The sequence below is a fragment of the Pinus tabuliformis genome, chromosome 1_2, assembly GCF_031772625.1.
Source record: "Pinus tabuliformis cultivar Carrire ecotype Pingquan chromosome 1_2, CPIR1, whole genome shotgun sequence".
Lineage (NCBI taxonomy): Eukaryota > Viridiplantae > Streptophyta > Pinopsida > Pinales > Pinaceae > Pinus > Pinus tabuliformis.
Genome location: NC_142298.1, coordinates 1256481545 through 1256553633, shown reverse-complemented (window position 1 = coordinate 1256553633; position 72089 = coordinate 1256481545). Strand labels below are relative to the sequence as shown.

The 72089-nt window shown below is 37.8% G+C and overlaps 1 protein-coding gene across 6 annotated transcripts; it reads right to left on the bottom strand.

Annotated features, from left to right (window-relative positions):
- Positions 1–35164: 35164 nt before the first annotated feature.
- Positions 35165–42308, bottom strand: LOC149210798 (type I inositol polyphosphate 5-phosphatase 4-like). 6 transcript variants are annotated; one of them, XM_089396788.1, is made up of 15 exons: positions 41749–42308; positions 40460–40543; positions 40227–40326; positions 40018–40095; positions 39713–39800; positions 39513–39617; positions 38678–39332; positions 38272–38465; positions 38013–38121; positions 37696–37847; positions 36634–36856; positions 36298–36465; positions 36068–36162; positions 35746–35799; positions 35167–35637 (listed from the first exon to the last, which is right to left on the bottom strand). In XM_089396788.1, exons 2-11 carry the CDS (start codon positions 40487–40489, stop codon positions 36634–36636), a joined length of 1734 nt encoding a protein of 577 aa, XP_089252914.1. In that variant the 5' UTR covers positions 40490–40543; positions 41749–42308; the 3' UTR covers positions 35167–35637; positions 35746–35799; positions 36068–36162; positions 36298–36465. The 6 variants fall into 6 exon arrangements, with proteins under 6 accessions (XP_089252917.1, XP_089252915.1, XP_089252914.1 ...); XM_089396789.1 differs by lacking the exon at positions 41749–42308 and having other exon boundaries at positions 35166–35637; positions 36348–36465; positions 40460–40654; XM_089396787.1 differs by lacking the exon at positions 41749–42308 and having other exon boundaries at positions 40460–40654.
- Between the last annotated feature and the right edge of the window lie 29781 nt (positions 42309–72089).

Here is a 72089-nt window from a genome sequence, read left to right as displayed (position 1 = left end):
TCCCACTCTCTCTGAACGTGAATCCCATGAGTCCTTTCCTGACCAACCCTCAGTTAAGAAAAAAGTTGACCCAAATCCACCTTCAGTTGATCCTACCTTTCCCATAGAGAGTGAGTCTCATAGCACTTCGGTTATTCTCGTTTCTCTAGGTTCAAATGAACTTGGGGGTAATCCTCCTATTCCAACGACACAGGGGGACAATCCTCCCCTTCCGATGGCACAGGGGGGAAATTCTCTCATTCCCACAGTACAGGGGAGCATTTCTCCCATTCCATAGCACAAGGGAGCAGTTATCCCATTCCCACGGTCACCCCTCCAAGTAGTCTGGTCACTTCCTTTGATTGGAATTGATTAGCAGGATATCATCTTCCTCTTTATGTTCCCTTCCAGATCATAGTATAGGCTTATAATATGCCCATACCTGGCACAATTATAGATGAAAGCGCATATGTCAGTAGTTTTTCCTCAACTACTTGGAAAGCTTTTAGTTCTCCATAGATTGTGCCTATTACCCAAAATATGTTCACTTTTAACTGAGGAACTAGTCAACCATTAGGGATCCTTCCTCAGTTTCCTATTACTTTGGGAGGAAAGATTGTCTATAAAGATGTGATGGTAGTCCAAGGCCCTTTGGATTTTAATTTACTCCTTGGGCATGACTATGTTTATGACATGGGAGCTCTTGTCTCTTCACTCTTTCATGTGATGTGTTTCCTGCATGAAGGAAGAATCGTGACCATTGACTAGCTTTCATTCATTAGTCCTAATTTGACTCCCAATCAACCAGCTTCCCTAAATGGTCCTTATATGCAAGTGGTATCTTCCCCACCACGTATTAATTATATGGCAACCTATCCTATGTCAATGTATATTGATGATCTAGTAGGTGATGTAGTGCATCATTTACTGGGGGCATTGGATTTTGATTTATCCATTGGATCCTTTGATCCCTTCTAGAGCATTGTTCTCCCATATGATGAGAACCTCTTGGAAGCCATGGTCTCTTATGGGTCATGAACATGGTCCCAGAGAAGAGTTCCTTGTCTTGTGTCATGCTCGTTAAAAAATGAAACAAGGTGCCTTGAGAAAAGTTCCTTTTCTTGTGTCAAGCTCGTGAAAAAATGAAACAAGATCCTATGAGAAGAGTTCCTTTCTATGTCAAGTTCATTAAAAAATGAAACATATCCCCTTATAATTTGAGTCTTTGATTAGATCTTGTAAATTCCTCGTTGAGTCTTTTACTTGATCTCATAAATGAACCTTCATTCCATCCACATGTTAGTAACTATTACTCTACTTAGGTGAATGATATGAAGCTTGGGGGGCATGTACCTCGAATTGAGTCATTATGTTGGGGGCATGAAAACTTATTTCAAGCATATTTTTTCTCTGTTTCAAGCTTGTGTAAAAATGAAACCATTTTGATCCTATCCCTCATGATTTCCATTTTTATCAGCTTGATTTTTCTAGATGAGCCTTGGTTTTCGCTTTCCATTGTCACCATCTACTTGATCAATCATACGCTTTCACTTGGTTGTTTTACTCTTTCTTTAGGATTTTCTACGATTATTGGTCTTATTAGCCAACCTCTTAACCTTTGTGTTCCATCGTGACCGGAACTAGTTGCTCCCCCTTTATACCACTGGTTCCTCCAAGAGGAGTCCTCTTTCATCTCTTTTCAACTACCTAAACATGAAAATATTTTCGAGCACTTGTCTTTTTGAACTCATTAAAGTAAATGAAAATATGTCTACTCAGTATACATTTAACCCTTTTCCAAACTGAGATAGACTAACTACAAAAAATGAATATCTTAGTCGAACATGGCTAAGACGTTCTCATGAGCATTGTTTTCTACCTTTTCGAACTCAAGGGACTATCTATGCAAAGGGACCTTTGGATTTTTCTTTTTTGCCTCTTTTTCAAACTCTCTAAAAATGAAAAAGATGTCGAGTTAGACCTTCATTGGACTCGTTAAAACATCAAACAATGATGGACTCTCATGACAGGACCAAACCACTCCTCAAGGTTTGTTAAATATACTCAGAGGGATTCATCTGAAGGATGAACTTACAAATCAAGCATATCATATCCTCGTCAAGCTTGTTTAAAAGTAAAGAGGCACTAATCGGAAATGGTTGGGGAAATTGGGAAAATAGTGTACTCCACTTGTTAATGGCAGTGAGTCACTCTTGAACATGACACTCTTCCACTTCATCTATGTGGATGTTGGTTGGAAAATCTACTTGCCTTTTGGTTCATCATACCTTTTCAAAGCCTCCATTTTTTGTTTTGGATCAATGCTACCAACTCCATCAATGTCACTGATCTGTTCAACAGAATTCATTCAGTCAATATTTGCTACGATACTCTTAATCCCTCATTCCATGTCTATCATTCCTGAACAAGTTCTATATCATCATCATTATATCTAAAATCATGATACATGTTTCGTATCGTTGATGGGGGATGCATCAAGGCCCTCCTGCGACAAGTCGCTTCCTGTTGGCATCAACTCATTATCCATGAAGTTGGCTTAGAAACTCACTCTTCAGTACCTTGGTGCTTGCATACATCAATGGCAAGTTACCTTGCTCTTAGCGATAGGTTTACATCATTAGCCTTCGATCAATAGATTCTGTGTGGTCTTCAACTTCAACTCATTGATTCACACCATATGGATTGTATTATAGTACCTTGAGGGCCATTAACATCATCTGTGATTTCTCTCACGTTTGTTAACATCTTACATCATGGGTCAGTAACCAAATGGTGCCTTCCATGTTCAACTCCAACTCATTGATTCACATGGTTAGACTCATATATTGGACGATTGTGTGACCGAGATAGAAGGCCCCGGATCTAGTTCCATCCATCCATGCTGCGATTTCAGGATTAATACAAGATCACAGCGTATGATGGCTATGATCATATAGAAATTCATCCAATCATGGGTCCACCTTTTTTTATCAGTGGACATGCCTTTTGATCATTGTACATGTAATGTTATCTTATATGTTGAGCATGGGTATGCCTCCCTCAGCAGAGACATCATGATGTAAATGTATTGTAAAAGATAATGATCTTGACGATTTTTCTTGATCTCGACTTGTCACAAGGTAAAGCACTTCAGTCATCATATGTCATTTCTGACTTTGCGCTTTAGGGGGGAATTTGTTATAGGCCATTTTCTCACATCTAGTCAATAGGCCTATTAACTAGATCAATCAACATCATTTTAGCCCTTCTCATCACCCTTGCACAAAGCCTTAAGCATGACTCTCCCTAATCCCTGAATTTCTTCCTTTAACTGCTTCATTTCATTGATTTTAAGTCCCAACGCACCCTGCTTCCTTAGGAGACTGTGTTATGAGCAGGTTGACCCTCTCTAGACCTGTGTTGATCACCAGTAGGTTTCCCCTTGTTGGGGGTGTGTTGAATCTAGAAATTCATGAAAAATAAAAAGAATCCTGAAGCTTCCTCTTCCAAAAGCTTCCAAAGGTTGTTCTAACCATTTACCTTGGATGAAAGTATAGAATCATATCCTATCCTACCTTGGATATTTTACCACTTATCCCTTGAGCTCATCCTCCCATCAAGAGTGGATCTCAAGCCTAGATCGGTAAATGGATAAGAATTTCTAAACTACCATCCTCTCCCATATATTTACTACGATCCACAAGCTAGGGGTTGACTTTTGGAGATCGATTCTACCCTCATGTTGTTGTTGTGAGAGTCATTATTTCATGAATTAGGGTGACATGGAGATACACTTTATGACAAGGAAGGACAAGTCAACTTGGAGGAGCTCTTCTACAATATCAACTCTATATATGGTTCTAACTCTCTCCATTCCTATTAATACAAATATTTCATTGTTTTCCTATATGTGATGTTAAGATTTCATATATTTAAATGCCATGTTGATCCATTGAATAAAGTGATTAGATGATACTACATAAATGTTGTAGATTGTTGGCTTGTGTTGTCTAATTGTGCAGATTCTATTTATGGTGATCGTAGCTAGGATTGGAGCATACAAACCAAGAGAGGAATGAGGCTTATGACAGATTCTAGGTAGGATTCATCCCGTTGTCCATTTACTTTAAGGAAAACAATGATTTCTTTGCTTCCTGTTGTTGTAGACTAGGCCATCAAGTCTAGGGAAGATACTTTTGTCCACAGTCATAGATTTTGTATAAAAAAGGTCATCCCAGATACTTCATTTCAAGGAACTTTCAGCCAAAGGGGCTCCTTGGTACTTCGAGGGAAGTTCGCTTATCTAGAAGCCCAGGATGTTGGAAATGTGATGTTGAACAGGGTGGGGGTGTTGAATAAAAATACCTGGGACTTGGATTTGTTGATATCCATACCATAGACAAGAGAGATTTCTTCTAGGATTTGAAGGAAATCGTGAGCTTTAGAGATGGATGGGGTTCCCATTCCCATGGTATCATCAACGAACTACTGGAAAGGGGGATTATTCAACAAGTAGATGGAGGCCATGAAGTGAGTGCATGGAGGTTGCAGCCTTGAGAGATCTCCCCAACCATTCCATAGCCAAAATGAAGAGGAATGGCGAGAGGTGGTCGCCCTCCCAGATTCCATGCGAAGAAGTGAAGGGGGTAGTTAGGGAGCCATTAACAAGGATGGAAAAGGAGGTTGAGGATAGAAGGCTTCCAAACCACTCAACCCATTCCAGAGAGAAGCCAAAGGCCTGTAGAACTAGAAGGAGGTATTGCCAATTAAGCTTATCAAAATCCTTTGAGAGGTCCAACTTAAGAAGCATGCCATGTTTACAAAAGATCTTCAAAGAGTGGATAGCTTCGAGTCGTAGTAGAGTATAATGATGAAAATATTTTTGCCAATACAAATTTTAAATTAAATTCCTTTTCACGTGTGTGTGTGCATATATATATAATAGTAATAATAATAATAAATTGGATCTATAAGTGTTTAATACATTTTTAAAAAATATTTTTTATATATAGTAAAGTAAATGATTTATTGAAATAAACGCTTCACAAACATAAAATATAAAAATATTTAATAAATATGACATTATATTAAAATTACTAAATAAATATGAAAAAAATATCAAATTAATAAAAATAAATATTTTAAAGTTGTAAAATAAATTTTTAAAAAATTTGAAATAATTATAAATATATGGAAATTTTAAGATCTTAATAAATTAAATAAAAATAATGATAAATTCAATTATGATTTTAGTTTGAATGATTTTTTTACACACATTTATAAAGAATTAAACATTAAAAAAAAATGGATAAGCTAGCCAAATCAAGGATGTTGTGCTTCAACCTCTATGAGCTCATTGAGAATAAATCAACATTAAAAAAAATGGATAAGCTAGCCAGTCAAGGATGCACTACTTCGGCCTCTATGAGCTCCTTCTCTTGGCATTCTCTTGCAGACTCTAATCAAGAATGGTGGACTATGGCTCAAAAGGACCTAAACTCCTTGGATCAGGTGCTCTAATTGAGAGAGGGTTGGGGATGGGTTGTAATTGTTCCAACAAGCCACATGCCCTAGGGGTGTGGTAGCACACCCCCATAATGGTTTAGATCATTTGCATGCAAAAGGCATGGGGAAGCTCCCCACTACACTGTCTCATGTTTAATACATGCATCACTTAACTCGCAATTCTAGTTATTCGATGGACTCCAACACATACAGACAAATTCTCACACTCTCTAAGGTGATCTTCCCTTGTAGTCTGATTGGCTCTCTGTTGTAGCTCATAATGGGGGCATTTAATGACTATCAAGTGGAGGATAATTACAGTAGCTCACAAATCACAAATTTTATTGAATACCACCAACCGACGGCTTTTCCTTCAGTTTTGTGCTTCAAGCCATGTGTATGGGGTCGAGACTCTAGAAATTCTCTTGTGGCAGAAGCACATTCTTTATCTCCCTCATCTATGTGATGTCAATACTTCAGAAGCAGGTCGGAATATTTATATTCCAAGTTCCCATATGTTCAAGCACCAATCTTGGGGGGTTTCACTAGAAAAGGTAGCAATAAATGGTTGTTTCCTTCATTCCCCTAGCCCTTGTCATCTTCATAAAATGGTTGTTGATCATTCTCGAGCCCTAGTCGCACCTTCGAAAAGCATCGTCCAATTGGGCTCCATGCAAGTAGACTCACAGAGACAAGTCTAGCATAGAGCTTGCAAATAGTCCCAAGACCCAACAACTCAAGTTCACATTTAATCTTTTTATGCATGTTCTTATTTTTCTCATAATCATTGGTTTGGTGTCATCTGGGTCTATGGGAACTGATGAGAGATTTTCTAGTTATGAATCTATTTCCCATCTCAATTCTTCCAGTTTATGTTACTAAGAGAAGACCCCATGGCTTCTTTTATCTGACAAGACTCCCCACTGGCACCATATCCCTCACGAAACTACATTTTTCTCTCAATTATGCTCGAACCTAGGGGAACCTTTAACTCTCTTTGGGTCTGTCTCTCACTAATCATAGTCAACATGTCACGTCAGCGAGCTTAAGTTCACCATGAGGAAGCTTACTACCATGCACGAGGGCACATTCAAGCACAAGATAGGGTAGAAAGTTCAGCTATATGATTTCAGGGGATCTCTCCTTAACCTATCCAAGAGGAGATTTCTTAAGTGGAATGAGAATTGGCTAATTAAATATGTACCCTCTCAATCACGTAAGTTATCAAGAAAATTGCAAATTGGGTTCCTAAATTCGTGCACACACAAGGGCGATATAATTAATACATGTACATGGTGGACATTTATTAGCACTTCAAGTTTCTTCTTGGTAGTCTTGATGGATAGAAGCAAAAGCGAGAAGGACATCCTCCTCTCTTTGGATCACATGTTGTGACAAATGATAGCATTAGATCATCGATTAGGGCACATCGAGAAACATATGGGCGTTCCTTTGGATTCTCGTTGCTCTTCAAGTAGCAAGAAGAAGCCCATACTTGTTGAACCCACATATCTAGATAATTCCTCTAATTTGACTCTTGCTCTCTTATTCTTAGTTTTTATATGTTAGTCTTGCACTTGTCAGTGTTTGTAGGGCCTTAGAAGTCCTGTGTTTAGCATATGTATTTTCGGTTTTGATTCTCTTTGCAAACTTTTGTCTTTTGCTCTTTTAGAAAAATTGAAATTCTGAGTATGGTAGTTTTATTAATGATAAGTCAAGTTAGAATTCAAAAATCACTTACTTAAAAAGGAAAGAAAAAACAAATTATATTAATTTAAAGCGTATTCTCTTTAGTAAAAGTTTAAATTCAAAAACAAAATATAAAATGAAAAATATATTTATTAGCAAAATATTTTATTTATATAGTTATTATTTTGAATAAAATTCAAAAAATAAAAGTAAAAAACTTTTATAAATTTTATTTATAACATTTATTCTCATAAAATAAAAAATGGTATAATAAATAATTATAAAATATAAATTAAATTAAATATAAAATAAAATCTGAATTATATCTTTTTAAAATAATAAAATTTATTTAATATAATGCACATAGATAATTATAAAAATGTAAATATTTAATATAATTCTCATTTATAATTATTTCTAAATTTAAAAAATTGCTAAATAATATTAAAATTCCTCCAAAATTAAATAATAAACGAGTAATCAAACCAGACATATATATGTATCTAATATGAGTTACTTCAAAACATTTTAAAAGATATTAAATCATTAGATAATTATTTAAATTAAATTTTTGAAAATTTATCTTCTTATGGCGTCTGAATGGAGCACAATCATGGCGTGTCTCGTAAGCCTAATCTGCATGGTCGTACGGATACTTGGGTTCGTAGTTATATTAACTCATCGACTGCTTTTATACGATGCCTGCAGCATTAGAAAATTAGTACTATATGTTTTTGTGTGAAGAACCAGTGTTATATATTCCGATGGATCCTGCTGGTTACGTTGATATGCCTGCTACCATTACAGCTGTTTCTGCTGGACGGGGTTTGCGTTTGTCGTTGTTGTTGGACGACACGGCAAATGGGGACAAAGCTTGAAGGGAGACAAAGTTGGAAGACCAAGAGTGTAATCTTATATATTACAAGAGTTTAACTATAAAGGATTTACGCAGTGCATTATATTAGATATTATTTTTGGGATTTAATTGTGTTAAGTAAATTATTCATGTATGACCATTTTCATGAGAAGTAGTCATAAGTGGCTAATTTCTCTTTATTTGAATAGTTCACTTAACACTCATTGCATAGTCGTAATAACATATATTTTGTATATGTTATTAAGTTTGTTAAATATATTATATGGAGTTTACTAAATGTATTATGTATATCAAGGAGGGCTTTATGTAATATATTTTTTTTACATATACATGTAACATAATTATGCATAGAATTCCCTTGTCGAATATTTAAATGAACATAAACATGATAAAAAAAATTAATAATTGGGACTTTTGTACTATGATTATGGTTTACAATGATTATTGAATATAATTGAAGACAATAGAATCAATTTTTTTTATAATTAAAAGAACTCTTTATTATTATGGTTTACAATATTATTGAATATAGTTTAAGATAATAGATTAAAATTATGGTTTATAATATTATTAAATATAGTTTAAGATAATAGATTAAAATTTATTTTTATAAATCTAAAAAATGTTTTTTTTAATGCTTTATTAGAATTATTATGTTTGGATATGAACCAAAAAAAATAGCTAAAACTTTTGGACATCTAAAACTTTTGGCTTCTTTACTCCTTTCCACCATTGAGGTAGTTATATTGGCCCAAAACACATGTATGGAATGTTGGGAAACGTTTACTAGATTTACATCTAATTTTAGTTTTAGTCTTTTTATCAAGAAGCTTTCCATGATTTTGTTAGTTAACGATACAGTTAAATTTGTTTGCCTTTTATATAGGATTATGTTTTTATATTGGATTTGTTGAACAACCATGGTAAAAGTAAAGGTGTAAGAATGTTCTATGGGAATTATCATGTTTGGAAATCAACCAAAAAAAAGCAAAAACTCTTTAACATCTATAGTGAAATTGGCTTCTTTACTTCTTTTTTTACTTTTGTACTATGATTATGGTTTACAATTATTATTGAATATAGTTGAAGACAATAGAATCAAATTCTTTTTATAATTTAAAGAACTCTTTATTATTATGGTTTAAAATATTATTGAATATAGTTTAAGATAATAGATTAAAATCATGGTTTATAATATTATTAAATATAGTTTAAAATAATAGATTAAAATTTATTTTTATAAATCTAAAAAATGTTTTTTTTTTTTTTTAATGCTTTATAGGAATTATCATGTTTGGATATCAACCAAAAAAAATAGCAAAAACTTTTTGATATCTAATAGTGAAATTGGTTTCTTTACTCCTTTCCACCATTGAAGTAGTTATATTGGCCCACAAAACATGTATGGAATGTTGGGAAACATTTACTAGATTTACATCTAGTTTTAGTTTTAGTCTTTTTATGAAGAAGCTTTCCATGATTTTGTTAGTTAACGATACAGTTAAATTTGTTTTCCTTTTATATAGGATTATGTTTTTATATTGGACTTTGTTGAACAACCATGGTAAAAGTAAAGGTGTAAGAATGTTTTATGGGAATTATCATGTTTGGAAATCAACCAAAAAAAATAGGTAGAACTTCTTCAATCTAATAGTGAAATTGGTTTCTTTACTCCTCTCCGCCGTTGAAGTAGTTATATTGGCCCAAAAAACATGTATGGAATGTTGGAAAACATGTATAGAATGTTGGGAAACATTTACTAGATTTACATCTTTCATAATTTTAATTTTACATTTTAATTAAAATGGCATTTATGGTATATATTAATAATTTTTATCCTAACAATTTAAGAGAATATAAGAAAATGAAAAAGAGATTAATAATAATGATTGAAGTGTTATTTTTTTCTAATAATACCACAAGATAACCATATTGAGAAATTAACTCCAAAGCCTTCCATATATAATTCACAGCATTCAACTACTATCATTACAATCAATTCACTCATAATTATAAAATTAACAACAATCATATTAATACTATTTATTATTAAATGAAATATATTATTAATATCAATTTATTTCTTTTAGTTTGATTTTCACTAACTCTAATCAACCATTTATAAGAGATTATTATAAACATTTATCAATAATTTTTAATTATTATTTTAAATTGGTTATTAAGTTGTGAGGGAAAAAAATCATTTTCTCAAAAAAAAAAAAATTAGGTTAATTTTGAAATAATTTTGAAAATATAATCTTATATATTACGAGAGCTATATATATTGTTTGGTAGATATATTATGTGGAAATTACTAAACTTATTATATATATTATAGAGGGATTTTTGTAACTAAACTTATTATATATATTATGGAGGGATTTTTGTAATGCAATTTTTGCATATACATGTGGTATAACCATAAATGAACATGATAAGGTTATTTTAATATTTAAATGTTGGAAAATATTTACTAGATTTACATTTAGTTTTAGTTTTTTTTATAAGAAGGTTTCTATGATTTTGTTAAAATGAATATGATAAGGTTGATTTAATATTTAAATGTTGGAAAATATTTAATAGATTTACATTTAGTTTTAGTTTTTTTTATGAGAAGATTTTTATGATTTTGTTATTTAAAGATATAATTAATTTTGGTAGGCTTCTTGTGATCCATATATAGTTAATTTTGTTAGGCTTCTTGTGATCCATATTTTTTGTGATCTATATCTTGAATATTGAGAAATATTTTGGTAATAATCATATCTTGAATACTGAGAATTTTTTTTGGTAATAACCCCATCAAAAATATATTTTGTCATGCAATAAGAACTTTCATTTAAATAAATATTTTAATATAAATAATAGCATTATAAACATTAATTTTAACAACTTTCATTTAAATAAATATTTTAATATAAATAATAACATTATAAACATTAATTTTAACCTTGAGGGTTAGCTTAATTGGTTGGGGTCAATTCTCCTTCATGCCTTTTCGGACCCTTAAGGTGGATTTGCCCAAATATTTCTTTGGAAAAAAAAAAACATTAATTTATAATATAATATTAAGGATATAAATACAATTAAAAAATTTATTTATTTTAATATTAATTTAGTATACACATGAATCTAATGGAAAACCTTATCTCAACCTCATTAAAAAAATTGAACTAAAACCAAACATAATCATTGTTGAACCTGAATATTCCATCGGCCATCGGAATGATTGCCGCATCCAAACTTGGCTCTGGGGTTGGTCTTTGTTCAAATATGAATTTCTTGATTCATGAGCTCTCTTTGTTCCTGCAACCCTATTTTCTTGTCTTACCATCTATGTTGAAGGAATTCCATCTTGAGTCCTCTCCCCATTAAGGTTAATATGTTATGATTGGTCAATCTGTTCTAGTTGGTAAGTACTTTCCATGTTCTGATTATCCTTAGTATCCAGAGAAGGGATATCTTCCATCTTCCTTAACTTCCTCCTTTGATTCTGTAAAGTTAGTGTGCTGCCAGACTTTGTTTTTCTGAGTTGCTCCCTTTTTCTTCTTTGGGTGTTTTTTGGCATGTGGATATAAATATTGCCCCCTTTTTCTTCTTTGGGTGTTTTTTGGCATGTGGACATAAATATTGTAGCTGACCTATTTGAAAACAAGTGTGACATCTAAATGGTGTGTTTTCATTATCCAAATTTTGGTTCCATTCATATTTTCCATTTGAATTTTGGGAGACAAAAAGAGCTAGAAAACAGTAAAAACAAAGAAATCATCGCCTGTAATAATCATGAAGATTCCTTTTTTTCCCTTTCTTTCTATGCATATTTTGCGAGTTACCACTCGAATATTCTACCAGAATGATTTCCAGATCCAAACTTGGCTCCACTTGTGCTTGGTCTTTGTTCAAATATGAATTTCTTGATTCATGAGCTCTCTTTGTTCCTTTAGTCCCATTGTGCTTGGTCTTTGTTCAAATATGAATTTCCTTATTCATGAGCTCTCTTTGTTCCTTCAGTCCCATTTTCTTGTCTTACCATCTATGTTGAAGGAATTCCATCTTAAGTCCTCTCCCCATTAAGGTTAATTTGTTATGGCCGATAAGTACTTTCTCCCCATTATGGTCAATCTATTCTGACTGGTATGTACTTTCCATGTTCTGATTATCCTTAGTATCCTAAGAATGGATATCTTCCTTCTTCCTCAACTTCCTCCTTTGATTCTATAAAGTTAGTGTGCCAAGTACTTTCTCCCCATTATGGTCAATTTGTTCTGGTTTTGATTATCCTTAGTATCCTAAGAAGGGATATCTTCCTTCTTCCTCAACTTCCTCCTTTGATTCTGTAAAGTTAGTGTGTCACCAGAATTTCTTTTTTCGAGTTTCCCCCTTTTTCTTCTTTGGGTGTTTTTTAGCCTATGGACATGAATAACCTATTTGAAAACAAGTACAGCATCTAAATGGTGTGTTTTCATAATCCAAACTTTGGTTCCATTCATATTTTCCATTTGAATTTTGGGAGACAAAATAGCTAGAAAATAGTAAAAACAAATAAATCATCATTTGTAATAATGATGAAGATTCCCTTTTTTCCCCTTTCTTTATATGCACATTTTGCGAGTTACCATCGAAAGATTCCACTAGAATCCAAACCTGGATCATTGGTCTTTGTTCAAATCTGAATTTCTTGATTCATGAGCTCTCTTTGTTCTTGCAACCCCATTTTCTTGTCTTTCCATCTATGTTGAAGTAACTTCATCGTGAGTCCTCTCCCCATTAGGGTTAATCCATTCTAAGTGGTCAGTAATTTCTCCCCATTATGGTCAATCTATTTTGACCGGTAAGTACTTTCCATGTTATGATTATCCTTAGTATCCTGAGAAGGGATATCTTCCATATTTCTTAACTTCTTGCTTTGATTATGTAAAGTTAGTTTGATGTCAGACTTTTTTTTCTGAGTTCCCCCTTTTTCTTCTTCAGTTGTTTTTGGCCTATGGACATGAATATTGTAGGTGACCTGCTTGAAAAAAAGTACGACGTCTAAATGTCCATGTTCTGATTATCCTTAGTATCCTGAGAAGGGATATCTTCCATATTTCTCAACTTCTTACTTTCATTATGTAAAGTTAGTTTGCTATCACACTTTCTTTTTCTGAGTTCCCCCTGTTTCTTCTTCAGCTGTTTTTTGGCCTATGTACATGAATATTATAGGTGACCTGCTTGAAAAAAAGTACGACATTTAAATGTCCATGTTTTGATTATCCTTAGTATCCTAAGAAGGGATATCTTCCATATTCTTCAACTTCTTGCTTTGATTATGTAAAGTTAGTTTGTTGTCAGACTTTCTTTTTCTAAGTTCCCCTTTTTTCTTCTTCGACTGTTTTTTGGCCTATGGACATGAATATTGTAGGTGACCTGCTTGAAAAAAAAATACAACATCTAAATGGTGTGTTTTTATAATCCAAACTTTTGTTCCATTCATATTTTCCATTTTTCAGTAGTATGTTGTTTGGTAAGCCTTTTCTAAATCTATCTGTATACAAATCTGAGCAAAGGTAAGAAATTCTTGTTGTATCTGATCATTATCTGTTTTTTTGTAAGTCCCCAAAGTATTCCCTATATCTTCTGGGACCTAATAATGCCAAAATGGTAGTGGGAGGTTTGGTAGTCTCACCCGCATCGGCATCGTTGACATCAACATCTTTACAGGGTCAAATTCATGGTACCAATGGGTCATAAAGAGCCCAACATGTCCCCTCCCTCAAAACCTTTTGAACATAGGTAAATATCACAATTTTTTTACCACGAGCAAAGCATATGATTTGGGCCAAACCCATTGAATCTATAGATGAGGGAATTAGAATGAAGAACTGGAAAAAGATCAATTACCTAATGATTTTGGACCTCTAATGTTGGCCTTTATCCAATTTCTCTGACCTTAATCCCCCTTTCTCCACATGTATAGAGCCAGCTCGTGCACCTACGACGCACCTGCCAAGGATTTAATTATGTTATTTATCGAGTTATTTGTCAGTTTCAAGGAAGAAGAAAAAGTTTTTCATTTGCAACAAAATAACAAACAAGAGATGTTATTGTTTCTAATACATATTTGATCAATGATGAGTGGAACCCTATATTCAATGTAAAACACAATTTTATTTTTAATGCAAGTTCCATATTATGATATCGTCTTACGGCGTTTTCTTTGCAACATCTAGTGTTTGCTAGTAATACAATTATTTTTGGAAAATTATTTTAAAATAATAAAATCCAACTAGTTAGGAGTTGTTAGCCGTAACATAGGAAGTAACATAGATGTTTTATTTCTAGGGCTTGCTTATGGGCTTGCATATGAGCTTGCTTAAAAAAAAATAAAAAATTTAACTATAAAATTTGAAATTATATATAGTAATACAATTATTTTTGGAAAATTATTTTAAAATAATAAAATCCAACTAGTTAGGAATGGTTAGCCGTAACATAGGAAGTAACATAGATATTTTATTTCTAGGGCTTGCTTATGAGCTTGCTTAAAAAATAAAAATTCTAACTATAAAATTTGAAATTATATATATATATATATATATATAAAGGGGAAAATCGAGAAGCATGCAAATATATTTATATTCACTTTAATTTACCAAATAGTTATTAAAAATGTTATTTATAATTTTTTGATTTTTATATTGTTTATTTAAAAAATAAATAAAAGATACAAAAATTAATTTAAATTTTTCAAATTTTTATATTACTTATTTAGAAATTTAAAAGATACAAAATTAATTTAAATTTAAATTTTTTAAGCATATTTAAATACCAAAATATTATTATTATTATTATTATTATTATTATTTAAATTAAAACAAATATTTTAATAGAACAAATGTTTAGAAGTGTAAATTTATTTTAAAATGTAAACTTTGAAAGAAGGTTTATCTCTCAAGAAATTGATGTCTCTTCACGATTAGTAGATTTGGAATTAACATATATATAATATGTTAGAAATATTTTCTCATAGAATTTTATTTTTTTAATTTACATTGAAATTTTTTATATTAACCATATGTCAATTAAATATAAAATGAATTACACATAACCTTTATATTAAAAGATATATAAAATGAATTACAGATAACCTTCATATTAAAAGTGGATAGCAATTATATATATATATATATATATATATATATATATATATATATATATATATATATAACATCAATGATATATAAAGACATATAGCAATATCTTGGAAAAAATAAAGAAATATGAAATATGATATATATATATATATATATATATTCTATTTTTCCAAGATATCACTAAATTTATTTATATATTATTGACCTAAACACAACCTATCATAGGTCCACAATGCTTTTCTCAAGCACAAATCTTGGGCATCTCACTTTCGAAACCTTTTGACAACTCCCTATTCCTCGTAGAAGCCTTGACATCTATCAATAGGCCATAGAAGGTTTTATTAATGTGCCACATGTTAAGTTTTCAATGCAAGGTAAGAAGATTCTACACTCAGAAAATTATTGCTATAACTAGCTAATTGAAAATTGATTTGATGATGGCGCAGCTGCATCCGACTCGAACTTGTATCGATAAGGGTCAGGGCTTCACCTTTCTTACCGACTACATTAGCGCCCTTCTCGTGGACACTCTCGGGTTACTCGCTTATCTTTGTTTATTCTCCGACCTGGCAGCTAGCGCGGTTCCTGCTAACTTATCACGGTTTGTTGGAAAGACAGTGGAATGGAAATGGATTTAGTGGATTATACAGAAGACCCGTTTGCCTCGGTCCCCATCTGGACGACCACACCTCCACCAATTTTGGAAGAGTCGTTGTCTTCAGCCCCTGCAACCCTTTACAGTTACTCTTTGGTTGTTACAGGTCGTTTCATTCGAACCCTAGCTCCTCGTGTCCGATGGAACCCCTGCCTGATGTCCCCCTCCCCCGGCCGAATTCAGATAACCCTCATTCCTCTCCGGCGGCCCTACATCTTCTGGCTTCTTGCATAGACTTTGCCTCTCCTTTTTACCCACGGGCTATTCCCTCTCTCCCTCTATTGTTGATCCCCCTCTACCCTCTTCCTCTGTATCGGTAACGCTACCCCCAGTTATATTCGTCGGGCTATCCACTGATCGACCAAATAGTCATTTGGTATCCGAACCACCCACGTATGGGTTTTTTGAAGGTACATTGATCTGCACAGTGGAAGGAGATACAGACTAGCGGGCAGATGAGCAGGAACTTCCTCTTGAACCCTCCTCAGCCCCTCAAGTCGACAAGCAACCGAAGCAAGTGAAGAAAACTAAGTGTGTAAAGGCAAAGAACAAGGATGTTTCACTCTACTTTGGGGAAGGAATTCATATGGGGGAAGTAGTGGATACTGCAGACCAAGTTCTGGTAGGGTGGGTTCGTGGTCGTACCTATTCGACAGCCAGACTTCGACAATGGATCACTGAGATTTGGGGGAAAATTCTTTCTGAGTTTCCATCTGTTACTACCCTTGCGCGAGGCTAGTTCGCTCTTCGTTTCCATCGTGCTGACTACACATCGTGGGTTCTCTCCAAATATTGGCATATTGAGCTCACCCATGTCCTGCTCAAGAGATGGAGCCCTATGTTTGATCTAGAGCGGGAGCAATTAGGGGTCGGACCTCTTTGGGTGAGACTCCCTAGTCTACCACTACATTTCTGGTCTGATGACATCTTCAATCGTATTGGTAATGCACTGGGTACCTACCTTGATCATGACAAATCCTACATTACCTCTGGCAACATGTCTCTGGCTCGAATCTTGGTTCACTTGGATACTAGGGAAGGGTTGGAGGAGAAGATAACCCTATACTAGAAACACTTCACTCGTATTCAAATACTGGATTATGAAGGGGTGCCCTTCAGGTGTCAGAGTTGTCATAAGGTAGGGCACTTATATAAGGATTGTCCCTTGGTTAAGCACTCTACTCCTCTTAAGGATCAAACAGAGGCACAAGTTAATGCTCCGGGCTCTCATGATCAATGCACTCCTATTAGCTCTGCTCCCTTAACAACAGAAAAGGCTTGCAAGAAGAAGCGCATCACCACTCTGATCCAGCCTCCCTCGCCTCCTCTCACCAGGGCTTGGGCGGCGGCTGCTACTGCACTCTCTTCGGGTAATCCTCACTCTTGCTTCATTGTCAATTCTATTTATATTTCTACATCTTTGTGTTTATCCTCATCTACACATTGTAATTCTGCATTTACAACCCCCCTCCCTGACCTGCCCTTTGATTCAACCCTCCCCTATTTTCTCCAATACCCCCCCTTTGTCAAATCCCCCCATGTCAGCTCCCCATTCATAGACTTCGGATTCCTCTCACTCCTCCCATTCCTACAACCTTTGATCCTTGAATTGTCCATCAGTTAAGGATCCCAGTGGAATCGATATCATTTCTCCCCATCTGCCCCCTAAGCCCTCTCGGGGACGCCCATCTTCCATCTCAAAATCTATTCATCAAGATGGTATAGATGTTGTAGCAGGTTGACAACTAGCTATTGATCAGGTTCTTAGAGCACATAATACCCTTGAGTCCTCCCCTCCATGAAGTGGCTTTCCTTTAACTGTCGAGGGTTAGCTAGTCCAGCTAAAAAACTAGCATTCAAAAGACTCCTGGATACCAAGCAGGTGGATGTTCTTTTTCTATAGGAGACCCTTGGGCTTATTGATCAGATTATACCTACCTTGGAATCTCTGGTACCTGGATGGCTTTTTCATGCTCTTGATGTGTGAGGGAGATCAGGGGGTATTGTTTTTGGATATAACCCTAGATTGGTTAAACTATCAAATATTTGGGGAGGTTATGGCTACATAGGGGTGGATATATTCTCTTCTGACTTGGGTTTAGAGATCCGGTTGATTAATGTCTATGGCCCCTGCCATAATAGGGCTACCTTCTAGGAACACCTCCTCAAATCAAGCCCTCTACAAGCTGATAATATAATCTTGGGTGGTGATCTTAATTTCTCCATTGGACACGCTGAATCATGGGGACACAATGCCCAGATCGATCCCCTATCTGATTCTTTTGAATCACTCCTTGAGGAGCACAAGTTCATTAACATTCCCATGGCTCGACTTCAGCCCACTTGGAGGAACCGAAGGACTGGGGAGGAAATGTTGGCTCGCAGATTAGATCATTTCCTCATTAAGGAGAGACTAATTGGAAACATCCACAACTACAGACAGTGGGTTGGAATGGGGGGATTATCAGATCACTCACCCATTTATCTTGAGATCAGTGGACTTGAACATAAACCAAAAGCACCTTTCAAATTCAATGCTACTTGGCTGAAGGATCCTGACTATCTTCGTCTTGTCTCCAACTATTGGAAGGCACATCCCCCCATCTCGGGCCGATCTATCTCAAAGGGGTTCTCTAACAATCTTACAAATCTCAAGTGAATATCTATGAGATGGGCCCATAACAAGCGACTGTAGGATGATAACACCCTCCTTTCTATTGAGACTGAGATAGCTAGCCTTGAGGATGAATATGGTAGGGGGTACCAGACTGATGATTCAAAGTCACATCTCATCACCTTAGAAACTGAACGGGACAAAATTTTGAAGGATAGAGAGGAACCTTGGAGACTTTGGAGCAAAGCGATTTGGTTGAAAGAGGGTGATGATAACACTAAATTCTATCACAAATTTTCCAATGGGCGTCGCGCAATAAACACCATTTGGCAGATGACTAATGAACAAGGACAGAGAGTTCACACCTTTCATCAATTGGCCTCTCTTGGCTCATCTCACTTCAGGAATCTTTATAGAGCTCCTCGAGAAGCATCACTGGCAGAAATTATAAGAGTGGCAGGCTTATTTCCTCACTATGTGGAACAGGAGGATGTTGAGGATCTTCTTAAGCCAGTCTCGATGGGGGAGCTGGAGAACACTCTTAAGTGGTTTAAGAAGGACAAAAGTCCTAGTCCAGATGGCTGGCCGATTGAGTTTTATCTTGCTTTCTTTGACTTATTGGGGGAGGATTTACTTCACATCATTGAGGAATGTTGTACCTCTGGGCACATGTATGAGGCTTTCAACTCCACTTTCATTGCTCTCATACCAAAGTCTGACTGTCCTGAATCTTTCAATGATTTTCGACCTATTTCCCTCTGCAACTGCATCTATAAAATCACTGCCAAGATCATTGCCAATCAGCTCAGACCCATTCTCTCTGCCCATATTTCACCTGAACAATTCGCTTTTCTTAATAATCGTCAAATTCACGATGTTATTGGCATGGCCCAAGAAGTACTTCACTCTATCAAAACAAAGAAATTGAAAGGTATGATTCTCAAGATTGATCTTGCAAAGGCTTTTGACCGTACTAGCTGGCTTTATCTGTGGATGTTATTAACACATTTGGGATTTCCTCTGGAGTTTATCAATTGGATCATGTGCTGCATCAAAAAGGTCTCCTTCAGTGTACTCATTAATGGATCAACATCCCCCTTTTTTCATGTTGAAAGAGGACTTCGACAGGTCCTCTCTCCTTTATTATTTCTGCTTATTATGGAAGGCCTTAGTCACCTCATATCTGAAGAGCGCAGATTAGGACGGCTACAGGGTATCAAGATTATCAATAATTGCATCTTAACACATTTATTATTTGTAGATGATGTCCTTATTTTTCTTAATGGAGGTATTGGGGATCTGATAGATTTACACTCTGTTATGCTTCTTTTTAGCACAACAACTGGAATGGAGTGCAATGCTCAAAAATCTACCATCACAACTTCTGGATGTTCACCCAATGAGATCCAATATGCTCTCCATAGATTTCCCTATACTCTCCAATATTTGGTTGATGACCTAAGTACCTTAGTTTCAGGCTTAAGACCCTCCATTACAGGATCGCAGATTGGACTGAGTTGGTTGCAAAGATTGAACACAGACTCAATATTTGGCATCACAAATACCTCTCCAGGGTTGGAAGACTGGTACTTATTAAATATGTTTTGGAGGCGACTCCAGTTTATTAGATGTCCATGGCCTGGATCCCAAAGGGCATCCTTGTGAGAATTCAACGGTTGTGTTGCAGATTTTTATGGAAGGGAAGACAGGATGGTCATATCTATGCATGGGTTCGATGGGAGTTGATATCCCTCCTGAAGAAATGGGGCGGTTGGGGATTAAAAAATCTCGAGTTTTTTTCCACTGCTCTGGCAACCAAAATGGGCTGGCAGATCCTCACTGCACATAGCCTATGGACTGAGGTTGTATTTCATAAATACATTTGGCCCCTTCGAACGCTAGATTGGATACGGCTTCCCTCTTGGAATAGGACAGGCATATCCATGATTTGGAAAGCGGTACTCAACTCTATTTCATATATTCGTGATAGATTTCCTAGAGGATCAAGTCAGACTCCTCAGTGGTAATGCCTATAGTCTTCCACCTGATTTGATCATATTTTTATCAAATGCTGGCATCACACATCATGATCAAATTGCAGACCTTGGGAATACAAATTTATTTTCTCAGGCTTTGTTGGGCATGGAATCCCCCCTAAGGCAGGTTTTTGGGCTTAAATCCCAAGTTTTGACTGAATCCTTTTGTAAAATCTCCGCAATTTCAGGCACGGGGCATGAAATCATAATAGAGTCACAGGGTTGTCCACCCTAGTTTTTGTAATGTAATGTTAGCTAGATAGAGCGAGGATCTAAGTGTATGATCTGAAAATGAGATCTTAAATAGGAAATTAAGGTATTACAGACCCATGTGCAGGAATGACTATATCATTTAGTACAACGGATCGAAAAGATTGCGAACAATATAGACAATGAGGAATTAGAAAACATAACAGTCACACATCAACACAAGCAAAATAATGAAGGAGTTCACTAGACTTCCTGGCTACGTCTCCTGGTCCAGCTTTCAGTGTCGGCCTCTATATTATGTCTTTAAGAGCAGAATATTACAAGTGTGAGCTCAAACAGAGTCTCAACACAATAATGACAAAACAACAGGGATTTACTCGAAATCCTCGAGTTTAAAAGAGTGCACAGACTCTCCCTCTTGCTCTCTGCGTTCTACTTTCTCTTGCTCCCTTCTCTGTCCTTTTTCTCCCCCTTTTGTTCTGTTATGGGATGGCTTTTTAAGCCTCTTGACCCTGTCTATTCACCTCCTTTCTCGGGATTTCTGGCTCTCGGTTGATATCCGTTCAAATCCTTCTTGAGCATTTAACAATCATTGCAAACACTCTAAGGTATGGTGGCCACTTGTTTTCAGACGGAAAGGACCACTGGCGTGGGTGAAATCCCTAAGAATACGTTCCTCTGTTTCACAGAGAAATACACCAAAACAGTGAGAATTTCTACCAAGTCGGACTTCAAATGATATTGAATCCAACCTATAATCCTATCGGGTCCATGTTATGTTGCTGTCACAAGTCGCAATGCCCATATGCCATGGTCTCCTTTGTATTTTGGTTTTATAACGGAAATACACCAAATACATAGAAAAACCCGACAAAAGGCTTTATATCGGAACTCAAATTATATCAAGCCGCATCTATAATTCCTTTTGGTTCTGCCCTAATCACAATCGCATATCGCATAGGTAGGAGGTCAAAACCTCAATATACGGGAAATACATAGAAAATATGAATAAACTGGATTTCAAATATTATTCAATCGTGTTTATAAACCCATCGGGTCCACCTTTTATCGGCATATTGCAATGTGCATTGGCCCTTTGTATCGGGGATCACCGATCGCCGATCAAATCAGGACCATCCATTCTTTTTCCAATCCGACAGTTGATATCACACATCGCGGGGTCGCAGGTCCATTGGTATCACCCCTTTGTATGTTTTTGCGATGCAATAAATCGCAATCGCATATCACTTAAGCCTCAAGCCCTTGGTAAGTCCTCCTTTGTGTTATAGCGATGTGATATTGCGAGTTGATCTAGACTATCGCGTTGATCGCTATCGCGATTTCCATAAGGTCGCCTCCGATATACTCCACTAGCCTCTGCCGATTGGGATATCCCGATTCAATCTGGACCGTTGATCTATCCGATCCAACGGCTCTAGTGTAGCGGCATTTGAACCTCCGGTAGCTCTGTTTTCCGCCATTCTTTCATTGTTTTCCCTTGTGATAGTGTTTTTGATAGTTAATATACATGAAGACTTAGAGGCTTTAGGATCCATTTTTAATCACGCCTTCCCACTGAAAAGCTTTTGGACCACCAAAAGTTGGCTTTTTAGGCATCGATCAAGTGAGTATACAGCTCCCTCACTTGTTTAACTTTTATCCATCGTGCTTTGCTTGGATTTGAACCTTTGAGCCCTACTCTCAGGTACTCAACATCCCCTCGACACATAGTTCTCACCTTCCTATCCAGAACTGTGTCTTCCTGTAACTCATTGAGATATTTAGGCAACAAATCCTCAATAGAAGGCAACTGACTTTGCTCTTCAGGATCTTCAATCAATGAAGGTTCATACAATCTCAAGTTTTCTGCATTAACGACTGAATAGATCTGCATATAAGCTGGTAAATCAAGGCGAAAAGCATTTTCACCAATTTTATCAAGTATCTTAAAAGGTCCATACCTTATTGGTTTTAGCTTCTTACCTTCACCTTGCATTTTGTCTTTGCTAATGTACAACTAGACTTGATCACCAACTTGAAAATTATGCTCAACCCGATGCTTATCATGTCTTGCCTTGTACTTGGCTTGACTTCTTTCCAGTTGTTCCTGTACTGCCTAGTGAATTTCCTGGATTTGTTCAATGAACTTGGTTGCTTTGTCCACTTCACTATGTCCATCAACTGCTATGTCCTTACCAAAGACAAAATTCAAGGGAGACTTTGGTATAAAACCAAAACAAGTCTCAAAAGGAGATCTCTGAGTAGAAGAGTGCTTGGCACGGTTGTAAGCATGCTGCACATAACACAAATGTTCATCCCAAAGCTTGGGATGCTTGTTGCAATAGCCTCTGAGCAACTAGATCACTGTCCTGTTGACCACTTCTGTCTGACCATCTGTTTTTGGATGAAATATTGTGCTCTTCTTCAACCTGGTGTCCATCAACTCCCATAAACTTGACCAAAACTTCCCAACAAATCGAGAATCTTGATCAAATATAATAGAAGTGGGTAACCCAAAATGAACCCATACATTCTGAAAGAACAACTTTGTTGTTTGTTCAGCTGTAACCTGCTTGTTACAAGGTATCAAAATACACATTTTACTGAACCTATCCACAACAACATACAAATAATCATGACATTTTCTAGATTTTGGCAATCCCCCAACAAAGTCCATGGAAACACTTTCCCAAGGATAAGAAGGAATTGGAAGTGGAGTGTACAAGCCTAATTTTCTATCACTGGGCTTGCTTGTAGCACACATAGTACACCCTTTGATATATCTAAAAACTATCTCATGCATTCTTGGCCAATAACAGAACCTTTGCAATTGTGCAACTGTTTTACTTACACCAAAATGACCTGATATGAGAGAAGTATGTGCTTCTCGAATTATGTTAACTCTTTTAGTTTGTGGAATGCATAACTTTCCCAAATGATATAAGAGTTGGTCCTTTACATAATAATCCAATTCTTCTACCTGCTTTCCATGACTTAAAGTTGCATATACATCTTTAAAATCTACATCTTGAGCATATTGTTCAATGTAACTTTCATGCATTACTGAGTTATGCTTAAGTATAGTAGATGCATTTATTATTGGTCTTGATAACATGTTTGCAACCTTATTGTCTATGCCCTTCTTATATCTGATGACAAGATGAAATTGCTGTAGAAAACCCATCCACCTATAATGTCTTGATTGCTGCAATTTAGTTTGTAAGTGCAAATATTGAAGTGGTTGATGATCTGTATGTATGATTGTTTCTTTACCATTAGGTATTGTTTCCACTTTTTCACACTTTGTACTAATGCATACAATTCTTTATCATGTGTGGGATAATTAACTACTGCATAAGTAAATGTCTCAGAATGATAGCATATGGGTTTTCCGTGTTGCATCAACACGGCTCCCATGGCATAGTCACTGGCATCTATCTCAATCTCCAATGGATGTTGAAGATTTGGCAGTGCTAGTACTGGTGTTGTACTAATTTTCTCTTTTAAGGTGTCGAAGGCTTTCTGCTGTTTTCCTTCCCACTTAAACACATGTTTCAATCATGTTAAAGCATGTAATGGAGCTGCAATCAAAGAAAAGTTAGCAATAAACTTTCTCCAGTATTGCACTGCCCCTAGGAAACTCCTAACCTGTGTAGCAGATTTGGGTTTAGGCTAGTTCACAATGACTTCAACCTTAGAGGGATCTATCTTCAATTCACCACCCCCTACAATATGACCCAAATAATTTAAAGATGTTCTACCAAATTCACATTTTGACAGTTTTACATAGAGATTTTCTCTTTCTAAAACATCTAAAGTCTGCTTTACATGCTTTACATGGTCTTCCCATGTCTCACTAAAAACAAGAATGTCATCTAAATAAAAAATTACAAAGTCATCAATAAAAGGTCTGAGTACATCATTCATAACTCTCATAAATGTAACAGGAGCATTAGTCAAGCCAAAAGGCATAACCAACCATTCATAAAGTCATTGCTTTGTCTTAAAAGTAGTCTTCCATGCATCATGTTCTGCAACTCTGACCTGATGATAACCACTTTGCAAGTCTAACTTAGAAAAGTAAACTGCTTCTTTCAATTGATCTAATAAATTATCAATACGAGGAATAGGATAATGATTATTGATCGTTATTTTATTCAGTGCTCTATAATAAATGCACATTCTCCACGAACCATCTTTCTTTCTCACCAGCATGATTGGAGATCCACATGGTGATGTGCTTGGTCGTATAAACCCTTTATCGAGCAACTCATGTACCTACTTCTTTATCTCTGCATTCTCTAAAGCTGACAACCTGTACATTCCAATGTTAGGTAATGGAGCATCTTGTTGCAGACAAATATCATGTACTATTTCCCTTTTGGGTGGCAGACCTTTAGGTTCTTGAAATAGGATATCATATTCTGAAACAACTTTAATTAAATAAGCTTTCTGTTTAGCATCACAGCCTTCAAATACATTGGTTTTATCAAGGTCCTTTTCCTTTACAACCATTAGTAAAAATTTCTTACTTGAATTCACAATTCTTTTCATCTGTCCTGAGTTTATGAGAGAATAGTTATCTTTGAGTTTATGAGCTCTTACAATATATTCTATTCCATCTTTAGTGAGTTGATACTTATTCTCAGCTCTATAGAAAATAGCTTTCCTATCATACAAGTATGGACTTCCCAAAACAATACCACATATGTCCAATGGAACTATATCTAACTCAACCTCATCTACAAATGTTGATCCAATAGCAAACCTAAGTTTACATTGTCTCGTTACTTGTAGCTTTGTTTTATCATACACCCATCCTAATAGATATGGCTTCTCATGAGGTTTTGTTTGTAATCCCAACTTCTTTACAATTGTTTCAAAAATCAAATTTACTTGTGATCCACTCTCAAACAAAGTATCAATCTTATTATGCTTGGAAATTACTCTAATATGAAAAAGTTCATTTCTTTCCCTCTCATTACTTTCATTATCAATAGATTGTGCAGAATTACTTGTGGATGCTTCAGATTCTTTACCTTTAATACATGTGGCTATAACTGTTGTTCATCGCCTGAATCTAATCCCAAGTCCTGTTGAATAGCTGCAGCATTCGTTTTCTTCCTTCCACCGAACTTCTTAGGTCTCCGTTTTGGATGCAAAAGCCAACAATGTGCCTCATCGTGTCCTTCTTTCTTTCAATGAGTGCATGAAGGTTTATCCTTCTGTATAGTGTTTTCTTTCCTCTCCTTCCATTTCAGTTTCTTCTTTTCCTTGCTCTTGCTTATAGAATATTTAGATGATCCCCCAACCTCTGGGTTTACATTCTTACCTCTAGCTTCTAGATGTGTGGCTTGAACTGATACATCATCTAAGCTAGTGGGATTAAACATGAGAATAGTATACTTTAAATAGCTATGAAGACCACCTATATACTTCAATAAAGTCTCAGATGAATCTAATGATATACCTAGTGTTAAAGCTCTCTTTCTGAATTCCTGATTATAACTTTGTACACTTTGACCCTTCAACTAACGAAGAGTTTTCCAACCCATCATTGCCTGTTACATGTAAGCTAAAGGATAGAATTGCTTTTTGATAGTAGAAACAAATTCATTCCAGGTAGAAATGATTTTACCATGTTTTTGCAAATCAGCTTGTGTCTTGCCTTCCCACCATACTAGTGTAGTTCCTCCAAGTCGAAGGCTAGCCAGCTAAATCTTCTTCCTTTCTGAATCAATGTTCTATACCTTGCAATATACATCAATTTGTCATATCCAATTATCTAACTTTTCTGCATTAAGTTCTCCATCATAAATTGGCAAATCAAACTTCACATCTAATTTGATTAAGGAAGTTTTCTTCTTCTTCTTAGAAGAGCTAGAAGATGAGGATGATAAAGGTGATGGTGGAGGAGGCATTTCCCCTTTCCCTTTTCCTTCTAGAGGGGAAACTAGAGAAGGTTCCTCTGCTCCTTTTTCTGGTTTGGGTGTTGAAGTGCTTTCACCTCGACCCTTCTTAAATTCCAAATACATCTCTTCCACCATAGCTCGGATTGTCATAAAAATTTCTATGAATTGAGATTCTGATCCCAATGGAGCTTCTTCTGCCATTCTCCTCTAAGAATAGACTCTCCCAATATCTGGATTAGCCTCAACAAGTTCTCCTTCTCCTAGTCTAATCTTTAATCTAGTTAGCATTCAAAATCCAGCACAAGCTTGTCTAACCTTAACAAAACCTTAAGCTCTGATACCACTTGATCTGAAAATGAGATCTTAAATAGGAAATTAAGGTATTACAGACCCATGTGTAGGAATGCCTATTTCATTTAGTGCAATGGATCAAAAATATTGCAAATAATATAGATAATTAGGAATTAGAAAACATAACAGTCACACATCAACACAAGCAAAATAATGAAGGAGTTCACCAGACTTCCTGGCTACGTCTCCTGGTCCAGCTTTCAGTGTCGACCTCTATATTATGTCTTTAAGAGCAGAATATTACAAGTGTGAGCTCAAACAGAGTCTCAACACAATAGTGACAAAACAACAGGGATTTACTCGAAATCCTCGAGTCTAAAAGAGTGCACAGACTCTCCCTCTTGCTCTCTGTCTTCTACTTTCTCTTGCTCCCTTCTCTGTCCTTTTTCTCCCCCTTCTGTTCTGTTATGGGATGGCTTTTTAAGCCTCTCGGCCCTGTCTATTCACCTCCCTTCTTGGGCTTTCTGGCTCCCGGTCGTTGTCCGTTCAAATCCTTCTTGAGCATTTAACAATCATTGCAAATGCTCTAAGGTATGGTGGCCACCTGTTTTCAAACAGAAAGGACCACTGGCGCGGGTGAAATCCCCGGGAATACGTTCATCTATTTACACAGAGAAATACACCAACACAGTGAGAATTTCCGCCAAGTCGAACTTCAAATGATATTGAGTCCGACCTATAATCCTATCGGGTCCATGTTATGTCGTTATCGCAAGTCGCAATGCCCATATGCCATGGTCTCCTTTGTATTTTGGTTTTATAACGGAAATACACCAAATACATAGAAAAACCCTACAAAAGGCTTTATATCGGAACTCAAATTATATCAAGTGGCATCTATAATTCCTTTCAGTTCCGCCTTGATCGCATATCGCATCAGCGGGGGGTCAAAACCTCAATATACAGGAAATACAAAGAAAATTTGAATAAACTGGATTTCAAATATTATTCAATCGTGTTTATAAACCCATCGGGTCCGCCTTTTATCGGCTTATAGCAAGTCGCATATCGCAATGTGCATTGGCGCTTTATATCGAGGATCACCGATCACCGATCGCCAATCAAATCAAGACCATCCATTCTTTTTCTGATCCGACGTTTGATATCGCACATCGTGGGGTCGCGGTTCCATTGGTATCACCCATTTATATGTTGTTGTGATGCAATAAATTGCAATTGCATATCGCTTAAGCCTCAATCCCCCAGTAAGTCCTCCTTTGTGTTATGGCGATGCGATATTGTGAGTTGATCTAAACCGTTAATCTGCGTGCTTGATCAATGGTCCTCGTTAAATCGCGCTAATCGCTATCGCGATTTCCATAAGGCCGCCTCCGATATACTCCGCTGGCCTCTCCCGATTGCGATATCCCGATTCAATTTGGACCGTTGATCTGTCCAATCCAACGGCTCTAGTGCAGCGGCATTTGAACCTCCGATAGCTCTGTTTTACGCCATTATTTCACTGTTTTCCCTTGCGATAGTGTTTCTGATAGTTAATATACATGAAGACTTAGAGGTTTTAGGATCCATTTTGGATCAGTGTATAAGATAACTAATATAGAAGAGTAGTAGAAGCAAGAGAAGTATGAGTAATTGAGTCGAAGGGTAAAGTGTGTCTGTGGGTCGTAGAGTAGAAGGCTCTGCAGCTGAGTGCGTAGAAGCCTAGCAGTCCGCAGTTGAGTGCGCAGACCAACTACGGACCCCTGCAACTGAGTGCGCAGGGCAGGTCGACTCTGTAACCGTTGGGAGATTCAATAAAGAGAAGTTTTACTATATTTCTGTGTATCTTTTCCTGATTCAATGCATGATTGGATATAATTTGCAAGTATATTGTTTATTTACTGCACGAACTTATATGAATGTTTTGTATAACTAATTATAACGTAAGACATCCAAGTACACGAAGGTAATTAACTGGTACAGGAAGATAAGTAAGATCTCGGGTAATAGCGCAGAGCGCGGCTCTAGCAGCGCAAGAGCTCCACAGCCCCTGGTTAGGGCTGCGCGAAGGCAGTGTATCAGGTCGTGAGGAACAAGGAAGTGCGTGAAGTGACCTGTGCGCAGGAACAAACAGTGGACCAATCGAACCTCTCAGACATCTCAAGGGTGCGGAAACTTGGTTCTAGCACCCTCCCATACTACTTCGAGTGAGACCTTAGTCCGCGCTCCACGGACTGTTGCCGAAAGGGCCAGTAGTACAGGGATTTGTTTGGCTAATTAACTCCGAACCTGAGTCAGGCCCCAACAAGCCAACAGACTTGGAAAACATCTAATCAACTTAGCATCCCTGACATATGGCATCAAGACTGGCTCAAATATACAAATGCCCTTACAGAATCTCATGTCAGGATTACTAACGGGGACAATGAATTGATATGGGCACGGGGGAAGCATGGGATATACACTCCCAAGGATGGATATCCCCCCCACAATTACTGGTGGTGGAATATACTATGGAAGTTGAAAGCCCCCCCCCCCCCTCGCACAAAACTCTTCATGTGGACAATCCTTCGTCATAAAGCACCCACTGGGGATAACCTTATGAAGCAATCTTTTTATGGACCCACATGGTACTATTTACGCTGACAAGATTCAAAATCTATTGAGCATCTCTTTCTCCACTGTCCCATTACTAAGGATTTTTGGGCCCTGATCCACACCTCTTCCATTACCCATTAGCTGGCAAGGCAATACCATTCTAGAGGCTTGGCAATCATGGTGGTCATTGGTTAGGCCACTTAAAGCTAGGAATCTCCCATTATTAGTCTGTTGGGCCATCTAGCTAGCTCAGAACAAGCTTATTTTCAGTAATACAATTTCCCTCTGGCACCATGCATCTGCATGTGTCTTGTCCATTTATTCCTTTATTCTTGATGAGGATAGACCTGCCCCCAGTGCACCATCACCACTGAAGTCATTGACAAGAGTATTCCCTGGGCCTATTTTGATGGGTCTGCACAAGCTATGGGTTGTGGGGGTGGAGCCTTACTACACTTAACCGAGACCCACTTCTTCAAAATACAGATGGGGTTGGGCAATGGGACTAATAATTTTGCTAAATTGATCACCCTCAGACATCTCTTGCAATTTGCTTTAGAAAAATAGTGTAGGCATCTACAAGTTTATGGTGACTCCAAGATCATTATAAATTGGTTCAACAGTATATCTAATTGTCATGCATATACTTTGAGACATATATTGGATGATGCACTTCGTTTAAGGGCCCAATTTGACACCATTGTATGTCATCATATCTATAGGGAGTGCAACCAGATTTTCGACCAGCGTTCCAAGGAGGCTACGGTCCGGCCTCGGGGAACATGGTTGATTCAGGAGCAGCAAGATATGGAACACTATCAATACTATCATCAGCCATATATTGACATCGGAGCATAGGGGTCATAAGGGCTTGATTTACTTGATATATTTTGATCTACACGTGTACATATTCTCACTGAACACTACACTGTCTATATTATATTTTGACATGTAATTATGCACTTACTATCAGCACTCCCTATGGGGTTTTTTGTACTTTGTATATCTGAAGGGTGAGTCGCCCCATCCTACAACTTATGTTTCTTCAAGCATCTATAACATGTAATTTTCAAATATCACTGGAAATTATGATTTTTCCACAAGGGAAAAAAAAATCATTGACGTAAAATTAAGATAAAAATTGAAATATTTTATTGGTTAAAAAAAATCAACCATACTAAACCGTGAATCGTGGCTACTCAAACCACATCATAAAACTCATATAACCTAAAAATCAAAAAAATGCGATTTTTTTCTTTTTTCTAACTAATTAATACAAATATCATATTATGCAACTCTACATCTCTCCCCATATTAAACAATTGAACACCTCTCTAAACCATAACTCAAAATATTACCCATTTAGCGTACACCCACCCTCATTATAAATAACAAAAAAAACAAACCAACCAGCAAACCAAATTAATTTATCCTCCAATTCAATCTCTAATGAACCTTCCACCTTATTGTATCCATCTACATCACTTCTAATAAACCTTCCACCTTACTGTATCCATCTACATCACTTTGTGCAACTCTGCTTCCTTGCAAGTACGTCATTTTTCACCTGTTGTTGTTGGCCTTACCATATCGTTGTGCGGAATCCCAGCTGCAAATTTGGAGTGAGAATGGAATTAAGTAGATCTTATAAATATTGGGCATCATTGAGGAAAGTTCTGCTATGATTAAGCCATGCAAACTGCAATGTAACCCCCTAAAATGACTCGTATAGCCCCCCAAGGAAGTCTGGGTTTTGTCCTTTCTCGTCGAGGTTCACAATCAGTGTCAGAGTTTAGAGGTTGGACCCAGTACTACCACAAATAACAGCTATGCGTGACTTCTTCTCTCTACATGCCAAGTATCTCCCGTTGACAGCGTTACTTTGAATCATTCAAGCTGACACACGCCTATTTGTAAGGAGTACTAATGTGAGCGAGGACAAGACAGGATTGCCCACATTTAAAGCCTCTGTGTCCTCCTTTCAAACTGGGTTGGTGGTCCTCCACGCGTGGATTGGCCTCAGGTCCTAGTCCTACACACCATCCCCCTTTGAAATCAAATATATATGTAACTGACCGCCCATGCGCCTGGTGCAGGTCAGTAGTAATGCCGATATGGGGCTATGATGTATGTATGTATGTAGCATCGAACGGCCATTTCTGACAGTGGACCTCGAATCACTTGACTTGATTTCAGTACTTGTGCATGCATTGCCAAGGTTGGAACTTGGTAACTACTCTTGAAATTTTTGAATTTTTGCAAAAGGACAAAATTTATGTTGGTCTTTGCCTGGAGCTGAAGTTCATCGAAGATCGAAAACCAAAATACATAAATGTCAAGTGTACTTTTGGTTGATTGTAAATTTGTGTACCATGAAACTAAAATTGTGGGGATACCCTCGTTCTCGAATGAATGGAATATGAGAAACTAACAAAAAAATTTATACCCCATTGAAAAGTTTCATGGACCCCATTGAAAAGTTGTCTGCAATGTTCGTTAACAGATTATATATATATATGTTAATATAGTGTTTAGGTAGTCCGAGATTATATATAAATGTTAATAGTGTTTAGGTGTCATATTTATAGTTTTGGGTTGAATAAAATTGTGATAGCAAATCTTTTTCACTGTTTGGTGGATGTTGTTGCTTCATATATTCGATATAAACCTTCTGAAAGATAGAAGTGGGAAAAAGATATTTCCCAAACCAACAACCCTTTACACATGGATGCCACCCTGGTCAGAATATATCAAATTGAAGTTTCAGGTGAAAGGGGTTACATTATAATCCCCAACGCTTGATTAAATGAGCAATCAAGCGATGGAAACCTCGTTCATATTATTGATGCTCTGCTTTTTGGTACAGTCTTGTAAAATTTTTGGGTCTCTAATCTGGAGTCTCAAATCTGGGAGAAATACAGCCTCTTCTCATAGCCATTTAAGTCGCTCTCCAGTTCTCTGTCTTTCTGATAAGGATGATTTGAACTAGTTTTGTTTGGTATAGATTGTTCATACAGCAATATGATTAAGGGCTGGCAACAGTCTCTTACAGTCATTGTATCTAAGACCTTTATATATCCTTAATATAAATATATGATGTTTTTTTCTTCTGAAAAAAAAAAAAAAAGCAATGCAGTAGCGGCATCATAAATGGAAAATAACTATTCAATGTCCAATAGACAAAATTTGGTCCGTTGTTCGCTGTAAATGTGTCTTGAATGTATGTTTGATAACCAGACAAGGGATTATTTCTTATGTTAATGGGATGCATTTCTCAGTTGTACTTTTACAGGGACGAACTTTTCAGTTGTCATTATTCTTTATTACTAAAATAGTAATAAAGTGGAGTTAATTTTATTATTTTTTTTTGTCTAGATTTTATAGTTGATTTTGTCTAAAATCTAGTAAAAATTTCTTATTTTAAAAAGAAGTTTGATTTCTTTAATTTGTATAATCTTGTTTTAAAGATTTTTTCAAAATATCGAATATCTATTTCTACATTCAAAAATACATTTTAAATAACAAAAATTTGTAATTTCCAAAAAAAAAAAATTACTAAATTCCAACAAATAAAAAATAAAAAACTACACCCTATACTAACAATTAATTTTAAATTAATTAATTTAATTTAAAATTAACCTGAACTTTTTAATCATGTGCCCATTCACATCATCACTTACACTTTTTCCCCTTAACTTTCTTAATACTTTGTAATCTTTAAATTTATAAAAAGTTGAATCATTGCATAGCATTATATTCAAAATAGAAATTAAAGAAAATGAATCATTTTTTCACAGATTGAGATATTTGAAGAGGAAGAATAACTTTTTGCACAGATGAAGATGAAGATGTTGATTAAGAGGAATTACCTTTCTTAGTACTTCGTAATTTTTAAATTTATAAAAATTGAATCATTGTATAGCATTATAATTAAAATGGAAATTAAAGAGAATGAATCATTTTTTCACAGATGGAGATAATTGAAGATGAAGATGTTGACCCAGAGGAATTACCTTTCTTAATACTTTGTAATCTTTAAATTTATAAAAGTTGAATCATTGCATAGCCTTATATTCAAAATTGAAATTAAAGAGAATGAATCAGTTTGTCACAGATGGACATAATTGAAGAGGAACAATAACTTTTTGCACAGATGAAGATGTTGACTAAGAGGAATTACCTGCGAAGGAAATGAATACACAGGTTATTCCTCTTCTTCGGTTAAAAATAGTTAAATATTCTAATCAAGTGAGCCTTTCTACGATTTAACTTAACTCCGAAAGGCCAATTAGTTAAGAGTGTCATTAAATCTATTTATATTCAATCCACATTTGTTATATACAAACCAGGCAGGCTTACTTTTAAGTAATGGAGATCCGGGATTTCAATAATACTAATTCATTGTTTATAATATAGCATAAAAGGGCTAGTATAAAAAGCTTAATATAAATTGTAGATGGTTACAGGTTATTGAAAGCCATTGTTTTCCTTATGTAGCATGTTCTACAAACCTAAAATGTGTACAATTTTATCTTACAAAAAATATTTATCTATTTATTATATCATCATTTATAGATTGCAAACAATTTATTTGACCAAACTTTCTCAAACAGTTCAACCATCTGCAGTGAGCATTGTCAGAAGTGAGTTTGTCCAAACATGGCATATAAAACCCACTTCGTTTGCTAAAGGATTTCATACTTTTGACAAAATATACAATTTTCTCATAATTTGAAAAAAAAGGGGGACAATTGTCTAACTATTGAAATAATGGCTTAGACAAGTCTGTAAAGTACAATTCAACAGTTTAAATACAGACTTGAGTACACAACTTACCTTTTTATTATCCCGGACACCCAAGCAGTGAAATTGCTATTTCGGCTGTATTATATAAGAATGGTTATCTTGTAAGAATTACAAGAAAATACAAAAGGGCCTTTATAAGATTATGTAACTTGCTTGAGATTCATTTAATTATGATAATAAGGAAAAGTAATCTTCCCATGGCGCGTCTTTTACATATAATACTGTAAATATATAACAAAGAATCTGCACTGTAAATATACCTGTGGTTGATGTTCATATGAATAGCTTTCAGATTTACTGTGTGCAGATTTATTTAAGTTACGATGTATTGGTGCCATGTGCAATCTATCATCAGCACAAGTCAAGAAATGACAAATTAAATCTTAATAACTTTCTGTTATTTCTTGATTAATATTTTGAATTAATTTAGATCATTTCTAAATTACTCTACTTTGAATTACTTCAAATTAATCTATTTTGAATTATTGATAAGGTTTCTTGATCTTGAATGGGATCAAATTAATGGGCATGTTTTCAACCTTGCTTCTCTTTTCTTTGGACGAGCTTCTTTTATCCATTCACAAAGGATAAAGCAAACATGGTCACCTGAAAACATTCATCCAGCCATAAAAGGATTTAGTTTCACAAATTAAAAATACCATGCAACTTGGTCATCGTCAAGCTCAAGATAGCATGCTTAAGATGGAAATAGTAAAACACAAACATTGTTGAACAATGGTATGAACAAACATAATCATGCAAGGGTCTATGAGAACTATGTCCTCTGATAGGTGCATTAACTTGTGCTGCAAACAGAACTGAAAGATAGAAGAGAGCTGTGTAAAGACTTTGAGATGCAGATTAATAAAAAAATACTTCCTTTGTCAGTTCTCAGTTTACAGAAGGTTTAATCACAAATTAAGGCTACAGACTTTAGCAGTAGCTTTAATCCACCAAGTTCTGTAGATCCAACTACCTACTGAGCAATTGCCATAGGCTTTGTATATTCACAAACCAAAGGCTTGCATATATGAATTGCAGAATGCATTATGCTTTATGGTACATTATTAACTTAGCGATGGTACAGGTCAAAATTGCTAATACTTTTGATGTGTAAGTTTACATAGCCACAACATGAGGCCAGGCGATCTTTGCTCTTTGTTCCCTGAGACAGAAACTATACAGTTTTTTTGTTACAAAATTGAGAACTATCTAGAATCTTTATCTTCCACGATAATCATATGAATTATTCCCATTTGTACATAGTCATCACTCAGGCTTCTCAAGCCCTCTCAGAATTTTTTATACTTCAAAATAATGAGCATTCTTATCCTGCAATGGAACAATAATGCTACTCGAGTCAGATAATCATTATTCCCAGTCAGAGTACAACAAGTACTAAATAAATAAACTTGGCCACAGGCGAGAATAGTCCTTCACCTGAAGACGCTTGCACTGCCATAAGAACTTGGCGTCCTTTTATCACAGGTAATCCTATGGGAATAACCAAATTAAAACACCACTCTTGTCAGATTTCAACTCACACCCATGCCTTTACTTGCCACGTATTTGCAAGCAGGATAAGTAATGGGCTAAAACACAAACAAACTAATATGAAATCCTTTCCTCTATGCAGAAGAACTTCAAGAAAAGGATGAAGAGGAAAGCCAGGAAAAGTGCCTGTTCCACAGTTTTACTAAGGTTTAGATTTTACATACTTTTGGACTTGATACAGATAGGGAAAAAGGGAGTTGAACTTTACCTGGTCAGCACCGCTAGAGGTTTCACAGAAGATTCACTGCCCCAGCTCGTGCCTTTGAGCAACAATGCATAATCCTCCCAAACCTCAATGAAAGCCTGTCCAATCAAAGGTCACAACCCAGTGGGCACGATTAGGTAAAATATCGTGAATGCATATAAGAAACATGTATAATGATACAACATGATTTTTGTTTGGCACAAAACTTTTTCTAGATGAAATAGCATGGTTACCATTATATCTAACACCAGAGTAGTGGATGTTTTGAAGGGTTTACTCTCACACAAATATTTTGCAACTGATTCCAGCTTATTTGTCACAACCCAAAGTCTGAGGTTCTTAGTATCATGCATGTGTTGCGAAGACCATCATTTCTCCACATTTATAGATGACATCAATTTCTGTTGAATAAAAGAAAACTAACATTTAACTATGGATTATGAATGCAAATAATTTACAAAAAATAGGCTTGTCCTAATTTTCATTTGTCACTAGGACCAAGCTGGAATTGAAATTTTTGAAGAATTTAGGCAGTATCACTGAACAGTTGCTAATGGACAGCTACCCACCTAATCAAACGAATGTTCAACACAGCTAGTCCGGGGTAGTAACTCTTCCACTTCAACTCTGGCACTCACGCTTGTCAATGACTTTTTCATCTTGCAACGGTTAAGAGTTTCGACCTCTGCCAGAAATACAGCATAAACAGGTCTATGATCTGAAAACTTTGACTCGCCACGGACATATGACAACTGTCTCAGCCCACTGCCAAACCACAGTATACGATCACACCTGCACCATGAAAAACAGTTTAAACAATGGAAGATGCTCATGAATGGATGGACAAGGAACAGCCTAAAATGCAATGCTGTGGAACAGAAACATCTACGCTAAAAAGGGGTAAAAATCACAACAATAGTAGTAGTTTGGCAGATTTTAATGCCTTAAAAGTTAAATATCAGATCCAGTTGTAGACAAATGTAGAATAAAGTACAGAGTTACAAAATTATCACAAAGGAACGATGGACCTAAGGCAATAGTCAAGCATATTATTCAACTAGTTAAAAGTTAAATATCTCAAGGTTCAAAAAGGACATAATGGCAAGTGCACGTTTCTCTGCCTGGGTATTAAAAATATTATGTTTCTAATATTCCCCTGCCCTTATCATATAACAATGTATCATTTTGAAATGTGTTTCTGGTCCTTTCTGGCAGGAAATTACATAAAGAAACATGTGTAGGCTACAGGGTAAACAATTTTGACAGACAAAACTCATGACATAGCTATTTGAAAGGAGAAAGGCAGATATACTCAAATTTTTACATAAATATAATAACACAAAAACCCAGACGAAAAATTTTTGCACTAAGCTTCAGATAGAAAGTTAATACACTATACAAATTTATACCTTCACCCACCAAGGGCATAAGTGTGGGGTGTTGAAAATATGCATTTGTTTACAACACAAGCTGTAAAAACAGAGGAATTCAATATTTTTTTTTTACGTAGGTCAACCTATAGAGGATACAAATTAAACCTAATTGCAACATGGTGTTTTATAACTTCTCAAAATATGCCCCAAAATTGCATGTCAATAGAAGAACATTGCAGTATATCAACTTGTACCTACCATGCCGGAGTGCGGCGCTTTTCTTTTGACTTCAAACTATTTCCAGTATACTGGTCTGAATTAGTGGAATATTTGTAGGTGGGTGCGAAATATATCCTCCCTTCATGCCAACCTCTAAAGACACGCCCAGCTTCATGCTCAATCCTAAGCTGCTAAAATATATGTTGGTTTTAGTCTTTCCCTTGAAATCATTTGCAGGGATTTCCAATTGAAATAGCAAAGTTCAATGCCAGTAACTGAGTAATGCCTTCCCGTCATTTTCCATATCACTTAATGAGTCCTAATACAAAGTAATAACTTCAACTTCATATCAGTACCTGATCACTTTCCAGCAGTGCCTCCCAATCATTTCTTTCCACGAGTTGTTTTGTATAGGAGTAGCAAAGTGCAATTCGATAATTCAAATCTCCAAGCCAAATAACTCGACTGCAAATTTTATCCACAATATCAAAATGGACTCAAGCAATAAGCAAAGTAGAACATAAATCCTTCAGAAACAGTTTAAAATATTAAAGTTCAACTCAATGATGTGGGAACAAAAAGATGATCCTTCTAAAGTATTCAATTCAGACTTACTCGTGCTCCAAAATAGTTTCAGGTGAATCCTCTCCAGCAAATCTACAAACCCGTGGAAAGCGAGTCTTTTTTATGATTTCCATGACATCAGAATTCCTCCGGAGCTCATCGCCATCTTTCTGGCCAGAAGTCAAATGGCTACAAATAAAGCAAAAGCTTGTCTGATGGAGAGTCATGCTAACTGATATTGAGCCCTGCAAAAGTATGATTGAATCAATATGTTTAATTGGAGAAATTGATCTAAACCCCTGTTAACTCAGAGACGTCATGTGCATTCAGCAATGACTAGGGTAAAAATCAAACATTCTTAGGGGTGCAAAACAGAAAACGTCATTGTCCATGTTTGGAACAGCAAATGCAACATCATAAAACATGAGAATCACTTTTTGACAGAAATGTGCCACACCTTGTTGCCAAGGTAACCCATCAGGCCCCTTCCAACACATGACACTTTGAGATTGCGTATATAATGCCTCAAATCGCTTCTCACCCAAACTGAGAGGAATATGCCAACCATTTGCTTGCTGGCAGCTAAACAGTAATTCATCTGGCCATAACTAGATCTATCGTCCACTGCAGGGCTATCTGGCACCGGAGAGAAAAACATAGTAGAAGCTGAAGGCGAATCTGCTGCACATGCAACATATTCATCATCTGAGTGCAAAGATTTGATAGTATTATCAGAATCTGTCCTTCCTATAGATCTGCCCATCAACATTTGATCAGAAACACTGAAATTCCTCTGCAATTTTGGCTGCCTATTGGCAGAATCGTCATCCATTTTGGAACCCCAGCCTAGGACCTGAAATGATCTCCTATGGTAGAAAGGGTCGTTCTTCTGTGACCTTGAACCCTCAAAATCAGAATCCAAACTTATAATTGTGTCTACCATGTCCGTGGACTTTGCACAACCTGGTGATAAAGAGCTTCTAGAATTGGTACTGCCTTCACGCTGTGACTTATTGAGTGTTTTCCGAATAAGGCTAAGCCATTTGGCAGCAGGACCATTATTCTCTGCCCCCAGCACATTCCCTGCATTTAAAGGAACAATTTCCTGAAACCTGTAAAAAAGGCTTCTCCTGGTTACTGGTTGAAATATGGTTATATGACTATCACAATCAAGAGCGTGAATTGAAAAATTCCTCGAACATAACTTGCCCATCAAAAATCGGAAATTTTATATCTATATAGGCTTTCCAGAAACTCCTTAAATGTCAAACAACAGTATCATTTGTCCATACCCCAAGACATAGATATCCGCTGGAGGTGAGTTATTCAACCATTCTTCCAGATTCAAGCCATTTGAAGGAGCTTTGCCTCCCACATTCCATGTTGCCACAAATAACCTGTTTGCCCATTGAATTTTAACGACACTGGCAATCGGAACACAAATTCATTGACAAGCTGAACAAATGCAACACAGACTTCAAAATTTACATACCGAAAGTCTTGGACATCGGTGACTTGGGACATTTCAGGTTCCATTCTTCCGCGCTTAATTTTGTCCGGGTTCTTTTTCAACCACCTATCTGCAAGTAGAGTTAAAAAACAGAGAAAATTAAAATAAATAGAAAATTTAGGTTTGATTTTGACATGAGGAAGCTCAGCGCTCAAATTTAAATCCATGCTTTTTATGCGTCCATGTTCTGCCTTTGGCTTAGGAGGTCCGCAACAGGCCAAACAAGAAGATAACCAACAAGCAGCAGATAACATGTAATCTCAATCTAAGGGTCTAGATTCTAGTACCTGCCCGACTTTTCCTAAAGACGTAGGAATCCTTATCAGAGCAACTTCGGCGCCTTTCAACGAACATTTCCTCATTATCTGTATAGCACGCAGATTAGAAGGAAGAAAAGCACTTAGATATGGCCGTCCATTAGGGAAACCTGAAAGAAGGCAGGGAAGAGATAAAGAAAAAAGAAAAAACTAGCATTAAACATAAGGGTAAGAATCACCTTTACTAGCGTAACCTTCTCCAATTTCATCTGCATGGAATTCGTGAGCTTTACTCTTAATATTGAACCATTTCTTAACTAACGTCTTTGGCCAAGAGAACTGCGCAAAAGGAAACATGAATTCAGCAATTCCTTCCACTGGATCCCTAAAAGCCTGCAATTTCTTGTCCCATGCAGTCAATCTAAAAGACATAAGCAAGGGCCTCAAACTGATTTGCCCACAATGAAATTACCTTGCTTTTCTTCTCACAGGCAGCTTTCATCGTTGCCTAGTGAACACTTAATACAGATCCCGATTAGCATCTAGATGTCAAAACCTATGAAAAACAGAACAGCAAATCAGGCATTGAACTATGACAAAACTAGTTAATGTAGTTCAAGCATTTCATAAAATACAAAGCCTAAAACTCCGTGTTCCATTTTTTATTTTATAGCAAAACCTAAATCGCCAAATAAAGGAGCAAGTTAAATTCAGAAACCATGCGATACATATCCTGGGAACCCACCAGGTGCAAGCGCTGGGTCCCATCGGGGCCGAAGGTTTGAAAATACTGGAAGTCAAAATACCATGTACAGATATAGGGAAGAATTTCCTCTTAACAATCAGATAACCATAGGCATTGGGAAAATGTATACACAAGTTCTAGACTAGAGGGATATGTGCACGCAAGCAGATTGGGAAACATCGCTTCCTGAGATCGATAAGCCCAAAGCTTGGATGAGCCTTAAAAACAAACTTTAGCATGGCTTCTATCTTGGGGAAGGAGAACCCAAACACAGAGATTTGCGAGACATTCTGCATGAAGGAAGAGATATGAAGATAGTCTAAAAATCGTGTTCTCATAGAGAAGACCCTCCTAAAATGCCGCCATTCTCAACAAGAACTGTTGATGAAGATTTTTTTCGTATCAGACAGTGTTGTGCTGTAATCCACCAATTTATAATAATGGAAGGAAAAAAAACACACACATCGGTTCCCTCAATAGATTGAAACCAAGGTTAGATTGTCATAATTTTCCCCGCCATTGATTGTACTAACCCAAGTTTTCAAAATATCAAACTTAGCCTGATGTGAACCATCATAAAATCGATCCCGACATTGGTTTTTCCGCGGTGGATTGAACGCAATCTCCCCCACAACAGTAGATAAAACCAAGTTTACTATACAGGTAAGACTGATTCAAGTCTCCACCACTTACTAGATTGATGCAAGTTTAAACCATACCAAGCCTCCGCCTGCCCTGAACCAAATCCCAGCGCCTTCGAATGAAACTGCTTGAGATATACTGATACAAGGCCATGTGGGTGCTTGAGAAATTTAATGAGAAGCAACGTGGGCTTCTAAAAATTTAATCCATGGTAATGTACGCGATTGAAAAACTCTTCACAAAAGGCAATGTGGGTGATTGAAAAATTCAACACAGGCAATGTGGGGTACTTAAAATTTGAAAAGGGGGAATGGAACGCATCTAGCAGAGCCAACAGGACGCATAAATTAAACAGATCCAGATCAGTCTGTTACCTTCATGATGAACACATGATGGCCAGAGCACGGGATTTTATTACAATTTCTTTTCTCAGACGATCTCAGGCAATGTGGTAGCAGGAAACGCAGGCAAAGAGAAGACAGCAACAATCTCTACTTTTGCAGAAGGCAAAGGCATATCTGCGCTGCCATCTTTACCAGATTTGCTCCCTTTTTTCTCATACTACCACGTTATTATAAGCGAACGAGTAGAGTGCAAGTCATGAAAACATTTGTGGAGAGCACGAGACTCAAAACGCCACTACCCCACACTGGAAATCCATTTCCAAAAGATGCGATATATCCACAGAAAGATTGCATCAGTCCTCGAACCTGACTAATACAAACATTTAAAAAAACAGTCACACTCGGCCTAGTGTGGGCACCTCTGCCAACTAATTTCGGTGTATATGAGCACCCCTAAAATGAATTTGCTACCTCCAAACTGATGTTGGTACTCTAAAAACCCGACCTAGGCGCCTTTGAGCATGAGAATAAAGTGCAGGAGACCGACTTTCTGGAGCCTTAAGCGAGGGATTTCCACAGGAACCCAGCATGGAAAAAGTACATTCTTTAGTGTTTTTTTCAGCTACCGTGACGACGCTGCCTCGAGACAGTTGAAAACGGGGTTTTAAACGTGAAGAAAGGGCTGCCCTGTTCGGTCCTAGTCCCGAGATCCGGACTGGCCTCTAAACCGCTGGCGGTTACTTATAACAACATATGTTTGTCGAGACTGACCGTGATTGATTGATGGTTCGGCTTCTGCTTGAAGCTTAACTCGGGTAACGGTAACGGCGGGCTGCCGGGACTGGGATTCTCGTACAGCCGCAGAGGTCAGGTTCAGCTGCCGCCCTTGACGGCGCCGTTAATCTCCGAGTGCGCGCGCGTGCGGTTTCGTGATGACGTGGACATCGGAACTCCCGCCGAGATTCTGACGTGGACAACGTCGCAGTTAGGCGGAGCGTGAATGGTGCGTCGACTTTTACGACGCGGTCAAAGCGCGGCCATCAGTGTCACGTATCGTGTTCAACGATTTTGAATAATTATTATTTTTATTGTAATTTGCGACGTATTCAATATGTTTGGAAAAATATTATCTTATGAGAGTTTGTAAAATGGTTGAAACTTTCGGGGAATGAATGTTTGCCAAAATATTTGATGTGGGGATTTTCAAAGGCACTTTGGTTGGTAAATTATATGTATTTTATATATATTTGACCATGGAAAGTGGAACTTAGTGTTTAATAACAAGGCTAGAATGTGGGGTATTATTTGGAGTAAAGAAGGGAAGAAACCCCAAGGGAATCCCACATTTCATGCATGCGTGGGTGTAGATCACTAGGCCACTTTTCAAAAAACCTTCAAAACATTGCTCTTCTTAGCTTAAATTAAATAAAAGGTCAAGGTTAGGTTTGGTGCAATTTCCTTCTTAAGAATCATTTCATTTGAATAGAATTCTTCTTTGGAATAGGTTTGAATTCACTTCCGGGAAAGTGGGAGCATGTTTTGGTGTGGATACCATCCAAATTTGATTTTTAAATACAATTAAGGTGGGATTAATAATAAGTTTAGGTGAATATTGGATTTTATGATATAAAAGGATGGAATGATTATATTTTAAAACTTAGCTAAATATTAAATTAGATAATAAAATACCTAATATATGTGATGTCTTTATTGTTAATAAAATAATTATGTAAAATTTTTATATTTATATTGATGTTGAAAAAGAAAAATAAATAATAATGCTAATAATAGAATAAATTAATAATAAATTTATTTTAATTTAATTATTTAATATTAAAAAATGTTTATCTTATATGAAAAAAAAAAAATTTGGGTGTTTAAAACATAGATAAGATATCCCGGATCCGGGTGTCATTACGGATCCCACAGTTCTCCATGCATGAGTTTAATGCCCAGTACTGCCAGCTGCAGAGCAGCGTGGCCTCCCGGGACGTAACCTCATGCGAGCAAGGAATGGATATTAATGCGAGCTCGGGTGGTGGTTTTGCAATTAAGATCTGCGTTGATCGATGCATTATGCCTCCGGTTATAATCATGCCGATCCAAGACTTATTCATCAAGCTTTGGGCTCTGTCGCGCGGTGATAGAACTGGGTTTGCGGGAGTTGTGGGTGCTGGTTTAAATCTGGTGCATCGCTGCGGGCTCAAAGCCATCCTTCTCAAAGGTAATCTCGCCCCTGTTCTTGATTCTCGCTCTCTGTTATTGTCTGCAATTCTCATAGCGGTCCATACGCTCTGTTATACTGTGCTATCGGTCGCTAGCTCTGGCGAGCAACCCTCCTGCCTTACCCGACCCCGTCCTGGTAGTCATCCCACTCATAACCCTTTTGAGTCCCACCTTCATACTGTCATCATGGTGCATTCAGGCAAGCGGCAACGCTCTGAGGGACGTCGTGACACCCGTCTGCAACCTCCAGTTGGTTTTGCCATGGAAACAGCGCCAGATTCGTTCAATCCCTCCCCTGTCCATGATGTTGGACCTTCTGTTGGCTCTGGCAGGAAACCCATTCCGAACAGTGCTTTTCAAACAACGCACTTCAAATTTCAGAGCAATCTGCACAGACCCCTGGTCACCGCCCACATTACCCTTATACTCTCGGAAGAGGAAAACCTTGTCTCCCCCTTGGCCTGCATCGCCCCTGTCCCCTCTCCAGGCAGTGAGAACTCCTCGGGCAAAGATGGCATGAAGAATTGGGAAAAAGAGATAAATGAGCAGGAGGCTTTTCTTAAAAATCCTCCTCCAACCGAAGACACAGGACTTGCAGCCGAGGACCGAACTCAGGGCGAGGCGGAGCACGCCATAGCTATCACTGACAGTGATTTAAGCGGAAGTGAAGGTCTGAAGACTGGAGACACTGATCGGGCTGAGAAGAAGAACAATGCACCAGCAGAGAAGAAGTAATGCCACTTGGGACTGTTCCTTTTTGTATCGGCTTCGGTTTCAGGTTTATGGTCAGGTTTCTATGCAAATGTCCTATCGTTTTTTTGGCTCCCAGGTGGAATTTGATGACTCTTTATATACTGGGTTGCAAAATCTTTTGTATCTCTGTGTTGGCTCAGTTCTCCTTCACGGCAAAGCATGTCTCTCTCTTTGTCTGATTTCTGGTCTCCTGCACTTTGTAACTGGTTTCCCCAGCTCATGTCTGTAATGGGGCTGTTCTGTTCTGACGAGTGTTGTTACGCCTCGATCATATGTAAAAATATTTTGCCTTTCAGTTAATAGAAGTTAGTATTTACAGAGAAAAAAAAAAAAAACATAGATAAGATAAAATTATATTTAATGTGATTTATTAATTATTTTAACAAAATTTATAATATTATGTTTACAATTGGTGATACCTTCTATAATGAAGTGATATGTCCCTTGAGATTCTAGGTTCAAGCCTCTCTATGAATTGGCCAAAAAAATAAAAAATAAAAAACTCATAACATTATTATGTTTATTGTGATTTGTTAGTTATTTTAACAAAACTCATAACATTATTTTTTATAATTAGTAAAGTGATTCTATTATCAATAATTTTTCATTCCTATAATTAATTTTTCAACATTTAACCTTTATTTAATTTTATGAGAGATCTACTATTTCATTTTCAACCTTTTGTCTAAATTTATAGAATTAATTACACATTTTGCACATGAGTGCACAAATATAACATGATGTTTACAACTTTCAATCACAAGCATACTTCTTTTGGATAATCTTGTACAAAGATGGAATTACTTTTTTATTTTTTATTTTTTTTTTCATTCACCATGCTAATTGTTATGAGATTAATAGAGGTTCTAGCTACATCAGTTTTCTTACTCCCTTTAAATTGTTTGAAGTAGAAACAAATTTCTTATACTAGTCTAAATTATCTAGTTCGAAGAGATCATTTGTAAATGAGTTGGCAACTTCTTTAACATTGTTGAATCCATATTTGCATTGCATCTTGTCAAAAGGATGGGATGGAGACCTTTATTTATGCTATAGAGTTTTATCATCTTCTATGGTTTACTCTTTGAAGTACACATGTTTAACTTTACTTTACATTAACTGCATTTAATCTCTCTTATAGTATAATGTTCAAATTTACTACTCTCTTTCATTTCCATGTGTATGTGGTTGGAATTTTATATTTGTTTTCCATATTGTGTTCTATCACTGTGATGAGATTATGTTACATTGAATAAAAGTCCTCCTTCATTATCACTATGATGAGATTATGTTACATTGAATAAAAGTCCTTCATTATCATATATGTGTTGTAATCGTACATGGATAACAATTATGAAATTGATTCATGTGATTATTTGGTATATTTTACATCATTTTATAACAACACATAAATTTTGTAGTCACAAAAATCACACAATTTAAACCTTTCCACCTTGAAGCTCTTGACTTCCAAACTTCTTGAGAAATCTTTCATCTCATATAACTATTTATTTCTAATTTAGATATTAATAAATACATCTTCATTTTCTTATTATAAAATTAGTGAATAATAACAACATACATCTTTTCTTAAAAATTGCAGCCACTAATAATATTGAATAAAATATATGTTAAAAAAAAATTGTTTGTTCAACAATTATGGAATTAAATTTTATTTCATTCATTTTTTTAATTATTCACATAACTACTATCACATGAATTAAAACTAACAACCTTATATCTATAATGCATATATTTAAGATGTTTTTGTTTTTTTATAATAGAAAGAGACTTTTACCTAATAGAATTTTTCTAAAGTCAGCTGAAAATTTCTTTAGAGTGGGTGGGAAGGGGATGAGAAAAATTGCCTCGCAGATGTCACGAAAACTCCCTCTTACCAATTTCATGATGATGCAATTACGTTGAATTCAAATGGCTAAAGTAATATCGTGAATTGTGGTTTAGATGTTGCAAGGCGTTATCTTCACGATATTGTACAATATATGTTGAGTTACATATGCTTTGATTTATGGCCTAATCTCAACTTTTATATTTAAAAAACACTTTATTAAAGTTTCATATTTGAACCTTTATTTTAAAACTTGTCTCGATTTACTAAGTCAAGTCAAAGGGGTGTCTTATTGAAGTGTTGGCTTTTATTTAGTGTTTATGAAAATATTTACCTGAGTTCAAGTGCATCTTCTTTATCTTAGTGTATATCTCATATATATATATATAATTTAAGTGTATATATCTAATATATATTATATTATATGTTGGAATTAATTTTTTTTATTATTTTTTAAAGTAATTATGGTTTGTGGTTACTGAGTGGTCGTTGCGTTTATAGGAAGTATTCCACACAGAACCATCAAGGGCGGCTTAATATATCAGGCCTAACCCCAAGGGCATCTATGAGATTTGACCAAGTGAACTCCTAATAAACAAGGTACTTAGCAACGAAGGCTCGACCAATTGAGTTATCCCTTGGGGCTATGTCAAAAAGTTGAATTATTAGAATATATATATATATATAGGACAGTATGTTATTTGTTTGATAATATCATAACGAAAATTTTAATGGTTAAGTTAGCTGATTTGGGATTGAGTGTATGTTGGTTTAGTTTTATGGTTAAAATTTTAGGGTTTGTGTAGTTATATAATTTTGTTTATATGAAATATATTGATGGAACTAATATATTTAAAGTGAGTGATATTATAATATTTTTTTTAAGACATAATACTTTACTAATAAATTAAAATAAGAAAAAATATATATATAATATTAATGATATATCTAGAATGACCTTAAAATGGGTGATAGGAAGGTTACTAGATGATGTATAACACTATGGGATAGGTAGAGGTGAATGTCCATGATGCTCGTCACACCATGGGATCGGTAAAGGTGAATGTTCATGATGATGAATTGAACATTGTAACCATGGTGTTTTGTGTTGCGTATTTAGAGATTTGTTCATTATGCGAACTAATTGTGCACTCACATAAGTCTAGAGCTTTGAGAGCAATGATAGAGTTGCAAGGTGGTGGCCTTGAATCAGCATCAACATGAGCAAAGAGGGTTCTTAACCTCTAATTTTGCTTCCATTAGTTTACCATGTTATTGGAGAATGGGTTGGATTGAAACTTGTCCTATGGAGAAGAAGTGGAAGCTTTGAGGATCTTCCAAGCATGCACTAAAGTTATAATGAGTCTAGCAACAAGAGGGGAGTTGCCATTAACTAGTGTGGTGATTCTAGGCTCAACAAATCAGGTTCTAGAATGTGCAACGAAATTTAGCTTTTGCTAGACGAATTCTAATCATGGATAAGAATGACATGTATCTAGTGAAGAAGGAGATCATATACGGGTATATGGTTACTACAAGAAGTTCATACAAAAGCTAAGAAATTTGCCTAAGAAGACAAGGTATCAAAGAATGACTATGGCTATAAAAGAAGCTAATAATGGAAATTGTGTATAAGTACCATAACAAGTGTTAGACTGGTGGAGTCAAGGCAGATGTAGAGGAATCAGAGGAGTTGTATCAATGGATGTTAGACACATGCTTCTTGAGAATTAGAGACACAAACATCTTACGAGAGTGGAAATATATTTGCTAAACAAAAGTCTCATTTACAAAAATAATTAAAGAGAATAAGAAACAATAAAGGAAAGTTTTGAAGAAATTGACTTTATGCAAACGAAAGTATGATGCTTTGATCAAGGCTCATTGGGGAGTAGAGGCAGTGGTAGTAGTAGAAACATCCAAGGACCAATAAGATGAAGACACTCGTGTAGTCTGCATACATCCCAATAAATTCAGATTATAAAGAGGAACATTCACTTTACTTAATATATGTTTAAGTTTTTTAAATTCTAGTTTTTCAATTCCTTTACCAAAGAGTTTATTTCTAACCCACTACTTAATATTATAAATATTTTTTTTTCTAAGTAAAGTTAATCTATTAATATGTAACAAAATAAGATTACAAGGAGGCACGGAACTCAGCAGCGTTGAACATTGTTTATCAGAAAAAAACTTGATTGCCCCATCAATGGGGAAACCAGTCCGCAAAGTCAAAAATACCCAGATGTGGGATATCTGTCTTTAAAACAGGAAATAACAAAACAAGAGAGATTCCAACAGAATAATCATAAACCCAGAGAAGTTCCAACAGAACAGTCATAACAGAAAAGAGCCAGTCAGCAAAGGAGACCTCAGCTGGCATATGGGTGGCACCTGGCTGCCACGCGTCGTCATTTGAGCTCGTCCGGGGCGGGCTCCTCTTCGATGAGGCATGCATACCGGTACCAGTCGTCTTCCTCCTCCGACACGCCGCTGTGTGGCCCACGAGCAGCTTGAACGCCACCAGAGCTGCCAGCAGCTGCATGCAAACCTGACGCGGCAACCGTGCTGCCACCTGGTGGACGCGTGTCTCCAGAACTTCCGCCCGCTGTATGCAGACCGCCACCCAGGGCCTTGCCATGCAGAGGATCCATTTCCTCGTCCATAGCTTGCTTACCAGAATCACGTTCATTCCTGAGCCTGTGTGCCTCCTGTTGTTGTGCTCCAGTGCTTCCCGACGGGGCATCCTGTGGCTCATTTTCTTCAGAGAAAACAATGGTAATGGTGGCAGTAATGACCAGTCTGTTTAGGGAGCTGCGGAAGTGGAATTGGGTTGAGTGGGGAGTTGGGTGAGGGGGCAAAGGGAAATTGGCAGTGTGGACCGCGACATCTCTTCGGCAGACTCCTGGAAACTGTGCGCGACCCCGACCACTGCGGGTATCAGGGTACCTGCCTGAGACCGAGCTATGAGGGTAAGGAATTTCAGGGGAAGGGGAAGGGGAAACGGAATCAGGGCTCGGCGTCTCCGGAGGGCGGACGCTACCACCCCGACTTCCACCTCTTCGGCTTCTCATACGATGACGAATACGAGCCATGGCAGAATGCCAGGCCGAGTTTTCAGTGGAGGAGATGGCTGAGGAATTGAGCAGAGGGTGAACAGGGGAAGGCTGGGCGGAGGTCAAATTGCAAAGCCTGGAATGAGAGTAGTGATGCCCATTGCCAAGGTCAACACAACTCACTAACCAACAACGACTCCCAGTGACTGTGCGTGAACAAGGTTCAGCAGCTTGGGGCAGACAATTGCAATGGAGCAGGGGAGGAGGGGAGTCCATATCTGTGCAAATAATGAGCAGCTCTCGGCCCGAGCATCCATTAAATGCCGCTTGCAGGTGGCCATGAATTCGGCTCAGGCTGGCTTGGGAGGGAGCGCTGACGACCAGATGGCTCGTCCTCTCGCCGCCTACCAGTCTAATCCCCATTAATGTTTTGCTTAACACCCACATCCGAGTTAATATTATAAATATTATAAACACCTGAAAATACTATTATTTACAAAACAATGTCAAACTTTCATACAAAATATTTTACAATCATTAATTATTAAAAATAATACAAAATATAAGTACTCTACAATTCTTAAATATGACAAATTAATCCTTAATATATTTATTTTTAAAGCAAAACATTCCCAACAAAAATAAAATAAAAAATAAAAAATATTACTCTATTATACTATAATTAATATATATCATAAACTAACATCTCATATTAAATTAAAAAAAAACCAAAACCAAAAGTAATCCTAAAATAATATCTCATATTAAATTAGAAAACAAAACCAAAACCACAACTACATAGATTTTATATATTATTCATAATATCTCATTTTAAATTAGAAAACCAAAACCAAAACTACATGAATTTTATATATTATTATGAATAATAGTTATGTGTCCTGCGCTAACTACCAACATCATCTAGATACTTCGACAAGAATATCATACAACTTTTAAATCTATTCACGCCAACATTTATCCTCTCACATAAATTATGTGACTTGATTATACTCTCCCGTTGAATAAATGACATTAGATGCTTTGTACGATAATCATCATTTTGAGGTATTAATTATATCTTTTAGAAAATCCGCGAAGTACCAAATTTTATGGCATCCGAGGTGGCATCATCCAAAAGAACCATCGACATCCTAAGCAGTTGATAACCTATACTTTTCTTATAATATGGGTTTATTTACTCGCGGTCTTTTATTTAAAAAATCGAGTATTGCTAATTGCACTTTTATATTAAAAAACAAAAATTATAATATTTTATTTTATTTTATATACCAATAATACTCGCGGTCTTTTATTTAAAAAAAATTATATAAATATAAATAATTTAATTAAAATTTTGAATTTTATATTTAGGAAAAATATTTTATTATTATTATTATTTTTTTTAAATATAATTATATATCAACAAAATATAACTAGCCAAAAGATTTCATTCTATTGCATATCTATAATTGATATTTATAATTAAATATGTCCATATCTTCTTAATTACCTTATTTATCTTTGTTACTAAATTTATTATATATATATATATACAAAGTATAAAGCCCCTAAACCATAAAAACATTAGAATTATAGAAAAATTAGAGTGAAACTTTGTACTTTTCGTCATATCAAAAAATGTCTCAAGTATAGAGTGAACTGTAGAAATAGCCAACATTTCTTTAAAAATTTTATTGGCTAGTTGGTTATATTCACAAAAGAGATGACTTATAATGATTGAATTGAAAATGCTAGCAATGTCCTTTAGTAAATTGACAATCCCAATGAGTTCCAGTGTATATCTATGTAATGATCCCTACATCCATTTGACCACCAAGGATCTGAATGTCTTTTATGCCAACTTCAAAAGCTAACTTAACAAGATATTTCAAAGCCATAAATTTTGCTAGATTTTTTGTGTCCATTTGTAATTGTAGAAGTTGGCCAATACTACATGTATGTGCTTCAACTTTGACATGTCCAATCGAGAAAACCCTAGCATCATTGCTTATCAATAAATATTTCAACCATTTGTCTTGAAAGTTTTACTTTCTTATCCTCGAAAATGTTGTACATGGGAATTATTTGAGCAACCACACAGAATGAGGGAGTATGGGATCTTCAAATACGAATTTGAACCTATCAAGCCACACACCCCACAAAGTCAAGAACATGATAGATCTAAAAGACATGAGGTTTGGCCTAGGAAAGTCTTTAAATTCATATCAATATTATCTTTAGACCAAAAACCCTGAATTATATCCTTTCTAACCTGAATAGTAAATCCACAATTGATAAACATATAAGAAACCATTTCTCCCTATAAGAACCTTGTGTATTTCTTTTATGATTAGCTTCTCAATTATAAATTCCATTTTACAGTGCCAACAATATAAACAATTTGTTTTTCTTAAGAACTTTCACCTTCTAAAGATGAGACTCATACCATATTGTTTGATCTCAATCCTTAGACGACAATGCTTGATAACCTAGCTCTAGTACCATGTCGTTTTATCCCCTAAACGTCAATACTTGATAACCTAGCTTTGGTACAATATTGTATGATCTCATTACTTGACAACCTAGCTTCACCAAATAAAATTAACTTTTATCTAAAACTAAAAATTCAATTATAAAACACATTTTTTTAATTATATTTTATAATATAAATATTTTTATCATTAAATGTAAATTAAAAAATATTGATTAAATTTAAGAGAATTTCTATTGAATTTATTGTATCTGATTTTATTATCATTTCATTGTGCATTTATTGTATTTGATTTTATTATCATTTCATTGTGCATTATTTAAAGAGACTAATAAACTAATCAATCTAGAAGAATTTTTTTAACTATTTTATAAACTACTCAATAAAAAATAATGAAAAATTATATATATATATATATGATTTTAACATTATAACAAATAAATAAATTTATATTTTAAAAAAAATATTGATTTTATAATAATTATTAATTTATAATTTTCAAATTAAAAAAAAAATAGATAAAAATTATAAATATAACCATATAACAATGAAAGATAATGAGAATATTTAATTTACCTTCCTCTACAAATGAGATAAGGAGAATATTAATTTATCTCAATCTCTAAGTTTTAGATTCTTTTACTTTTACTTTTTTATTACATTCTTGATAAGGCATATGCATTTGATTATTTTGTAAGATAAGTTTTTTGTTTTGTTTTGTTTTGTTTTTTTTTTTTTTTTTAAATACTTAAAATAAAAGTTTATATAGTTTTATTAAAATTATTAAATATAAAAGTAATTAATCGTCACGAGAGGACTAAATAAAGTGCATCTTAGATATCATTTTTGGGCTCATTGCATTGCGCGATGCTCACAAGGGTGAAGAAGTGGGATTGAAACTAGTGAAATGAATCACATAGCATCAATCATCACTTTCGGGGCTTTCACCTGGTAACCAGGACTTCCCGGGAGGTCACCCATCCCAGATCGCCTTTGGTTCAAGCGCGCTTAACTGTGGAGCTTTCCCCACAATCAAGCCCACTTAGCTTGCTACCCCATTTGCAAAACCTTAGCAAGTATTGTGCCTCATGAACCATTCAAATAGAGATCCCTTCGCTCTTTTTGAATTTAAGTATGGGGGTTTACGCAGTGCATTATATTAGATATCATTTTTGGGATTCAACTGCGTTAAGTAATTCATTCACGTACGACTATTTCAATGAGAGGTAGTCGTAACTGAATAATTTCTCATGATTTTTGAATAGTTCACTTAGCACTTATTGCATCGGGTGATGCTCACAGGGGTGAAGAAGTGGGATTGAAACTAGTGAAATGAATCACATAGCGTCAATCATCACTTCCGAGGCTTGCACCCGATAAACCAGGACTTCCCGGGAGGTCACCCATCCCAGATCGCCTTTGGTTCAAGTGCGCTTAACTATGGAGTTTTCCCCACAATCAAGCCCACTTAGCTTGCTACCCCATTTGCAAAACCTTAGCAAGTATTGTGGCTCATGAACCATTCAAGTAGAGATCCCTTCACTCTTTTTGAATTTAAGTATGGGGGTTTACGCAGTACATTATATTAGATATCATTTTTGGGATTCAACTGCATTAAGTAAGTCATTCATGTATGACCATTTCCATGAGAGGTAGTCGTAACTGACTAATTTATCATGATTTTTGAATAGTTCACTTATCACTCATTGCATCGGGTGATGCTCACAAGGGTGAAGAAGTGGGATTGAAACTGGTGAAATGAATCACATAGCGTCAATCATCACTTCTGGGGCTTGCACCCAGTAACCAGGACTTCCCGGGAGATCACCCATCCCAAATCGCCTCTAGCTCAAGTGCGCTTAACTGTGGAGTTTTCCCCACAATCAAGCCCACTTAGCTTGCTACCCCATTTGCAAAACCTTAGCAAGTATTGTGCCTCATGAACCATTCAAGTAGAGATCCCTTCACTCTTTTTGAATTTAAGTATGGGGGTTTACGCAATGCATTATATTAGATATCATTTTTGGGATTCAACTGCCTTAAGTAAGTCATTCACGTATGACCATTTCCAGGAGAGGTAGTCGTAACTGACTAATATCTCATGATTTTTGAATAGTTCACATAGCACTCATTGCATCGGGTGATGCTCACAGGGGTGACGAAGTGGGATTGAAACTAGTGAAATGAATCACATAGCGTCAATCATCATTTCCGGGGCTTGCACCCGGTAACCAGGACTTCCCGGGAGGTCACCCATCCGGGATCGCCTCTGGCTCAAGCGCACTTAACTATGGAGTTTTACCCACAATCAAGCCCACTTAGCTTGCTACCCCATTTACAAAACCTTAGCAAGTATTGTGCCTCATGAACCATTCAAGTAGAGATCCCTTCACTCTTTTTGAATTTAAGTATGGGGGTTTACGCAGTGCATTATATTAGATATCATTTTTGGGATTCAACTGCGTTAAGTAAGTCATTCATGTATGACCATTTCCATGAGAGGTAGTCGTAACTGACTAATTTCTCATGATTTTTGAATAGTTCACTTAGCACTCATTGCATTGGGTGATGCTCACAGGGGTGAAGAAGTGGGATTGAAACTAGTGAAATGAATCACATAGCGTCAATCATCACTTTTGGGGCTTGCACCCGGTAACTAGGACTTCCCGGGAGGTCACCCATCCCAGATCGCCTCTGGCTCAAGCACGCTTAATTGTGGAGTTTTCCCCACAATCAAGCCCACTTAGCTTGCTACCCCATTTGCAAAACCTTAGCAAGTATTGTGCCTCATGAACCATTCAAGTAGAGATCCCTTCACTCTTTTTGAATTTAAGTATGGGGGTTTACGCAGTGCATTATATTAGATATCACTTTTGGGATTCAACTGCGTTAAGTAAGTCATTCACGTATGACCATTTCCATGAGAGGTAGTCGTAATTGACTAATTTCTCATGATTTTTGAATAGTTCACTTAGCACTCATTGCATCGGGTGACGCTCATAGGGGTGAACAAGTGGGATTGAAACTAGTGAAATGAATCACATAGCGTCAATCATCACTTCATGAGGCACAATACTTGCTAAGGTTTTGCAAATGGGGTAGCAAGCTAAGTGGGCTTGATTGTGGGGAAAAATCCACAGTTAAGCGCACTTGAGCTAGAGGCGATCTGGGATAGGTGACCTCCCGGGAAGTCCTGGTTACCGGGTGCAAGCCCCAGAAGTGATGATTGACGCTATGTGATTCATTTCACTAGTTTCAATCCCACTTCTTCACCCCTGTGAGCATCACCCAATGCAATGAGTGCTAAGTGAACTATTTAAAAATCATGAGAAATTAGTCAGTTACGACTACCTCTCATGGAAATGGTCATACATGAATGACTTACTTAACGCAGTTGAATCCAAAAATGATATCTAATATAATGCACTGCGTAAACCCCCATACTTAAATTCAAAAAGAGTGAAGGGATCTCTACTTGAATGGTTCATGAGGCACAATACTTGCTAAGGTTTTGTAAATGGGGTAGCAAGCTAAGTGGGCTTGATTGTGGGTAAAACTCCATAGTTAAGTGTGCTTGAGCCAGAGGCGATCCCGAATGGGTGACCTCCCGGGAAGTCCTGGTTACCGGGTGCAAGCCTCGGAAATGATGATTGACGCTATGTGATTCATTTCACTAGTTTCAATCCCACTCCGTCACCCCTGTGAGCATCACCCGATGCAATGAGTGCTATGTGAACTATTCAAAAATCGATGCAATGAGTGCTAAGTGAACTATTCAAAACTCATGAGAAATTAGTCAGTTACGACTACCTCTCATGGAAATGGTTATACGTGAATGACTTACTTAACACAATTGAATCCCAAAAATGATATCTAATATAATACACTGCGTAAACCCCATACTTAAAGTGCATCTTGTTATTCAAATAAATAACGATATGATGAATATAATTTTTTAAAACACTTTATTAAAATTTTATATTAGAATAAATGCTAGAAATTATTTACATGTTGACATATGTTTAATATATTTTTAGAGGTTAAGATGGTATATCCCAAATTTATAAATTTATATTTACTCACGCCTTTAGTCAGTTTTAATATAAAACGAATATATAGATTTACTCACGATCCTTTTATTTATTTTTAAATAGCCTATTTTACTCCCCATCTTTATCATTTTTCCGTTCGCATTATTTAAATGAGAAAAATAAACCAGTCAGCATGGAGGGTGAAAATTTTGAATTATTTTATAACTATTAGTAAATTTTGAATTATTTTGTGACTATTTGGTCAATAGTGAAAAGTTTGAAATAAGAGGAAAATAAATATACGGTAGAATTAAGGAAATTATTTTATATATTAATAACATCAAATAAAAAAATTATATTTAATATTTTTAAAAATATATAATTTAAAAAAAGAAATTATAAAAGATAATAATAAATAATTTATATTTAATATTTAAAAAATATATAATTTTTAAAATGGAATTATAATCATTAGTAATTAATAATTATATATATATATATATATATATATATATATTATTATTATTATTTTTTTAATACAGGTGACAAAATATACTTTATTTAATGAAAAAATTTATTAATTTTAATTGTGCTTTTGTATCACTAAGGGGAATTTTCATTTTAACTTTACTTATATTCATTATAAGTGTATTTATTGACTTTTTCACCATTATCTAACATAATTATGAAATTGATATATCTATTAGGCTTATGCACACATGTTGCAAGCACTTATATGCGTCTAGGTTCTCTATTTATCATTGTTCACATGCTTAAGTGTGCTCTCTTCCAAGTGTGAGCATGTCCATAGGTTAAATGTGATAATAATCACTTAACTTCCTTCTTTGCCTTTCTTTTTCTGAACATTTTTCCAATCCCCTTGGTTAGGATCAACTGTTACTATTGCTAATTGATCTCTAGCTGCATGCAAAGGAGCTTCTTTATCTAAATCCAATCCCTAAGATACATGGGTTCTCTTTATACTCCCTGTGCCCTTTTCCTTGAGTTTTTCCTCTTTCTATTGCTCTGATGCTTTGATCTCTACTAATTTAGTGCCCTTCTAGATATGGGTAATTGTTTATGATTGATCCATAGCTCCTTCATCTGCTTGGCTACCATGTTGTGCTAGTGCAACTATATTTGGATTATTCTCCATGGTCTCTTCTTCTTCTTCTTCAGAAAGGTGGGGATCAAACACCCTCCATCTTTCGCTGATGAGCCAGCTTCTTTTTCCTTTTTGGGATCTTCCTTGCCTGTGGGCATCTATTCTGCAGGTGTCTTGTTTGAAAACAAATTTAGCATCTAAAAGTGTGTCCTCATAATCTAAAACCTAGGTCCACTGAAATTTTTCATGTTACAGTTGGATACGATTAGGTATATATTTGCTGAGGTCTATCTCTACACAAATTCTGGCAAATGTGAAGATACCTTTTTTGTTTTGTTAAAGTCCATCATTTTAAATTTTCCCATAGTATTTCCAATATCCTCTAGGATCTGATAGTGCTAGAAAGGAAAGGGAAGATTTGGAAATCACACCAAAACCAACATTGTTGTGACAACCATTGTTGTGGCATTAAAATATGGAAACCATGGGCTAATGAAGAGCCCAACTCTACCCCAAAACCATGACCCATCATTTAGGACTTTCTCCAAATATTTTTGTGTATCAAATTGAACTATGAAGAAACCCTTGGAACATAAGAAGATGTCACAGTTGGGTGTCCAAGAAGTAAACACCCACTGATGTAAATCTTTAGATCTCGGCCATAATCCATTAAACTTGCATATTAATGCCTTAGATTGTAGATCAACAAAAAGTGATTTTACGGCTAGGTGTTTAATTTCCATGGTTGGTGCTCGATCCATTTGTTTAACTATGTAAGTGAGCCAGGTGGATATTGGTGGCCACCTACTAGGTCCACTTGGACCCCCACCATTGTTTCTTTTAGCTTTTCAGTTTCCTTAATTGTAGCACAATTTACTATTTTTAGCAGTTTTTTGGGTCCCGAACTTCTGGAGCCGTTTTGAGGCCCTAAACGAAGTTTTTTGGGAAAATTGGGAGCAACAACGATCCATGGATTGATGTTGCTCTTCCCAAAGTTGTAGTTCTCAGATAGATCTTTCTAACGAGATATTGTGCGCGTCAAACGAAGATCATATGCCAAAGTTACGACCCCGGGAAGTTGATGTACCAATTTACCCAAACGGGGCCCACTGTTTGGCGTTTCATCTTCTAGGGTTAGGTTTTTGGATGTTTAGGGTTTTCCATTGTTTCTCAACAATAAATAGGCCTTCGAGCCTTATTGTAACACAGTTCAAAGGCATGTAGCCGCCACATCTCTTCCCAGAGATAAGCTATCATCGCCCTAGCTGGTTTATTTCCATTGTGGTTTTTAAGCACAATTCAGTATTTTACATTAATGAAATGAAATATTATTTCCACTGCATCTCTGTGTTTAGGATTATCTCTGTGATTTGTTGCGTTCCTGTTTAAACATGGATCAGTGGTATCAAAGCGGTCTGCTTTTTCTCTATTTTTCTTTGCATGTCCCCAACGAGGTCGAGATATAGGGAGTTAGGGCTTGAACTGGTTGAACCTTTGCAAGACCAGCCTCGCAAATCCCGACGGCCTCCCATGGCGGATGAAAAGAAATATGAGGGGGTAGGAGATCCTATCAAAATCTTGCTCGAAGAAGCCCTTGAGCGACAAAGGAATGTGATGATGGACAACTTTGCCCAGATCCTTCAGCGGTTACCCAGGGGCGACGCATCGGCTTCCAACAGCTACTCTGGAAACACCACACCGTTTAAGGTACAAGTTAATTTTGAAATCCCCATATTTGAGGGTCAGATAGACGTAGATGCCGTTGATAAATGGTTAAATCTGCTAGAGGGTTATTTTTCTGTTCATGATTTTTCCAATTGGGAAAAGATTATTTTTCGCTCTTCTCAAAGCAGCCCCCTACATCAAGGATTGGTGGGAAACCTACTGCGAGCAGAAGGATGAAAGTACAGGCTCACTATTTTCAGCCGCACCCACTTGGGATTCATTCCGGGATGCCATCAAGGAGCAGTACTACCCTGTCGGAAGCTATGAGGATCAATACATAAAGTGGACCATGTTGGGTAGGGGAGGGACCAAGACGTGCTAAAGTTTACCAATATTTTCCATACCCTTTGCACAAAGTTGGGTATCAAGGATTCGAAACAGCATTTGGTACTCAAATACCGCGGCTACCTACACAAGTACATCCAGGAAGAAATATAATTCCTGAACATCCCCTCGCTCTGCACGGCATACCGATATGTCATAGGGTCGAGCAAAAGTTCAAACAGAAGAAGTGATATTTTGGATCTGTGATTTCGAAGCAATGGAAAGGTGCCCCCAAACCGCAGAACAAAGGACAAAGCGAAGGCGGGGCGACCCAAGACAACCCGCCAAAGCTGCAAGCAAATAACAGGTCCGTGAAGTTGAAAAAGGACACAGGAAAGTGGTGTGAGTTCCATAAGAGCTCCACCCACAACACAAGTGAGTGTCAGGCCAAGCAGTCACTGGTGGCTGAGCTAAAGGTTTCAGAATCAGATGCATGTGCCGAATCTGAGTTAGAACCTGACAAGGGGAATGACAAAGGGAAGCAGATTATTGATGTGGAGCCCAATGCCACCATTGCCACCACGGAGATACAAAAGGAGGAACCCAAAGATCCAGAGGAGGAGGAGCGTCTCTTCCACTCCCAGATGTGGGTAAAGGGCTTCCCGCAACAGTTCATTGTCGACAACGGGAGCCAAAAGAACCTCATTTCGGCAGAGGTCATGAAGCGGCTGGGCTTACTGACCACAACACATCCACAACCGTACACCATCGGGTGGCTTCACCAAGGACAGGATCTTCACGTGAGCCAATAGTGTCGCCTTCCATACAACATCAAGCCCTTCATGGATGAGGTATTGTGTGACATTGCTCCCCTTGAAGTTTGTGATGTATTATTAGGACAACCATACTTGTGGAAGCGACATGTTGTGTATGAATCAAGGCCCTGTGCTGTTATTGTTACTTTGGGAAATAAGTTGTACAAGATACCGGAGGTAGCACCGCCTACCGCCATCTCTTTGGTTACTGCAAAATAATGCAGTAAGCTCATTTCTAAAACCAGGAAATTTGTTTTCCTGATGATACACCCTCAAGGAAAGAAGAAGACGGTGGCCATGATCTCCAGACAGGGCCCCTCCACAATATAACTACAAATGGACAAGGTCGTGGAGGAGTACAAGGACATCTTCCCCTCCCTCGTAGGGGTTCCTCTACACTGTCAGGTCAAGCACTCCATCAATCTGACCCCAGGTGCACCGCTGCCCAATGGACCAATCTATCGGCGCTCCATTCTGGAGAACGTTGAAATCAAGAGGCAGATTCAAGAGTTGTTGCTAAAAGGTCACATCCATCCGAGTTCATCGCCCTGTGGGAGCTCGATCGTGTTGGTACAGAAGAAGGATGGGACTTGGAGACTCTGTACTGACTATCGGGAGCTGAACACGATCATTGTCCGTAATAGGTACCCGATCCCACGGATTGATGACCTCCTGGACCAACTGAAGGGGAAAAATATTTCAGCAAGATCGATTTGAAGTCAGGATATCACCAGGTACCAATCGAACCCTCTGATGTGTGGAAGACTGCCTTTAAAGCCAAGGAGGGACTTTTCGAATGGTTGGTTATGCCTTTCGGATTGACGAATGCTCCTACAACCTTCATGAGACTAATGGATGAAATCTTGCGGCCATTCAACAACTCATTTGTGGTGGTATACTTGGATGACATCCTGATTTTCAGCCAGAGTTGGGAAGAGCACCTCCACCACATCCGACAGGTTCTCCAAACACTGCGACAACACAAGTTATGTGCCAATTTGGAGAAATGCACTTTTGGCATGACCCAAGTTCAGTATCTGGGATACATTATTGATGAACAGGGTGTGCATGTGAATCCAGCCAAGATCCAAGTCATTTGGAATTGGCCATCTCCAACCACTATGACAGAGCTCCGCAGCTTTCTAGGTCTTGCCAACTTCTACTGTAGGTTCGTGTTGGGATTTTCTTATATCACTTGGCCCTTGAGTCAAGTCACCAAGGTAGGAGTGAAAGCAAAATTCTTTTGGCCCGAATCTTAATAAAAGGCATTCATAGTGTTGAAAGATTGCCTCTGCACAACACCCATGCTCGCATTACCACACTTGTAACAACCATTTGAGGTCGAGACAGATGCCTCTGACTATGCTATTGGGGCAGTCCTTACTCAACACAAGCATCCAGTGGCATATCACAGTGAGACACTTTTAGACACAGCCCGGAAGAATCCCACTTATGACAAAGAGATGTATTCCATTGTGCAGGCCTACCGACAATGGAAGCATTACATTTTGGGGAAGGAAACAGTCATCCACACATACCACCGACCCCTGCAGTTCATATAGACCCAAGGGAAATTGCAGAATGATCGCCATCAGAAGTGGTCCACATACCTGCAACAGTTCCATTTGAATATCAAGTATAAGAAGGGCATCACCAATAATGTTGCAGATTGCCTCAGTCGACCACCGATCATGGTGTTAACCACTGTGATCAACTCTTGTGGGCACGAGACTTCGGATTGGCCACTTCTCTACAAAAGTGACCTAGAATTCGGCCACACATACCAGACACCCTTGGAGGGTCAGCATGTTCCAGACTTTCACCTCCAGGATGCCTTGTTATGCCACCTGGGTCAATTTTATGTTCCTTTAAGCGAGCGCGCCAAGATGATTTGGGAAGCACACTACAGTTGGGCTGCTAGGTATTTCGGGGTCGAGAAAATGGTGGCAGTACTACAGAAGTATTTCTATTGGCCGAACCTTCAACAAGATGTCAGGAAGTACATCAGATCATGCACTGCCTGCGCCATTTCCAAACCGACCATCAAGAAGCAAGGCCTCTATACCCTGCTTCCTACCCCTATTCGACCTTCGGAATCCATCTCCATGGATTACATGTCAGGCCTTCCTTCCACTAAGCATGGAAATGACCGTGTTTTTGTGATTGTCGACAGGTTCTCAAAGATGGCCCTTATGGTGGCCTACAAGAAGAATATCACAACAGAAGCCACTGCTAAACTCTTCTTTGAACGAGTGTGGGTACACTTTGGAATCCCACAATATATCATCTCAAATCGAGACAACAGGTTCCTCAGTACATTTTGGTCCAGTCTCTGGTCGATGCTGGACACCAAACTCACTAAGTCCACAACTTTCCATCCTCAAACTGATGACTAGACAGAGGTTGTCAACATGATGATTGTACACATTCTGCGCATGTACAACTCAAAGCATCCACGCACATGGGACGAGAGCCTCCCCTATGTTTAGCATAGCTACAACCGGGCTCTTCACAACTCGACTGGCCACAACCCTTTTTAGGTGGGCTTGGGATTCCATCCACTATGTCTCATTAATGTGGCCATGCCATTTGTAGCTACTCACGCAGATTTGGCTCATGTCCAGTCCGAAACAAATAAGGCAACCAGCTTCATTGAGCACAACCAACATATTCGCCAGTAGGTCCATGACATTTTGGATAAATCAAATGCCAAGTACAAGCAGCGACATGATCAACATCGGGTGCCACACAAGTTTCAGGTGGGCGAAAAAGTCTGGTTGCATTTGCAAAAGGAACGCCTTACCGGAGCCTATCGGAAACCCAGACCACTTTGATATGGTCCTCACACCATTACCAAGGTTGTGGGAGATAATGCATTTGAGCTTAGCATTCCCCCATTCCTTGGCCTGCACCCAGTGTTCAATGTGGACCGCCTTTAGCCATACTTTCCACCATTACTAGACACATTCGACATTGTAGAACAACTCACGCCCATAGAGTTAAATCCAGACTGCATGGAACAAGCTGCAACTGATCGGATCATGGACACACAGATCAAGCACACTCGCCAACAAAATATCCAACTGTATCGAGTTGTCAAAGCAGGCCAACTCCTTCACCAGGGCAAGTGGCTCACCAGGGACCAAGTTCAGCAGAAGTTTCCTCATCTCATGGAGGAACTCAACGCAATGGGGACCATTTGCTTCCTATTGGGGGAGGAATGATCCAGGTGGATATTGGTGGCCACCTGCCAAGTCCACTTGGACCCCCACCATTGTTTCTTTCAGCGTTTTAGTTTCCTTAATTGTAGCATAGTTTACTATTTTTAACAGTTTTTCGGGTCTTGAAATTTCGGAGACGTTTCAAGGCCCTAAACGACGTTTTTTGGGAAAACTGGGAGAAACATGGGTCCATGGACCGATGTTTCTCTTCCCAAGGTTGTAGTTCTTGGATAGATCTTTCTAACGAGATATTGTGCACGTCAAACTGAGATCATATGCCAAAGTTATGACCCCGAGAAGTTCATGTACCAATTTATCCAAACGTGGTCCACAGTTTGGCGTTTCATCTTCTAGGGTTAGGTTTTTGGATGTTTAGGGTTTTCCATTATTTCTCAACAATAAATAGGCCTTCGAGCCTCATTGTAACACAGTTCAGAGGCATGTAGCCTCCACATCTCTTCTCAGAGGTAAGCTACCATCGCCCTAGCTGGTTTATTTCCATTGTTGTTTTTAAGCATATTTCAGTATTTTACATTAATGAAATGAAGTATTATTTCCGCTGCATCTCTGTGTTTATGGTTATCTTTGTGATTTGTTGCGTTCCTGTTTAAATCCGGATCAGTAAGGTCCTAACACATTTTGGATCTGATCGAGTGGATCGACAACCTTTCCTTTCATTGCATCCTTGAATGAGACTAGTCCATTAGGATTTATTAAGACTGAAGCTCTACCTCACAACCTCAAATTTAATATTATGGTAAAACTCCTTGCAATTCCATAATCTTTCAGCTGACAGGTGTCTTGTAGCGATTTCCCTTCAAATAACAAAAATTGAAAAATTGCAGGCATACCTAGGTTGTTTTGAATGGTCTACTTCAAATTTTCCACGAGATCTGAGCCCCAAATCTAGCAGATGGATGTCTTCCTATTGAAATTGTTTAGGAAAATTTGAATTTTTTTTGTCTCTACCTGTCTCTTGGCCAGATCTAGGAGAGAATGAAGAAAGGGTATCCTATGGGAGGCCAGATACCTAAGCTTCAATACTATAAGCCCTAGATCTACCACAAGGCTTTGTGACATCCCCTGTGGGTCAATTCCCCTTGTAAACATTGAACATAATCCCCTGTAATTATGTAACCATGAATTGGAATGTTTTAGAAAGGGACACAAATTCCATTGCTTGAGGAGGGATATTGCTTGAGGAAGTTGGTTGTTTTAAATTTCATTCATGGGTTGACTAACTGGTGTTAATTAGCTGACTATGTATTAAATTTAGCTGGGAAAATGAAGGACAAGCCCATGTGTTTTTGGGCATAATTATAAGCAAGAAATGGTAGAAAACTTAATGAGAAGTATGGGTTGCGATGGATACAAAGTGGGGTTGCACAGACCCACGACAAGGACAAACAATTGGTTTGTGGAAAAAATGAGAAGGAGACACTCCAAGATTAAGGGAGAACAATCAAAAGAAGGGGGAGGCCGAGAGGCTCATGGGAACCTTCATTCATTCACAAAGGGAAAGTTTCAGTAAGGGGAACATTCATTATTTCATTCAGAAGGGGTAGAATCAGCGTAAGGGTAAAGGAAGTGATAAATTCCCCACGAAGAGGAAAGAAATAGGAAGAGGGAACTCAACAGAAAGGGAGAACTTAGACTGAAAATAGATGTGTTGAACAAGCTAATAGGGTTTTTCGGTGGAGGAAAGAGAGTAGTGGCTTTCCAAAGACTAATGAAGCCACCAAGGGTGGTTTACCTTAGACTAAAGAACCCATTGGGATGTTTGTGGATTGATGAAACTACTGGACTGGGAAGCGACACTTAGCTATTTGTGAGGGTTGATGAACCACCAGGAGTCGCCTTGGGGGCTGAAGATTTAGTACTGGACTCACTAATGAAGTAATGGAGAGGTGATATCCTTACCAGTTAATAGCTTATCTGGTTGATGAACCTTCACATGTTGAACTCTCATCCTCCTGTGGTTGCCTAAGGACTGAAGAAGCCACCTAGTGTGAATTTCCTTGGGAACCACTGGGAAGCTTGTGGTCTAAAGGACCCATTGAATTATCAGTAGCTTGCCATTGAATAACCTTCCCATATTTTCATTTTGAGCTCTCCTCCTCTTATAATAGAGTAGTGGCTTATCTGGGGTTGAAGAAACCACCAAGAGTGCCATGCCTTAGGACTAAAGAAACCACTGGGAGGCTTGTGGTCTGAAGAACCTACTAATTTTTAAGTAGCTTTCCACTGAAGAACCTTCCCATATCATAATAATATTTCTCTCCTGGTTTAGAGAAGTGATTCTCTATGAAACTATAGACCCTGTGATAAAACTTGATTGAGTTAAATTTACTTCGATGGAGCAGTGATTTTCTTAACGCTGAGCAATACCACTAGGAAGCTTTTGGTTTGAAGAACCTACTAATTTATCAATAACTTTCCACTAAGGAACCTTCCCATACAATAATGGAAGTATGCTCCTAGACTATAGATGTCACTCTCTGTGTTTATAAAATACCCCCATGATGAAGTTGATCGAAGCAAACCCCATGACATGATAGTGGGAAACTATTAAGAATAGTTGAGGGAAGTGATTCCTTATGTATTTGGTTATTTGGTTGGCTAGTGGGTGAAGGAAGTGTGACCTTGTGACATCCTATTTCAGCATGTGATGGTAGAGCTACAATTCTCATTGAAGTATATGAAGGGTGGAGGTGGTGGACCTTGGATTCCCTATGAGATATTAACTGTATGAAGTAGCTAGTGGGTGGAGGTGGATGGTCTTTTAGAGTCCCTGTTTCAGCTAGTAGAGTTCGTTTAACCCCTTAAGCACTCATCCTCAAGCTATGGAATGTGGCTTGGGGGTGAATACTGCAAGAAAGGCTTGGCTATAGTGTGTCATTGGTTGGCTAGTGTTGGGTGCGGGATCCCCCAAGGAAAGTTTTGGGGCTTAGAGCCCAGATTTTGGTCACAAATTGTAACTTTGATGTAAAAGCTCCGCATTTTGTGGCCATAGAGAGCGTAGCCTGTAAATGAGTCATAGGGTTTTCCACCCTTAATTTTGTAATGTAAGGTCAGATATAGAGGTCTACCCATGGTCCGTGGACCATGGGATTGTATAAATAGACCGAAGCTCTAAGTGTAAATCAATAATGGAATGAATAAGAAGAATCTAAGGATGAAGAGTTGAATCATATCTAGAGCATAAAGTCTAGTTTTGGGTCGTAGAGTAGGAGAAGGCTTTGCAGCTGAGTGCGCAAAGGCCTAGTAGTCCACAGCTGAGTGCACGGACCCCTGCAGCTGAGTGCGCAGGGCGAGTCGAGTCTGTAACAGTTGGAAGCATTAATAAAGAGAAGTTTTATACCATTCCTGTGTATTTATTTCCTATTTTCTGCATTGAATGTATTGGGTATGAATTGCATTTCTACTGTTTATATGATGCGCAAACGTATGTGACTGTGTTAATTAAGTGAATGTGAGATAAAGTATCTATTTACGCGAAGTTAACTAAGATCTTTAAGAAGATAAGTAAGATCCGCAATATAGTTTGGGGAAATAGCACAGATCGTTGCCATAGTAGTGCGAAAGCACCTCAGCCCCTAGTTAGGGTTGCATGAAGGTGATTATAATAGATCGCGAAGGTCTCGCGGGTCAGCACAATACGCGAAGTGACCTACGAAGATAGGCATAGTTGGACTAAATCGACACCTCAGACATCTCAAGGGTGCGGAAACTTGGTTCCAGCATCCCCCCATACTGTTGTGGGTGAGACTTCAATCCGCGCTCCGCGGGCTGATGCCGAAAGGGCCAGTAGTGTAGGAATTTGTTTGGATAAATAACTCCGAACCTGGGTCAAGCCCCATCAAGCCAACAAATGGTTCCGTTGTCGGGACCAAAATCTGCATAGAGATGTCTGATGTTGTATCATTGGAATCCAACTAAGAAGGAAATTGAAGGTTGGTTGGACAGAAGAATTCACGAGTTCACGGCACAAGAAAATAGGAACCCTTACTATCCAAAGAAGAGTGGTTAGACTGTTACCTGTACACAGAGATCCAAAAAATTTTCTTCGTGTCTTTCCCTACTAAGCTATATGAGTGGATTGCGAAGCTAGCTGATAGCCAAGGAAGGTGAAAACTCAACAATCCTATTGTGTGGACCCCAGAATTAGTGCAAAGGTTGGAAGCATTGGATGATAAGATCGCGTGTGCCGTTAATCATTGGCTCAATCGGATTATAGGAGGATTCATTACTGATTTTGTGGTCGACACATCAGTCAGCTACAGCGAGGCAGAGCGACGCTTTCTCAAAGGACTGCGAGGTAAGTATGTAAAGTCTTTGAATACTTGGATTAAAATGCTATTGTATGAAAAGAGGGTTATAAAATTACCTTGATGTTTGGGGCTAAGCGAAGTGGAAAAACCTACAGGAATGAACGAAGTAAGGGACCAGAAACTAGCCCCTCGATTTCACCTCCGCAAGGGGATGAGGAAGAGATCACGAAGGTCTCACCGCAAAGTGCGATCCATATGATAAGGCAAAGAATTTGGCGAATACCACCCCCACCCACACCTCCACCAGCTTCGCCACCATCACCTCCATCTTCACCCATACCACCTCTACTACCACCGCAATTCAATATGGCAAGCACAATAAAGTTGCCTGCGTTCAAGGGGGTGGGAAATGAGGATCCGGACCAATTCTAGTTCATTGTAAGAGTCTTATGGGAAGCATAGGGAGTTACAGATGACAATATAAGGAAAGCAACACTGGTTAGTGCCCTACATGACCGCACGCTAACCTGGTATATTAAACACTCCAATGATAATCCAAATGCGGGAATCACAGATATCCAAGCAGCGTTAAACAGAGAATTTAGCAGGCTGAAGTCTTAAGCACAGTCGATCATTGGATTCAAGAGATTACGATGCTACCAGGTGAGACTCCTTAGGAGTTGGATCAGAGGCTAAATTGTACAATTCGCGAAGCTAATATGAATCTGATGGATGAACAACATCGTGAATGGTTTGTAGCGTCACTAACACCACATCGGAGGAGTGCACTATCACAATAGAAGTTGACGACTTAGGCAAAGGCCTTAGAGATCGTGATGAGGCTACATGAGACCTCGATGCAGGATCCTAACTTGGGAGTTCAACAGATCCACGCGCAGCTGAAGAATTTATGTCTGGAGATGCAGAGTATGAAATAAGACAGGACAACTCGACTAGAAGTGCGCGAAGAGGTGTGGTGCGTAAAATGCAAAGTTCAAGGTCATGACAAGGACCACTACTTTGTGGTGCGCGATTTGTCAAATAGGTGGAAAACATGCTATGGGAAATTTCCATTTGTTACAGAAGTATACACAAAATTCGTAGCAATTGTTCTGTAACTTTTGTAGGTCGGTGGGACACGATGAGCACACTTGTAGAAGCTATGAGTTGATGATGGATAGAAATCCAACCTATAGAGTTCAGGCCGAATAATGGCCCCTAGACAAAAATGCAGGAGTGGCGCGAACAGGATTCAGGGATGCGGATGAGGCCGAGGCGGAGGAGGACCTAGAAGAGGTCGCAGACAATTGATATGCTACAATTGCGGAGGGCCATGACATTATGCCTGCGATTGTACAAACCCAATGCATCCGTCATGTTTGTATTGCAACTTGTTTGATCATGAGACTGAAGATTGTCCTACGTTGATAACTAGGATACATGACAAACGAGCGCTACCTCCTCCCCCGACTCAGAACCTGCAGATGATAAGGTCTGAGCCACGTGAGGAAGATTCGAATGTAAATATTGTGCTCCGAAGTGGAATCGCGATGGGAGATGACAAAGGCAAACAACTAGAGGAAAGTACTTGGGTTCGCAAAGATTCGGTGAAGGAAGCAGAGTTTTATTTGGAGCGCACCCGAGAAACCTTCATGGAAGCTAAGAAGAGCTTCGCTGAGGCCTCCACTTCAGGAAGCAAAGATAGACTAGAGCTGGAGATGGACCCATCCATGCTCACAACGTTCCTGGAAACATGTATGAAGCTACTGCGCAACAGTAAGGCGGTAAAAGGGTTACAGGAACTCATTAACAGATGCACTGGGACCGCGCTAGGAGAATTGCGCGTAGTCAGGAAGATTGGAAAACATAAGACAAGAACGGGAAGAGAAATGAGACTAACCGCGCAGATTGGAGAATATGAGATGGATCAAGTTATCTTGGATTTAGGATCGGATGCGAATGTTCTACCGAAGCAGACATGGGAGTGAATGGGGAGACCTATGCTGTAGTGGTCTCCTATTCAACTGTGAATGGTGAACCAACAGAAAATAATACCCATGGGGTGATTGCAGGGCATAACCATGGACATTGAGGGAGCGAGCACGCTAGCAGACTTTGAAGTGATAGAGATTGTTGATGACAGCAATCCCTACCCCGCGCTCCTAGGAATTGATTGGGCCACTGACATGAATAGGGTGATTAATCTGAAGAAGTGCAAGATGATTTTTGAGAAGAAGTCACTGCGCGTAGTTATACCCCTGGACCTTGCTGAAGGATCATGCTATACAGAGCCGGTGCATGACTATGAAAGTGATGATGATTTGGACTGCATCTATAAGATAACAGTGTGAAACTAGGACTGGGTGAATCCCACTACGGATGGATGGATTGCATGGGAGCGTGAAAGCTCCTGTACTTCGGATTCACATGAGGAGATGGAGCGGTGGCAGAATCGGTTACATGAGGTAACTACGCTTAATTGCAATATGATGACAAGGTCGTTGTGCTGCGCATCGACAGAAGTAAGAGACCTGCCTACTTATGATGGCCTAAGTGAGGTAGATACCTTCTTGAATAAATTTGAAAGGGAGGTGCCAGAAAAGAAACGTTTCCAGGCCTTGGATTGGGTACTGCGCGCTACGCCTGCGAGGTGGTGGGGTACGAACATGGGGAGCTTTGATGACTGGTGCGAGTGTAGGGGAATGATGCAATTACTATTTGGGAAGCCTAGGGTACGACTGACGGATAAGTACAATGGGCAGGATGATCCGCGCACGCATCTGGCCAAATGGATGTAGGCCTATGGGGAAAAGCCACAGCCAGAGTGGGTACACATGTTCTTTCATACCTTGGACACTATACCAGTGAACTGAAATATAGAAACAGAGATCCGCCATGGGACATGTGAATGGGATGTTCTGCATGAAGGGTTCGTGACGACCTTCAGTTTTGAGGATGAATGGGATAGTACTAATGAAGTGCTACAAGAGGAAAAATCAACCATCTTTAGGATACCACAGGAGCTGGTAGAATCGATTCATCCTGAATGGGCTACTCAGTTGAGCTGTGCACTGGAAAGTTATAATGTAATTGTTGAAGAGGAAGACGACGATCCGCGGAAAATTAACATTCCAGAGACGGAAGGCCACTGCGAGGTTCAGGGACCGCAGATTGAGAAACCTGACATAACCGCGCTAGTGAAGACTAAGCAAGTGAATATTGGTACAGAGGCAGAACCTAAAATTGCGAAGATTGGAGACTATTGGGACGACCTGACGGTGGATAAGGTCATTGAATTACTCCGCAAATATCAAGACTTATTCTCGACCAAGTTTACGGATTTGAAGGGAATAATCAGAGATTTAGGGGTAATGAAGATCACGTTAAAACCCGACGCGAAGCCAGTTAAGCAGAGGTTGTATCGCTTAAATCCAAAATACAAGGAGAAGGTCCACGTAGAACTAGACAAGATGCTCGCGGCAGGCATCATTGAGCTTGTGGAGGAATCCGATTGGGTAAGCCCGATGGTGGTACAAGAGAAGAAGTAGTTGGAAGAAATAAGAATATGTGTGGATCTCAGAAAGTTGAACAACGCATGTGTACATGATCCATTCCCAACTCCATTCACAGATGAGGTGTTGGACAATGTAGGCAGTCAGGAAGCATATTCTTTCATTGATGGGTTCTCAGGGTACCACCAGATCAAAATCACGCTGGAGGATAGGAGCAAGACAACCTTCGCGATTGAGTGGGGTTGCTTTCAATATATTGTCATGCCATTTGGATTAAAGAATTCCCCTGCTATATTTTCATGCGTAGTTGTTGCGACATTCAGGGAATATATTCATAAGTTCTTGGAGGTCTATTTTGACGACTAGACTGTATTTGGGCTGGTTAGGTGCCATGTAGCGAACCTGCGCTTGATGCTGGATACATGCCGAAGATACCAAATCACGCTCAACCTCAAGAAGTGTACGTTTCTCATTCCTTTTGGGAACCTGTTGGGGCATGTGGTTTGTAGACAAGGGCTGATGGTAGACTCCGTGAAAATCACAGTGATCTTAAATTTGCAAGCACTGCAGAGTGCGAAACAGCTGCGTGCTACTTTGGGGCATGCGGGGTACTACAAGAAGTTCATCAAAAGCTATGTCCAGGTCACCGTGCCGATGGAAAAGCTGTTGAAAAAGGATGTCACGTTCTGTTGGAATGATGACTATAAGAAAATCGTGGATGTATTGAAAGAAAAGATGATTACTGTGTTGATTCTGGTCTTCTGAATTGGAAGAAAGAGTTTCATGTCCATGTTGACGCGTCGAGTATAGAGCTGGGGAAAATACTAACACAGGAGGGTGGAGAAGGCTTGGATCACCCTATGATGTTCGCAAGTTGCGGATTATATAAAGTAGAAAAGAGTTATTCCACCACTGAACGCAAGGGACTGGCTATGGTGTATGCGGTCCATAAATATCAACACTACTTGCTAGGGGGACACTTCAAGATGTATATAGATCATTCCATGTTGAAATACTTTGTCAATAAGCCTGTGTTGGGGGGCGCATATGCA

Bases quoted from the DNA above. Each gene is read 5' to 3' on its own strand.
- LOC149210798 (XM_089396788.1), bottom strand. From the start codon at position 40,489: ATGAAAGCTGCCTGTGAGAAGAAAAGCAAG. The intron at 39,333-39,512 runs GTATGGACAAAT...CCTTTTTTACAG, and splicing joins GCGGATATCTATGTCTTGGG to GTTTCAGGAAATTGTTCCTT. The intron at 38,466-38,677 runs GTGTGGCACATT...ATACTTTTGCAG, and splicing joins TGGGTTACCTTGGCAACAAG to GGCTCAATATCAGTTAGCAT.